General features: G+C 35.7%; 1 protein-coding gene and 2 pseudogenes across 2 annotated transcripts in view; 2 read left to right on the top strand and 1 right to left on the bottom strand.

Moving 5' to 3' along the window:
* The first annotated feature begins 17519 nt into the window (after positions 1-17519).
* LOC149536975 (cysteine-rich receptor-like protein kinase 2) lies at positions 17520-31155 on the top strand (annotated as a pseudogene).
* A 14161-nt stretch (positions 31156-45316) lies between these two features.
* On the bottom strand, positions 45317-50370 carry LOC149536976 (cysteine-rich receptor-like protein kinase 2; annotated as a pseudogene). The gene is made up of 7 exons (XR_016357812.1): positions 49533-50370; positions 49260-49385; positions 49022-49149; positions 46310-46523; positions 45984-46215; positions 45743-45893; positions 45317-45652 (listed from the first exon to the last, which is right to left on the bottom strand). The product of XR_016357812.1 is annotated as a cysteine-rich receptor-like protein kinase 2 (transcript).
* Positions 50371-70283: 19913 nt separating this feature from the next.
* LOC149536977 (uncharacterized) overlaps positions 70284-72089 on the top strand; it is a 1861-nt gene continuing 55 nt past the window's right edge. The window contains exons 1-2 of the mRNA XM_089806390.1: positions 70284-70315; positions 70497-72089. The exon at positions 70497-72089 is cut by the window's right edge and continues 55 nt beyond it. Of these exons, the coding sequence (XP_089662516.1) occupies positions 70284-70315; positions 70497-72089 (1625 nt within the window). The remainder of the gene's footprint in view (positions 70316-70496) is intronic.

A 72089-nucleotide genomic window follows, 5' to 3' on the forward strand; every position in this document is an offset into this window, starting at 1 on the left:
GGGTTCAATCTTGGGATTCACTGGCCTCTGTTTTTGCCTTACTGGTTTGACCCTATCAACTAAATCTATGGTATGCTGAAACAAACTAGGGTCAAACCCCTTTAAGTCATCATATGTCCAAGAAAACACATCATTAAATTCTTGACATAGATGAATGAAATTTTCTTGCTCCACTTTAGAACATACCTTCCCCGTGTTAAGAGATTTTCCATCCACAATAGTAACTGGGGCATGATAATCCTTTTCTGCAGCTAGATTTATTCCTTTGCCTCTTGTCTGATCATCAGGATTAAGGACACTCTCGAAGGTAATGAGACCCTTGGGAAACTTGTTGGAACTGAGCTGAATGTTCTAATCACCATACTGATCTTGTAGTCTTGACTGATTTCTTTCTGAAAATTCTGCTTCATTCTGCAAGAAACTCACAATCTTCTCATCAGACTCAAACACCTGCCAATGAGTATTATTATCAGGAACAACAGGCCTTACTACCACCCTTATTTGTTGCTTCTTCTCTTCCTCAAGATTCCCTGGCACATCATAAGATGCACCCACTGCTGCAAGTCTATTAGCATATTTTTTTTCTTTCCTAGGAATGCTCTGGATATTAAATGCTTGGAAACCCTCAAGCAAATCCCAGACTCTGTGTTTGTAAGACTTGAGCAGGCCATTTTTGGTGATTTTCTTATTTCTCACTTGGTTCACTACCAACTCACTCTCTCCATATACTTTCAAGGCTTGAATTCCCCTCTTTTGGGCAAGTAGGAGATCTTGGATCAAAGATTCATACTCAGCCACATTATTGGTACAACTGAATTGGAGCCTAAAAGAGAATTAGTATCTTATTTGTGCAGAAGAGATCAACATAACACCAGCGCTTGCTCCATTTCTATTTCTTGAGTCATCAAAGTACATACTCCATATTCCACTTATGTCATCATTAGCTCCAACAAGATCAGGAACTTGAGCCTCCTTCTCTATTATGCAATATGTACTAAGGCCTCTCTCAAGAGTTTCCGACATAGGCTCAAACTGACATGTATTTGCCCACTCATCTAAGAAGAAATTAGGAATCTCTACTATGGAGGTGGCAGGCTCATTTACTATGTCATTTTCATCCATCTCCAAAATAGGCCAATTCATATTAATGAAGTTGGGAGTGTAGGGTTCAGTGTGATGAAGGGCTTGTGGTTCTGCTCTAATTGAAGCGCTGGCCCCATATCTGGTCTTAAATGACATATAAGACCAATCAGAAGATATGAATCCACCTATTTGGGTAGTGAAGTCTCTTGAAAGATAGATGGCAAAATAGGGCTTGACTTCAGCAATAGATATGTCTTGAATCACAGTACAACCAGGGCATGCATGTAGGGCCATTTCCACATTCCTAAGGATGCCTATGATTTTGACACTACTCCCATCTAGTTGTAACACATCCCTAATAATGGGCTCATATTTCATTCCTAAAGCATCAGCAACACACCTAGGCATTACTGAGCTACTAGCCCCCAAATCTATCATGCAATTATGGACTAACTTGCCCCCTATAATCAGAGAAACATAGAATAGAGGAGGTCTAACCTTTTTATTTGTCTCCACATCACCTGATGGTTAGACTAAACTAGTGTCACTCTCCATGGTAGATGACTGATCTTTGGGTTCAATCTTTTCCAATTCTTGCTGCAGCATCCTTTTCTGCATTGGTATGGTGCCAACTACATCCCACATGGAAATGCTTACATTAGTTTTCTTTATTTGCTCTACCACACTGAAGGGTGGATTAGGAATTTTGGCAAAAAGTTTGGGAGTTGTACCCATGAGAGGCTGAGATGGAGCAACATAGGGATCACTTGCATCCTCCTTTCTTAGACCTTGCCTTTGGTGTTGTAAAGTGTTTGTCTGCTCATTTGTTTTTTGTGTATGAGGTATAACACTCAAAGTTGAGGCCTACTCAGGAGAAAGGGGGGCAGTATGTTCCATAGCTCTCTTCTTGCTTCTTGTGTTATGAGCAACGGAATCCTAGTTTACCTTACAATGCTCCTCCATCTAGTGATTCATAAAAGAGAAATCACCCTACCTCTGAACATATGAGGCCTCCTTGGGATGATCTTCCTTGTATGATTGCTTTACAGTGGACTCCTGGACAGTTAGGGCCAAATAAGATTTTGCCTTCTGACATAGGCAGTAGGCATAAGAATAGTTACATGAAGGACATAAGTCTTGATCTTGGGCTAAGTTATTTTGAGGAACTAAAGCTCTAGTCTGATTTGAGCTTGAAGCAGCAGCATGACTATTTTGCCTATTCTGATCAAAAGAGCTATTCCAATTATTAGGAGGCCTACCACCACTTGGAGCTTGATGTTGTAATTGGGGGGGTTTGCCACTTTGGGCTTGCTGCCTTTCTAAGGCCACCGCCTTGTTACTCATTTTTTGTATTAGAGAAAAACTATCCTCTAATATCTTCCCTTGGTCCTTCAACTCGTTCCCCTGCTCTTGCAATTTTTTATCCAGAGTCCTCTCTCTTTTATCTGTATTCAGCACTAGACCTTGGAGCATTTCCTTGAGTTCATCTATTCCATTTGAGGATGTGGAAGCTTGGGGAACTAGAGTAAGGGCTTGTGATGTAGAAATTGTAGGAAGGGGGGCTATCGCTGGTTGGTGGTTGGGAACATCAGGAAAGAAAGGCATAGGAGGCCTTGGAGCCAACTTTCCTCCTTGTATTAGGATGTTCTCAACTTTTATAGCTGTCTCATAAGCATTCGGTAATGTATCCCCTCCCATAGTTTGGATTGTAGTGGCAATGTCACTGTTGAAAGTTCTAAGGTAATGCAAGAAGGCATTACCAGGGGTAGGTTTCACTATAGTAGGTATTCTATCCCATGTCTTTTGGAATCTGTAATTAAAATCAGTCATACATTCATGGGGGGCTCTTTTTACTATAGTCAGCTGCTCTTTCAGTGACAAATGGTCACTCTTATCCTCAAAATGTTTGCATAATCCTGCTCCTAGCCCATCCCAATCAGTTATGGAACCATGAGCTAAGCCTCTATACCATTGTAATGCTTTTCCTTTTAAGGATGAGGCTAGAAGTCTGACAGCAACATTGTCTTCTGTGATACCATGAATATTGTAGACATTCGCTACCTCTTGGATATGCTCTAAAGGGGAAATAGAAGTTTCACCAGTAAAATTAGGTATACTTTTTAGTGGAAATACTAGTATATCATGTCTTTGGGCTAACAACAGAGGACTTCCACCATTAAAGGTGGCAAAAGCATGAACTCTTGGTTGTGCCATATAAACAAGTGTTCTATTGATGAGTGTTGATGGCAATCTGGGCTGAGTTTGAACAATAGGCGGAGTAGAGACAAATCTTACAGATATATCAATTGTTATTCTACCCCTAACTGGTGATAATGAAGTTCGAGTCCTTCTTCTCCTAGGATTTGAAAGGGAAAGCTCTTGATATTGAAATTTACCTCTAGAAGATGCCCTAGTTTCAGTCTTGGGCATGAATTACTGCAAACTTGGTCTGGAACTAGACTTTTTTGATGTTCAGAGTTGCCAAGTACTTGAAGAATCAGCCTCTTAAAGGCTCGAAAACTGAAGCCAGCACTACTTCTTCAGCATTTATCTCTAGAATTTTTTTTCTTGACACTAGTAGACCTGAAATCTTCTGAAATGAGTCCCACCGGGCATGCCAAAAACTGTTGTCACTTAGGTTTGCACCCTTGTCCAAGGCCTATGCGCGAGGACAACCTAGTGAAACATGGAAACAACCTCCAAGCTGTGGGACTTGAACTACGAGGTTGAGTCTCCAGAGAAGCCGGCTTCCTCTTACTGTCAGGGCGCACCTATCTATTCTCAGAAGGGAAAGGGAGAAAGAGAGCATTAAAGCAAATCTACCTAGTCTAATCTAAGGCAGTGATGCACCAAAACAGAGTGTTCAGACTCATTTCTACCCATATATGCGCTACGAAACTAGGGTAACATTCAAGGTCATACATTCATTCAGACTTATATCAACCAACAGCCACATACAGATCAGGAGACCAATTGAATAACACCAGGAATAGAAGATTTCACTTGTATGTTATTCAATAGGCCAAAGATAGATACAGTATGCTGACCACTGATCTCAACAATACATCAATGAGAGGTAAAAGACTACACATACACGTTGACGGCTGAAAGAGATGATACAGGATGTTTTATCTAGCTCAGAGACAAATGGATTTTACACTGCAAGTCTGCAAGCAGCAGCAAAGAAAATCAGGGAGAGTCGACCCTTACAAAATGTACAAAATCTGCCTTTATATTTTAGGCGTAACTGAGATCTTTTGCTGCTGAAATGACCTTGCAACTACCTGCCATTAAGTCCTGTGGAAGACAATCATGGAAAAAATCTCAAGAAAATTTGATCTCTTTCGCCAATAATGTCCTGAGAAGACGGACAACAGTGCCATAACTGTGCTCTGACCTGGTAGATGGATCAATGGATGGATGGAGTGTCTTTCTGTGTTTTACATTTACTCTAGTAGGTCAAGATTGATCATGGAGATCAGGTCGCATGACAAAATTGATTATCTTCGCTTCCTGGTTCATGAATCCATCAAAGTCAAAAGGTCAACTAGGCTCCTTATGCGTCAACTAGGCCGCACGGGCCATTTGCATTTCTTTATTTTTCCACCTAGAGGTACTCCTGCGGTTGACCACCCTTCATTGGACTAACCGTGCCATCTTGAATACTATCATGACTGTGATGGTTACACTAACCGCCAACCACCATCCTCGACTGCGCCGATAGGACATGTGTCGACAAGGCACTGTGTCGCCAACATAAACCTCCCACATCTTTGCCATAGCACGATGGCGCCTACCATCGATCAGCCTCGATCCAACGATCATGGAGGCTCGTCATTCTGCAACCCCCTTCCCTTGTAAATCACTAGGCCTGCGACACATGTGGCACTTCCCTATTGGTCTGATGATCACTTAATGCTTATTGTTCCAGCTGCATGAAACATGGTTCCACCAGGACACGTGGCGCTTGGGCACTATGTCACCAATTTTTATTTCCTGATTGGTTCTCGATGGCAAGATAGCGCCAGCCGTAGATCCCTGCAGATCTGATGATCATGGGGACTCACCCTTTGACTATGTTGGTCGAATTGAGATTTGGTGCCACCTCATGTCTGCATTCTGATCCAGCACACGTGGCTATTCCTGATTCACCGTAAAGCTAACTGCCATCGATACACCTTTTCGATGACACAGTCTGCCCATCGTGGGACTTCTGACCTGCTGCAAACTTTTCAATCTGTGACTGGGCCCATCCTTTTTGGCAGCACCTTGGCAACCGCACCACACTCTGGATGACACCTGGCAATCCTTGGTGAGACTTGGTCCTATCGATCCACATGGCAGATGGTCGCTATGTCACCATAATAAAATCTGTGCATCTCTGCCATAGCAAGACAGCGCCATCTGTTGATGCGACCCAATCCGATGATCGTGCAGACTCGTTGTACCTCGTGCTTCTGCCCTCCATGTCGATACACCTGGCATCGCCTAAAGACACGGCCCCACCTGACACGCATCAGCAAGGCGCAATGTCGCTGTCATAACCCTCGCGCAACTCCTCCATAGCGTGATGGCGCTTACCATTGATCCGAGCTGATCCAACGGTGGTGAATGTAAGCCCCAACTATGTTAGCCGTGCCGATAGGAACTTTGACCTGGCACACGTGGTTCCTTCTGATTTGTCACCGCAACAACTGATCCTGCCGGTCGTTGAAACTTGCCACCATGAATATTTCCACTGGGCGCTATGTTGCTATGGAGATTTTTCAGCCGATATGAGATAGCAACATAGCGCCAAGAGCGTCAAGGACCTTTTTCGACCCGCAAAATGCCGGACCTACCCCTGCAAGGTGTCGTCAAGGTGTCATTGCGCTATAATAAATATCGTGCATTTCCTCTATAGTGCGATGGCGCCAACCATCGGTACCGCTTAGATTTGACGGCCAGAAACTTGCAGGTTGTAACATTAAAATACTTATTCGAGACTAATCGCTGCACGAGCCACACTTTCAAATTTAAATTCTTGGCGATAAAACCATAGGTAACAGTAATCTAGCTTTGTCACTTGTTATCCCTCATCACCTTGAGCCAAAGGTTAGGATCCACAAGTGGTCAATCTCATGTTTTTCCTAAAGGATCATCAGTCTATTAAAGTTGGCACAATCACCAGCAAGCTTGCACATAGGAAAGAAGACCTTTCATCCTTTGGCAACATATCTTTGAAGTTAGAATCCCCAACCCAATCCTGCTTAGGTTTTTCGTATAGCTTTGCCTCAACCTAGGAAATCATTTGCATAAAAAAGCCTCCCCCCTTTGCATCCATTAGCATTGTTGCATCTCATCCCTAGGAACATTTTCATGCTTCCCGTCACTCACTTAGCCAGGAAGAAGAAAGAAACAATGGAACCCTATCATTTGGATCAAACAGCATCGCTACCCTTGAGCACTCAACCATCCTTCAGCCCAGAGAATACTATACCATCACCTTCTGACATTGAAGCTTTCATGAACGAACCAAGAAATGCAGTATTGGTGAATGCCATTATAGAAAAGAACAAAGAAACATTCATGGCTAACTTTCAAAGGGACAATATAGGAGCCTTTGACTTTGGAAGACCTCCTCCCTTATCAGATCTGTCTCACTCGTTGTTTGGAAAACTACCACTCCCAATAGGCTCTTATGATTTAGATTATCCTCAATATGTGCCAAAAGAAGAGCTAAAAGCCAATCCTTATGATCCAACAGACCCAAACATACCAGCCTCCACTCAAGTTTAAATATCCCTTCCGCAAGCCAATCCAGCCACCACCACTCCACCATTGGTCCATACCACTCCATCCCAAACCCCCTTCTCCCAAAACACCTTATCATTCACTCCCTTCACTATTGCTACTGCTGCTCTCCAACCTAGCCTTCCACATCCACCCATCTCCCAAATTAGTGCTAGCATCTTTGGCCAACCTCAGCAATATACAACCAGGATACCACCCATGGGGCCAAGTAATCAACCTTTCATCACCCCCATCTTGTTTACCTCAGCTTAGAGCACAATTTCGTCATTTCTACTAGGTCCTTGGAGCTCAGTACCAATAGCCACAACTCCACAAGCTACTGCCCTCACTCCACAAAGCTATCAAACCCCACAAGCTACTACCAATGTTCTGCCAAGCTCTCAAGTGACCCAAGCTCCTGCCACCACTCTACCAAGCTTTCAAATCCAACCACCAAGCTATCAAACCCCATCAATTCCATTTCCAAGCTTTCAATTCCCACCACCTCCACCACCAACTAATCCATTACCTCCTATTACTAACTATTTTTCTATTCCACTTCTAGGAGGAAATCCACCACCCCCAACCATCAATTACTTGGTCTCTTTTTCCATGCAGATACCTTCCCAAATGGGGGCACAACCCACATATATTGGTCAAACTCCTCAAATCCAAAGTCAAGTTCCATAAGCTCCCTGATCCTTTCCCCAAGCTTCACAACCATTTTATACCTTACCTCCACAAAGCAATCCATTTATCCCACAGCTAGCTTATGTTCCTCAATCCCAACCTCAAATCCAATATCAACATCAAGCCTCACAACACATGCAGCAATATGTGCCACCTCCACCTCAACAACCCATCATCCACCTTTCAGTTGCCCAAGCCATGTATAATCCCCGCCAACCTATACCTCAAAGCCATCCATATTCCATAGCCCCATCTAGAACATACCTACCTTAGGGCACTCCTACATTGGGGCCCCCCCAGCCATCATCCATTAATTTAGAATGGGAAGCCATGAAGACAGCTTTGAAGAACATCCAGGAGGGAAATGATCCAAAAACCTTCAAGTTTGAGAATGTGTGTCCTTACCCATTTGACAGAGCCATTCCCATGACACCATTTCCCAAACACTTTGAGATATCCAAGTTTGACAAATTCAAAGGAAAAGAAGACCTTGTCACACATATCAAAGAATTTTACATGCACTGCCAAGAAGTGGCATACGGTGATGTCTTCCTCTTGTATCTCTTTCCCAAAAGCTTGGCCAGACTAGCTCTTGAATGGTTTTATAGAATCCCATATGGCACAATTAAAAACTTTGTTGAATTGTCTAAGGCATTTGTAGCCCAATATGCCCATCTTGTCGAAACAGAACTATCAGTAGTTTATCTTGTCCACACTAAGAAAAAAGGTGGAGAAAGACTTCCCCAATATTTGCAAAGATGGAAAACCCTTACCACCCACATATCTTGCACCTTGCCAGAGTGCCATTTGGTGAAAATTTTTATTGATAATGCCCATCCTAGCCTTGCTCACCACATGACCATGAACTGTTTGCAGACATACAAAGATATCAAAGAGAAAGGAATGATCCTTGAGCAAGGACTCATTAAAGATGGTTTGGTCAAGATTTACAAGGAAGCCAACCAAAATCAAACACATTCGAATGACAAGTCTAGGTATTGGAACAAAAGCAAGCATGTTGCAACAGATAGGGTTACTGATACAAGACATGTGAATATTGTTGGTCCTTCCCAAAATTAGTCCAACCCACCGTATCAATCAAACAATCAACAAGCTATCAAAGCCACAATTCAAGACCCAACTTTCAAAGGTCTAGCAATCGAGCTAATGCCATCAATGTAGCTACAAGACCAAAGCCTAAGTTCCAACCTGCACCTAGAAACTATACACCCCTTAGTGAGCCATTGGATGTCATTTTTGATAAATTGACTAAGGAAAACCTTATCAAATTTCCTCCTACCCAGCAAATTGACCCAGGCCAATCCAAAGCTACATGGTACAAAGACAATGAGTACTGCAAATTTCATAGGGTAAAAGGTCACACCACCCTCAGATGCATAAAATTGAAAGATTATGTGCATGACCTCATTGATTGGAAAGAAATCAATTTTGGTGCCCAAACCTCTCCCAATGCAGGCTTACAGATCTATCAAAATGCTTTTCCTCCTCACAACAACCAAAATCTTGGAAAAGCACCTATCCAAACCAACAACAACAATACCAACAATCGCCATCCAAACTAATAGCATGGGAAGAAAAATGACCACACTTCATCCTACATAGACTATGGTAGCCTCATCGGTTGTATATCTAGAAAAGAGCCTTCTGTCAATGTTATCAATATCCAAGGCCCAAACAATGAGTGTGCAGTCACCACTAGAAGAGTGCGATTGAACATCGCAGGCCCATCAATCCCATTAACACTATCAACCCCAATAGTATCATCAGCTCCATCCAAAAGCCAATACAATATCTTGGAACACCTCGGGAACATGCCAGCCCAAATCTCCATTTTAGACCTTCTCTGCACTAGTCCTATGTAAAAAAACATCCTTGAAAATTCTCTCATAGAATCTCGTGTCCCTTCAGATATCAATGCTACTAATTTTTGTAATCTCATTGGACACCTATCCTCCTCATGTGCCCTATCATTCAAACCCACTGACATACCAGTGGTCAAGCCAGATCACACCCTTCCGCTTCACATAGCCATCATGGTATCCAATTTTTTCATAAAAAGAGTAATGATAGATAATGGACCAGCCTTGAATATTTGCACCATAAAATTCATAAAAAAAGCTAGGTATACTGAGGCAGATATCATCAGTGAGATTATCACCATCAAAGCTTAGGACAACTTGGAATGAACCACAGAAGGAACTATTTTGCTGCCAATCAAGGTTGGGCCAGTCATCCAAGAAACACTCTACCATGTTATTGATCTAAACCTATCATTTAACATCCTTCTTGGTCACCCATAGATTCATGCCATGAATTCCATTCCATCCACTTACCATCAGTGCGTCAAATTTCTACATCATGGCACTAAGGTAACCATAGATGCTGATCCAAAACCCTTTGCTTACTGCAATGCAGTTGAAGCTTTATATACAAACCATTTCCCTAGAATTGATATCGGCACAACCATCACCAGCTCATCCCACACTTGTAATGACCCAAAAACCATCCTCGCCTCCACCCTGTCTACCATGAAGATCAATAACAAAGGCTGTGGAGAGTATAGTCTGTCAGACGCATTTGCTGTCAGGGCACTCCCACTTGATCCACACACCCATGGATGACTCACATATCACAAAGCTAAGGAGATTCCACCTCCTCAATACAAACAGTTTGGCCCAATAACCTTTGTATCCTCAAAAATCCCTCTTCATGAGGAGCTCACTCTAGATATCAACAATTGGCTACATAAGGATGCACCTCTATGAAATCAAGCACACCTTGATCACTTCAGTCAGAAGTATCCCCAAGAACATAAGCTCATCACTAACAAATGGAACTATCAAGGTGGTGGTCTAGGACTAGAAGAAAGAGGCATGCAGTGCCCCATCGACGCACACAAGTGGGAATCGAAGTTAGGTCTTGGCTTTGGCATACCCACAACTGGAGGCACCAATGAGAACAGTCACGCTTTTTCAAACATTCACCGCAACCTTGTCGAAATTGAAGACATTCCTGCGAAAGTTGAAAAGAGAACCTATGATGATATCCCAGACCAAATCTTCCTCGAAGACTCTGTTCTCCAAGAACTATCCATCTATTTCATTGACCTACCACTTTCCCATCCACAATTCATAGATTGGGACCAACCAAGTGTCATACACATTGATGAGTTCACATCAGAGGAAGTGCTTCTGAGATTCATGGGAGCTGAAACTCCTCACAAGCAAACAAAGCCAGATTCTAACTATATCTATAAGCTAGATCCCACGGGGTATTTTGGAGAAAATCCCCAACCTAGTTCCGATACACCCAAAACTGGAACTAAGGTGAATATAGGACTAGCTAAGAGAACGCCTCAAAAAGAAAATCCAAAGTCACAAGCAAAACATGAGGATTTAGCATTTCCTACTCAAGATAATCGACCAGAGGTGTCTTCTATTCTAATTGAGGACACTAGAGAAGTCAACATCGGTTCTTTAGAGATCCCTAGACTTGTTCACATTGCTGCATCCCTATCAAAAGACCAAGTTGACCTTCTCTTTGAGGTCTTAAGAGAGAACATTGGTCGATTTGCATGGTCATATCAGGACATGCCGAGACTTGATCCAAAGCTTGTATTTCATCATCTTGCAGTCAATCCAAAGATCAAGCCCATCAAACAAAAGCTTAGAACAATGCACCCCAAGGTGGCATTATTGGTCAAAGCTGAATTAGAAAGAATGTTAGCTGCTAAGGTTATCCAACCTATCGACTACTTAGAGTGGATCTCCAACATGGTTCCTGTCACTAAGCCTTTCGGTGACATCAGAATCTACACTGATTTTAGAGATCTTAACAAAGCTTGTCCAAAAGATGATTTCCATTACCCAACATAGATATGATTGTAGACCTTAATGCTGGACATGAAATTTTTTCCCTCATTGATGGATTTTTTGGGTATAATCAAATCAAGATTGCGGAAGAGGACTAGCATAAGACAACATTCACTACCCCTTGGGGAACCTTTTGCTACAACATGATGCCTTTTGGCTTAAAGAATTCTGGGGCTACCTATCAAAGAGCTATGATAGCCATTTTCCATGATCTTATCCATAGCATTTTGGAGGATTATGTGGATGATATCTTAGTTAAATCTGCCACCTTCATGGATCATCTTGCTGACCTAGAGAAAGTCTTTGATAGGTTAGAGAAATATCATCTCATGCTAAATCTCAAGAAATGTGTCTTTGGGGTCACATCTGGCAAGCTTCTAGGCTTTATAGTTTCTAAACAAGGTATACAGATTGACCCCAAGAAGGTCAAGGCTATCTTAGACATGCCTCCTCCCCAGACACTGCGATTTCTTCACACTCTTCAAGGAAAGCTTCAATCCATTTGACGCTTCATCTCCTAGCTTGCAGATAAGTGTATGCCATTTGCACATTTATTGAAGAAGGATGAAAACTTCAAGTGGGATCCTTTATGTCAACAAAACTTCGGTCATCTCAAGCAATATCTCATCAATCCCCCTATCTTGGTTCCACCAATTCCTAGTCATCCCTTGATCTTGTACATATCAGCAACGCCTACTGCTCTAGGGGCACTTCTAGCATAGCTCAATGACTATGGCAGAGAAAGAGCCATCTACTACATCAGTAGAACCCTAGTTGGTTATGAACTCAATTATACTTCTAGGGAAAAATCTTGTTTGGCATTTGTTTTCTCAACTCAAAAGCTTTGCCACTACATGCTAAGTCATACCATTCAACTAGTCTCCAAGATCGACCCTCTCAAGTATATGCTCTCCAGAAGAGCACTTATAGGCCGTTTGGCCAAATGGGTTAAGCTCCTTAGTGAATTTGACATCCAGTATGTGGATAGAAAGGCAATCAAAGGGCAAGCTATAGTAGATCACCTAGCTGATGTGCCTCTAGTAGATACATATCCTTTGATCATAGAATCTCTATATGAGCATATCTATCTAATTGAAGAACATCCCCCATGGAAACTTTATTTTGATAGCTCATATACATCTCATGGATTAGGGGCAGGAATATTGTTTGTCACACCTCAAGGAGATTACATTCCAAAAGCCTTCAAGCTACAATTCCCTAGCACCAACAATATAGAATATGAGGCTCTCATAGCAGGATTAAAGATAGTTGCAAAATGGAACATCACTGAGTTACAAATCTTTGGCAATTCTCAGCTCATCATCAAGAAAGCCCTAAATGAAGATCAAACCAAGATGAAAAGCTATTACCCTACAAAGAGCTAGTTGATCAGCTAACCCAGCATTTTACAAAGCTTCAGTTAATACAAGTACCTTGAATGCAGAAAAAAGTAGAAAATTCTATAACTACTATTAGCTCACTCTTGGAAATTCCCCAAGTGGTTACGCAGTATGAGTTTTTAGTTGAGCAACTCCTCACACCTTCCTATGCGAATGATGACTCAAACCATGTTTGTATCTTGGTTGGTCCCCAATCCCCTTGGTACCATGAGATTCATGCTTACCTTAAAGATGGTATCATCTCCCCTCACCTCACATGTACCCAATGCCAAAACCTCATCCGAAAATCATCCCGCTATGTTATCATAGCCAATACCCTATATCGCCAGGGTTATCATAATACTCTCTCTTGATGTTTAGATGAAAATAAGGCTGCAATGGCATTAAAAGAAGTACACTCCAAACTTTGCGGTTCCCACACAAGTGGTATTGTCCTCGTGCAACAAATCCTTAGAGCAGGCTACTATTGGCCTACCATTGAAGAAGACTCCTATGACTGTCAGAAAGTGTCTCCCATGTCAGCAGCACGCAAATCTTGTGCACACACCAGCATAGGATCTACAGCCTATTGCACTACCTTGGTCTTTCACTTTTTTGGGCCTTGATCTAGTTGGAACTATCAAACCTCTCTCATCTGATGGACATAAATGGCTAATAATAGCTACAGAATATTTCACTAAATGGGTGGAAGCAATCCCCCTAGTCTCAGCTATAGGAGTTTAGGTCTCCAAGTTCATCTTGTACCACATTGTTTGTTGCTTTGACATCCCATCCACCATCTTCACCGACCACGGAGGTAACTTTGAAAATCTCAACATGGAAGAATTATGCACTTCCCTCCACATCCATCACCACTTTTCTAGCCCATATTTCCCACAAGGTAACGGCCAGGTAGAGGTAACTAACAAAACCTTCCTCAAAATTATAAAGAAAGTTGTCAATGATTCTGGCCACGATTGGCACCTACAAATAAATCCAGCCCTATGGCCCTATCGAACTTCCTTTCGTACATCCATAGGAACAACTCCATACTCCTTCGTTTAGGGTCCCAAAGCAGTACTACCCATAGAGGTTGAACTTCCCTCCTTGTGCATATCTTTGCAAGGGCAAATATCAGATGAAGAATACAAAGTAGCTTGGCTCACCCAGCTAGATCTCCTAGATGAGAAGCGACAACAAGCCTATGATCATCTCACAATCTATCAAACTCATCTCAAAAGGAATTTCAACAAGAAGGTGCTTCCACGATACTTTTAGTCGAGCGACATGGTCCTCAAAGAAAATATGAAAGTCCAAGTTGATTGAGAAAAGAAAGGCAAGTTTGAACCTAAATGGCTTGGTCCTTATGTTGTCACTGCCTCCTTTGGCTCCAGAGCCTATCAACTATCTACACCAGAAGGAGAACTCTTGAATGATCCTACTAACATCATTCATCTCAAGAAGTTTTATGCTTCAAGATCCTTGGTGTACCTAGCTTTTGAAAATACAAAAAAAAATAAAAGAAATATATATATATATAGTAAAGAGAAATAAGTGTCCAATGGTGAAAACTTTACAATTCAAACACCTTGGATTATTACCTTGGTGAAAATCTGGTAATTTACGTGCCTTGTGTACTAAGACTAATTCATTATCTATCACTATCCTATCCCTCATCCATTCACCCACCATCACATAAAACACCTGCTTGTTCCCTTGGTGTTCCAACCAAATATCCAATATCTAATGAAGCTTGTAAATACCTCCTGTATAGCTTGTAAATCTTGTACCTCAGCTTGCAAATCTTGTACCCCAGCTTGTAAATCTTGTATCATAGCTTGTATATCCAAATCTTGTCCAAAGCTTGTACCATATTCTAGCTTGTATTATATACCAAAGCTTGTATCCTAGTTTGTATCCTATCACATGCACACAAAGAACCTCATTTTCACTTAAGCTTTTCACAAACCATTTACCTATCCGCCTATCAACTATTATAGACATCCCACCCTTCAAAAACATTTCCATCTCATAAAAACCACAACATGAACAACCTTGTACATTTGTAACATATCTTGGTCTATCAGCTTGTACATCCTCTTTAGCTTATTTCCATTGTATCTATCTAGCTTTCATGTCAGTTCATCCTTGATCAACATCTTGCACACATCGCACAACTCTTGGTGAGCTATTCCAATGCATCCTTTAGCTAGATCTCCTGTCACCAAAGTGTTATCCTTCTTAGTTCAGCTTGCCAGATGCATCACTCATCCAATTCCACCAGCTTAAGTGCTCTCTAATAGATCCTTGCAGGATATAGCTTTCCTCATGTCTGATCTTGGTCTGTTAGTACCTCATCCTACCCATCTCATTGGCAAATGGTTCTCTTTTGGATTTTTTCGTTCTTTTGATTTGGAATCTTCCCTTTTGGGTCTTGAAGTATCTTTTCCAAGAAATCTTTTTATTCCCTCCTCAAGGTTGCCATGATCTTCCATATCATGGTATGCTACGAATGGGGCACTCTAATAGTACGGTTTTGATCAAGTCTTTTGTTTGCTTCTTTTTTTCTTGTGGGTTACCCAGTGTCAATTCCATGTTGTTTCCTCCAAGTTTCATATGTGATGCTGGGGCAATCCTTGTGTATTTGTTTCGAGTTAGTCTGTTAGTCCTCTAGATGGTTGGTCACACGACCTTGATGTTCTTGGTAGCCTTGGCAATTAACCAATAGTCCTATAGCAAATCTAGTGCTCAACTACATGGTGGTACTTCTCTTTGAAGTATCCCCCTGCTCAAAAAGCTTTAATGGATTCCCTTCATCTCCATTATTCCCCATCCATATCTAGCATCTCTCTCTTCATGGGTTAAGACTTGCTAACCCAAGCCAAAGCCAACAAATATCTCCTCCTTCACCCACCCTCATTAAATGCCATCCACTTCCTCATCTGTAACAAGCCTAATCCAATCTTAACCCAAGCCTAATCCAAGCCTTAATCATTTGCACATTCCTAAGTCAAGCTTAAGACTTTCTTAATCCAACCCAAGTCAAAATATCTCAACTCTCTCACAAATATCCCAACCATAAAACTTTATGAAGCCCACAAAGTCATAAATGACTCTTACAAGCTCATGCATTACTCTTACAAGCCATTATGAGGGTGTTTATGAGCTTTGAGCCTCCTTTTTTAACCCCTCAACCCCTCTTGCTCTAACCAATGACCCTGTGACATGTGTCACTCTCTGATTGGCTGTAAGGAAGCACAATCCATGTGCTCTTCTCTCATTTAATCTAAACCTTCCATAAGCTTTCTCCCATCCTTGCATCCTAGCCCTTGATCCCTCAAGCCCTTTGCCTATTTAAGGAATCCTCTCCCAAGCCATTTTAACACAATCTAGAAACTAAAGCCATAATGCCATTTTGAGAAGCTATCTTTACATCAAATCCATTTACCAAAATCTATCAAAAATCCTCCATTGAAGCCCATTGGAGCATTTGAGCATACATACCTAATCAAGCCATCTTAGTTATCAGACACACCTCTACATCAAGTGATCATCTTCATTGAGAGAGCCTATCCATGGCTCATATTCTCATTTGAGGACTTCACTGTGCCTTTCATAAAGTTATGTTAAATTAGTATGCAAATGCTTTTGATTGTTTTAATTTAGTGTTTCTAACATATTAAAGTAGCATATACAAATACTACTAGCCTAATGACAAGGACTAATAAAATGATTATTAAATAAATAATAAAATATAGAATGATGTCTTTTGAATTTGTAATCCTTTTTAGTTGTCTCTATTCTTAATATTAATATCAATTCTAATTCCAACACTAACCTTAACCATAGTTATAATTGTAACCCTAATTTTAAGTGTAACTTCAATTCATAATTTGAGATCATTTAATTGCAATCTCAGTTCTAATAATAACTCTAATCATAAAATTATATTACAAGCATTGTCAAATATCTAATCATAATCTCAATTACAAAAATAATGCTATATTTAAACTCTGTGATCATTTTAATTACATATTCTAGTAACATGAATTGTATGACTGATTTTAAATAAAAGCTTATGTCTAATCCTTATTCTAATCATAATTCAAAGTCTTATCATTGACAAGTATACAATGCTGGCAGGTTAAGTTTGACCTCTAATGAATGCAGAATGGCTAGGAAAAAAAGCTTAAGTTAAAACCTATTTACAAAAGTAGCCTTATATCATTTACCTTCAACTATTTTTAAAATGACCTATATGGTATACCTTCTATATGGTCCATCTATTAGTAAGCATTGTATACTATAATATGGTAGCCCAAACAAAAAAAGCTTCAAAATAATTTGCTCTATTTGTTAGATAGGTTGTGGAATCAAGACCTTTTCAATTGCTGCGTGTATTGGTCCAAAAATATTTAGAAAAATGATACAAGCTGCCATCATTTGTGGGAGATTGATTTGTTTTATCTTCTATTTTAATCAATCTCTAAAAGACCAAAAAATGAAGGAACTAATATTTGTGTGTGATAATGTATTGGCTTTATTGCCCTAGTTGTCTTTCTCTGACTTGAATGACAATAAACAATCTACTCATGTAATGCTGGTGAGAATAAATAAGTTTCTTGCAATACGAAACTCTACAATAATAAACTCTATGAAACTTGTGAGCATTTCTACAATATCAATGAGAATATCTGGAGCCATGAGTAGACTAGTCATGCAAGTGGAGAATATGAAAAGGTTGATTATTTTATTCTCCATATTAATAATATCCCCCATTAAGGTAGACCTAGAGACTAGGCTTCTAGCCTTCGGATGCAGCAGAACACCTTATAACTATAAATAAAATAAGAATGCGAAAGAAATTATAGAACATAAAAAATGCATAGACATAGAGTTTATCGTGGTTCACCACAAATTGTGGCTACGTCCACACTGAGAGTAGAGGAATAATATTAATAAGAAACCAATTAAGTTTACAATACATGTCACCAGCATATATAGATCACTAATGATCAGCTGAAGAGACAAAATAATATGGAGGGAAAAAACATGTGTCTGTTGGCCTTCACAATTCAACAATCTTCCACCTGAAGACAACAAATACACTAGCTAATCATCCATTCCCCTACTCTACATGCTAACTTACTTCTTTTTAACAAGGCCAAGAGAAGTCCTGGCACATTTGAACTTCTCCTTGGCAACAACCTTCGTCAACATGTCCACCAGATTGATCTTGGTATCAATTTTGCAACCTTTAGTTTTCCTTATGCTACCACATAACGAACATAGTGAGCATGCATGTCAATATGTTTGGAGCGTCGCTGAGAGGAATGATTGTGAACCATAAAAATTGCACTCTGACTATCTAAAAATAAAACATAATCATCTTGTTGCCAATGTAAATCATTGAATAAGTATTGCAACCAAATCATCTCTCTAGCCCCTTCGAAAAGAGCCAAGTATTTAGCTTCAGCAGAAGAAAGTGCAACACAATGTTGCAGTCTTGAGGCCCAACTAATGGCAGCCCCAAAAAATGTGAAAACATAACCAGTAGTAGACTTGCACTTTTCTTGATCTCTGGCAAGATCTGAGTCACTAAATCCTAACAACTGAGCATGATTTCTACCAAAACATAATGCATAATCAAAAGTACCCTTGAGATACCGCAATATCTATTTCACTACTTCCCAATGAGATTTCCTAGGATTGTTCATGTATCTACTAACTACTCCCACCACATGAGCAATGTCAAGATGTTTAGAAACCATAGCATACATTAAGCTACCAACCGCTGATTTATAAGGAACATTATTCATAAAATCCTTCTCATCTTGTGTTTTGGGACACAATTCAGAACTGAGGTGAAAATGAGGAGCAAGAGGAATAGGAATGTGTTTAGCTTCAGCCATAGTAAACCACTCTACAACTTTGTCAATATATGATTGTTGTGACAGAGTCTGTAGTGCTTGCCCCTAAGTCGCATTTCAGTCATTCTTGCCAAACTCTTTTAGGCCAATTTTATGTTTGATGATTAGTATTAGTATTTTAGAGATTATCAGATGTTGCTTTACACTTAGTTTATTATATGATGAGATTACTTGGTATTCTATATTTCATGCATGTACGATGATTATTCAATGTTTTCAATTATCGATGATGATTAGTTAGATGGTTTATTATCACATGTGCTTTCTTATGGATACTTACCCCATACTACATGTGTATGGTGTGCGTGTTTGTTTTCTTTATGTATGGCATTTCTGATGTGGTTAAGGAAGGGAGTCGTAGTCACCTGCTAGTCGGGATCTACACGATGCACCACTTCCTACCATTGTCTGTTTAGCTTGGAATATTGTGTTTGTACATGTGTGAATTTTATGCAGGTTGTAGGTACCGGGTATCGACTTCCCTTAATTGCCAAGATGAGCATACCCTAACGCATTATCTCAATGGTAGGAGAGGGGAGATAAACTCTTAAGTCCAATTCCTAAACCCTTTAGCCAATTGTCCTAATTGATAATTAGGGCAAGTATCTAAGTTATGTACCCTCCGAATACATCAAATGATGTAATTTCGTGATTATAACCCTTTTTGTTTGATTTAGTATGTATTTTTCTATGATGGGTTTTCGTATGATGCTTTATGAGTCCTTGATGTATTTTCTATTAATTAAGTTTAATTAAAAAAAAGATTAATTAATGATTTAATTTAATAGAAGATTATTATGATATTTTAATATTTAATTATATTTAATTAATTCAGAAATTAATTAAATAAAAATAATTAAATTTGGAGATAAAAGTTTAAGGATAATTTAGAATATTATAATATTTATATGATTTAATAATAATATATTTAGAGTTCATTTTTAAATGAATGCTAAATATTATTGTTACTTAAGTAAATTAAATATTGTATCAATTAAGTTTCTAAAATAAATTAAAAGTGGAAAAGATATTAAATTATTAAAGGTTTCTAGATCGCATGATCTAAGCATGAGTTTAAATATGAGAAATAAATTAAAAGATAATATAATAGAAAATAATAATGTTATTTTAATTTCATAAAGTGCACATGAGATTAAAGTAATAAATTAATTTAAAATAGAAGTCAAGTGGAATATTAAATAAAGTTATTTAATAATTCATTTAAGGTGCATTAAAAGAGAAAGTAAAGATTAATAAAGGTTAATTTGGGACTTAACTTAGTTGTGCAAAGAGTCTTCTCGGGTGAATGCACAATTAGTGCCTTGATTTGAGGAGAAGACTTCTTATCACAACTTGGGATGTTCATTTTTGGGGGGACACGAATTTGGACGGGAATTTTTGGGGAGACAACTTTTGGAAGCGAATTTCAGAACGCTAATTCCAAGAAAGTTTTTCGGAAGAAGATTATTGATTAGCATCAGGATCAGGTAGGGTCTTGTGTTTTGATCATCGATTTAAATACGCAATTATCCTTTCTTGTCTTCTTCATGCCTACAAATTGTATAACTGAATTCTCTATGACGAATGTTTAAACATTACAATATTGGAATTCTTCAGATGCTTGTCAATCAACTTCTGAATACATAGGATTTAAATGGGAAGGGTTGAATCTAAGACTGAAATTCTAAATTAAAAGTTCGGGTGGTTGACTATATTTCCTTCATCAATATAAGGAAGGAGACAATTTTTTTAATATATATATATATATATATTAAATATTAAGAAAAATTATTTTAGCATATTTATAAGTTTATATATATATCTTCAAAACAGATTTATATTTCAATAAAAATCTTATTATATAAAAAAATTTGTTTTTAAAAAAAATATATATATTCATATGTTAGTGGGGGGGAGGGAATTACCCCGTACCCACCCCCAGTTGCAGGTACTATGACATCAGGTACAGGGTACCTGCCGTCGCAGGCCCTGCGACTGCAGGACTGCGGCAGGCCGCAGCCCTGTCTAAGCTGACAGGCTTATATAATACATGTTTTTTTTATATATATTTGTTTTAATTCATTTTTTTTAAATTTTTTAATATTTACAAAAATTTTTATTATTATTTAAAATTTTAATTAATAAATTTTTAATATACTTTATTTAATAATGTTTTTAATAATAACTTTTATTAATATTTAATAATTAAATATTAATGCATGTACTATAGTAAATTTTAATTAATAAAATTATTGATAATTTTATTAAGTATTAATGACTAATAATTAAGGGGATATTAATATAGGTATTTGTATAATTATTAATTAATTTAATTAATGGTAAATTAATTAATTCAATTGTTAATTGAAGTTATTTAATAGGGTTTTAATTCATTTAAATTATCGATAACATTGATTTAATAAAATTATAATATTCTATTTAAAATCAATAAATCGTTACTTTTATAACTTAGATAAATAAATGATTATCCTTAGATTAATTATAGGGTAATTGTACAATCTTTTAAATATAGAAATGGGTTAAATGGAAGGGTAAATTGTGAGAACTTATCTTCTTGAAAACATACATTAAACTAGAAAAATAAAATAAATAAATAAATATTACACTTAACCTGATTACATATGTTCAGATGAATCTAGCAGTGAGTATATGAACTATATTATTTTGTTATATTGTCAATGCTTGTGGGGTTTTGGATGGTCCTAGAGTGTTGACCAGTTTAGGACGTTACCAGAGGCTGGGTCGTTATGCGATTGTGACATTATGATTATTTGTTCTCGATCTTTCTAAACCCAACCAACATGATGTGACGATATGCTCTCTGATGGATGTTTTGTTTACTGTTTGTTATTGCTTCTAGTTTCCTTGTGTGAAGCTAATGGTGTATGTATTTGAGTTACCTGACTTAACCATTTTGGAGTCTTCGATCAGTTTTGTGTTCTATCATTGGGATTCTTTCTGGTTGCTCGTTGGAGAACCATGGGTTATTGTGATTTATCATTGATGCCTTCAGTTGCTGATAGAGAACTGTTGTGATCATCATGATTATTATTTGATGCTTATCAGTTGCTCATGGAGAACTGATGTGATTATTGTGAATTATATTTATGATGTTTTTCAGTTGCTTGTATAGGACTGAGGTGATTTTATTATGATTCTTTGATTTCATGAGCCTAGGGTAGGTTATCTATGTGTAGTGTTGGGAAGTGGCTTGCAATGAGGGACAGGAGACCCGAAGTGGCTCTGGGCATGACTCATTGTAATTTGGTTGTTTTAATAAGTGAAAACATCTCACCTAAATACTGACTTAAATGAACCTAATAAGATAACTGTATGTTCTCTCCCATGCCTTGAGTGCTACTAAAGACTAGGATGGGGTAGAGAGAATGCTTGGTTGTGACCTTGCATTCCATAGTATGCCTCGTCAGTACGAGATGATACTAATGGCCGCAGGATTACTGGGGACCCGAGATTCCTGAGGGATTGCTCGGGTAACTTCCAATGTGATTCATGTGATGACACTTTCCCGCTTGCATAGTAGGTTTCCTACGTGTCTTTGTGGTGCCTCTAGGTTTAGATGTCGATCTTTTTAGGAACCCTTGAGTTAGCATACTTATAGGATTTTCCAGACTTAGAGAGTACTTGTGTTTTGTGTTTTGATACCTCGTTTGGGACATGAGACTATCTCCTCAGTGCGGTGGGAGTGGACCATCTAGGTTCCACGTGGTCGGGTGGTAGTGCTTTTACTCTTACCATTGAGATCCATCCGAGACACCATGGCTGGAGTATTACTATTGGCTTATACCTTCATTCTGTTCATGGATTATTATGATGAATGGTTAGATTTTATGGTGGATGTTTTATCTTTTTACGATGGAGGGATGTATCATGTATGGTATATAATTTCATTTATTTTACTGTACTTTGTATCATGGAATTGAGGATGATGTATCTTTATCTTTATATATGTATATTCTTTTAAGCCTTTCATACCCTGTGACATGTACAGTGGATGATTGAGCATTTCGAATTAATTTGCCAAGAGGCATTCGGAACAAATGTATATTATGGACATTGGACTTTCTGATTATTCTTTCATATCTATGTGGTAGTTGTTAGACTTAGAATTAATTAAATTTAAATGTGACTCCACGTCTTGGGATCCTTAAGGAATGTAACTTGTGATGTATTTTTGTTGATGATTACATGTTATTTCTTTCGCTACTATGTGTTTAATGTGTATGTTATACATTCTTACTTTAAAAAAAAAAATGTTTAGCAAACTTAGTAAAACTTTAGGTTAATTCTTTTGGGTCCCTTGGCAGGGCGTTACAGAGTCAATACCTTTTTTTGTCTATCTCTAGTGATAGACATCCCAAGAATCTTTTTGGCTAGCCCTAAATCTTTCATGGCAAACTGAGAAGGTAACTCTTTCTTTAGCTTGCTAATTATTTGAGGAGAAGTACCAACAACTAGCATGTCATCAACATAAAGTAAAAGAATAACAAACTCACCACTAAGAAGTCTTTTATAGTAGACGCAAGGATTTGATTCGCATTAGGTGAAGTTATGTTCAGCCACAAACTGATCAAACTTAATGTACCATTGTCTTGGAGCTCTCTTGAGCCCATACAAACTTCCCTTCAGCCAACAATAGAGATGTTCTTTCCTATTTTGAACAAATCTTTTAGGCTGTTCCATGTACAATTCCTAATTGATGTCGCCATGTAGAAAGGCCGTCTTGACATCAAGCTGTTCGAGCTCAAGGTCCCAAATGGCTACCAATCCAAAAACTACTCAGATTGTAGTCATGTGTACAATAGGTAAGAAAATCTCTTCAAAATCTAGGCCATTTTTCTGAGCATACCCTTTAACAACTAGTCGAGCATGATACCTCTTTCTTCCGCCATCTTCCTCTTTCACTTTGTATATCCAACAGTTTTTCAGAGCTTTTTGGTTGGGTGGAAGTGAAACTAAGTCCCATGTTTTATTGGTTTTAAGAGAGTTCATCTCTTCTTCCATCACAATCATCCACTAATTTTTATTAGTACTTCTACAAGCATCTTGAAAATTAGCTGGCTCTACTTGATTAGAGATTAATATCTCAGGCTCTGCCTCTTTAGAATAAAGTAGCTCATAATCCAAATACTTTGCAGGCTTTTTTCTTTGCCTTGTAGATCTCCTCAATTCAATCGTAGAATCCTTTATTTTATCTTGACAAGAGTTATTAGAAGAAGGGACTAGTTCAAATGGGGAACCTATGACTGAGATTCTTCTCTTATTTGCTACTACCAAGGGAGAGGAATTCCCAACATCACGATCTGGGATGTGAGCAAAAAAACCAGATGTGTGTGGTGGCAAAGGAATAGATACAGAGGTTTTTGAAACCATGTTTCCATCCCCAAAGTTGCAGTTGTTTTGACTTCCCATTCCCAATTGTTAAGTAGAGTCGACCAAAGTGCTTGGCAATAGACCATTAACATCTTCAAACATAGTATGATTATTCTGCACATGGCTTATGTGAGTGGGAGATGGAACAAATTTTGCATTGGTTTTTGCTTGCACCCAAATTTGTTTGTCATGCATGTTGTGCTTTGTTTGCTTTGTAGATTGTGCATCATGCCAATTTACAAAACATTTCCTACACCTTGTGTTCCTTGCAATTGACCATTTACCTGATTTCTGTGAAGCTCTGTCACTATTTGGTGAAGACTAGAACCTGAAACTAGTGAAGGAGAAGCCTAATTTTAATGTTGGCCATTGAACCTGATGCTACATTCCCTACATGAAAGAGAGGGTCCATTGATAGCTCCTTGTTTTTCACCTGCAAGATAAAAGTCTTGTCTCATCGGCTGTGTGGGTGAAGTACCCCCAAACTCGCAGACACCCTACTCATTATTGTGGCTTATCTCTAGCGTAGCAGGTGGATGCTCTCCCTCACTATGAGTAGTAGGAGCTTTGCCATATAATTTTTCTATGCTTTTACCATTGTGACTACTATCCAATGCCCCACATCTCCTACGAATTGACTGATTTGAACTATTGTTGATTCTTTGACCATATCCTTGTGGATTGTCTACTTCATGGAATTGCTCATCCTCAAAAGTATGCTCTCCCTATTGTAGTGATGGCAGAATATGAGAAGATGAAGGCTCTAAATCACTGCTGAGACCAAGAAAAGGAGCTAAAATAGAGGTAGGAGTGGAAATGATAGGTTGAGACTGTGATTGTGAGTTCAATGAAGAATTATTCTCATTAAATAAAAGCATAGGGATAAAATCTTCAACAACTCTTTCTTGTGGTGCAGATTGAAGAGCCAGAAACTTCGTCTCATTAAATACCACATCTCTACTCCATACAATCTTCTTTGCAATAGGATCCCATAATTGAAATCCATATTGATTTTCACCATAACCCATGAAGATACACTCCTGTGATTTTGAATCCAGCTTGCTCCTTTTTTCTTTAGGAACATGAACAATGCTTGACACCCATACACTCGAAGGTGTGAGTAGGAAATCCTTCTACTTAGCCATTCCTCCTCTAGAATGCCAAAGTCCAAATGAGATGAAGGAGTTTGCTTAATCAAGTATACTATTGTATTGCAGACTTCTACCCAGAATTCTTTTTCTAAACCGGTATTAGATTGCATACATCAAATTTTCTCAAGTATAGTTCGATTTAGTATTTCCACTGCCCCATTTTCTTGAGGGGTGAATGGCACAACTTTCACCCATCGAATACCATGATCTACACAAAAGTTATCACACTCTAAGGAACAGAATTCGCCTCAATTATCTAATTTTAAACATTTAATTTTGTGCCCACTCTGGTTTTCAACAAGATCTTTAAAAAATTTGAATTTGGAGAAAACTTTAGACTTTCTAGACATCATATAAACCCAAACCTTTATAGTAAAATCATTAAGAAAGGAAAGAAAGAAATTTGCACCTCCATGAGAGGTTACTTTTGTTGGACCAAAGACATCCAAGTGCACCAACTCCAATGGTGTTGTCTTCTTGTCATGACCATGCTTCAGAAAACTGACACGTTTTTGTTTCCCATGAAGACAATGTTCAAGAATTCTAAATTTGCTGATTTTTTACCTAGAAGTTGCTCTTTAAGCATAACCTCTAACCCCTTCTTGCTCATGTGGCCTAATCTTTGATGCCAAAATGCGGCATCGCTGTCAGCAACAGTCATCATAGCTCCCATCTCATCATTAGTTTCTACAACATATAGATTTCCAACTTTATCCCCTTTGGCAATAATCGTGGAACCCTTGGTAATTTTTCATATGTCCGTGAGGAGTGTAAGAAAACCTTGAGCATATAACTAACTGACGGAAATCAAATTTTTTTTAATTTGGGAACATGCCTAACATCTTGAAGCAATAATTGAGCACCTCCTTTAATTGATAAAAAAAATTCCCCTTTCCTATAATTCCACAAGCCTTATTATCACCCAAATAAACATTCCCAAATTTACCTTTCTTGTAGTTTGTGAAGGCTTTGTTGCAAGAAGATGCATGAAATGAAGCCCCAGAGTCAATTACCCATGAATTTGAATTTGTGTCACTTGTTGTAAGAACCAAAACACCATCACCAGGATCATGAATGATGTTTGCTCCACTGTCCAAAATTTTTTCTTGAGTTCTTTTATATTTTCTGCAGTCCTTTTTGACATGACCAGCCTTTCCACAAAACCAACAACCATTTTGTCTACCTCAAGACTCTGACCTTCTAGCTAATTGTGACCTTCTGTTGTTATTATTATTTCTGCCTCTATGTTGAGTTCTTCCTCTATTTTCTATACTAACCATTGTTAGCGCATCGCCAGATGAAGACTCTTTATTAGTTCTCCTCATGTCTTCACTAAGCAATGTAGAGGCTACCTCATCGTAGACTAGTTTTTTCTGCCAGTTACAAAAGTGCTAATCATTGTGAACACACCATCCCAACTATCCAGTAAAGAACATAATAAGATGACCGCCTTATTTTCGTCATCTTGAGGCATACCGATGGATTGTGCTTGACATAAAAGAGTATTCAACTCATTTATGTGATTCGACATCGTTGTATTGTCCTTCATCTTAAACTTGTAAAGCTTCTTCATGATAAAGATTTTATTTACAATAGATGCCGTTTGATACATACTATGAAGTTTGTCCCATACATCTTTTGTTGACATTTCATTGTTCACATTGAACAACACATTTGCAGATAGCGAAAGAAAAATCTCTGCCATTGCCTTCTCATTAGTTTTAGTCCAATCTTCATCTGACATAGCAGTAGGCTTCTTTGCTTTACCTTCAATTGCTATTGCAAGATCATGCTTGATCAAAAGTGATCACATCCGTACCTTCCACAAACTGAAATTCTTTTCTGAAAATTTATGCACTCTTGTTTCCTCCATGACTTTGGAATTTGATCACCGAAATCGATTGCGGTTTTGATACCAATTGTAAATAAACTAAGAATGCGAAAGAAAATACAGAGCATCAAAAATGCATAGACACAGAATTTATCGTGGTTCACCACAAATTGTGGCTGCGTCCACACTGAGTGCAGAGGAATAATATTAATGAATAATATTAATGAGAAACCGATTAAGTTTACAATACATGTCATCAGCAAATATAGGTCACTGATGATCAGCTGAAGCGACAAAATAATATAGAGGGAAAAACATATGTCTGTTGGCCTTCACAATTCAACAACAACAACGTTACGGTCTTTGAGAAAAATTTCAACACCATTCTAGCAGCCGTGGTCGAAGACGTCATTCCATCTAGATTTTCAACAATAAGTGCGGTGGAAGGATCAGATCTGGCTGATTCAGTCTATGTTCTCGCCCAGTGCAGAAAAGATAAATCTTCTGCCGATTGCATTGCCTGCATTAAAGCAGCAGTAAATCAAGTACGCAGCTGTTTCAATCAAACATATTGCGGCGGCAGGGCAACCTACAATGGCTGTTAAGTGCGCTTCGAGAACTCTAACTTTTCCAATGAATACACTGTTACGAGAACCACCAATTCGGTTGCGGAAACTGGTAAAAGTTTGATAAGCGATCTCTGCACTGCGACTCCGGATACAAAAGATTATTTTGCTTCGCAGATGAGACAAGGGCCGTCCAATATGACTTTCTACGGACTTGCCGCATGCATCCGTTCCCTTCAGAAGGATTTCTATAAAAATTACCTGAGTATTGCTCAGACAAATATAAATAAGCGTTTTCCTACATCCGACGGACGGGCTACAGATGCCGGCTACTACTTGCGATACGATACCAAACCCTTCTTCCCAAGCAAACTGTCAAGCTCACGAATTTCTTACCCATGGGTTGGAGATTGTTTATATTCATTGAAAAGTTTCCAATTTTGTTGAAGCTTCTGACATCTTTCCTTAGAAGCAAGTTTGGATTTCATAAATGAAATTTCATAAAATCACCTGAATCGCTCTTGTTTAGAATTTCTGTCAGACATTTACTATAATTTACAATGATTTTTTAATTCTGCATTTTTCATTTCAGGGAAGAATAAGGACACGAGTTCAACAGTGGGGATAATAATTGGTTTTGTGGGAGGGGTATTCATATTTGGCCTTTCCACTTGTCTCCTCGCCTTTGGGAAGAAGATAATGCGGTCAAAGCAAAGGAAAGGTAAATATTGTTTTAGGCTAAAATTCTTGCGAGTCGATTCGATCTTATTTAATACTATCACAAAATAAAAATGTGTTGAACAGTGGATATTGAAGTAGCCACGAAACTCCGTGGACCAGAAGATTTCGATCAAGGTTCTTAAAAAGGCAACTAACAATTTTGATCGGGCAAATAAGCTTGGACAAGGAGGGTTTGGTGAATTATTCAAGGTAAATTATCATTTACCTTAGATTTGTGTGCTACTGTAAAAGAATCAGTTTATTAACAAACGTCAAAGTTGTGGCAGTGAAGTGAAACTCGATTTATTAAAATAGTCGATCTCCCCGTGCAATTTCGGAATTCGAGAGTGAAGTGAAACTCATTTCTAATGTTCATCATAGAAATCTTGGGCGATTACTCGGATGTTGCAGACAAGGCCAAGAGAGGCTCCTGATTTATGAGTACATGCCCAACAGCAGCCTTGACAGAATCTTATTCGGTTCGCTATTCCCTATCTTTCTTTTTATTAATTCTTTTATTCGTTACACCAAACATGATGGGTTGCAAGAGTGTAGTGATTTGCCCTGAATGCAGGTAAAAATAAAAGACTTTTGAGTTGGAAGGAAAGGTTCGAGATTATTGTGGGCACTGCTCGTGGTCTGGCGTATCTCCATGAGGAATTCCATGTCTGTATCCTCCACCGTGACATAAAGTAATATATTGCTTGATGAAAACTTTCAGGTAAAAATAGCAGATTTTGGGCTGGCGAGACTTCTTCCAAATGATAAAACTCACGTCAGCACAAGATTTGCAGAAACACTGTGAGAAAAATAGTAATTTATCTACTTGTCTTTTCTAATCATCAAGTTTTCAATACAGATAGTAACACCATTATTTTTGGGGATTTTGCAGAGGATACACAGCTCCTGAATATGGTCACCATGGGCAATTAACATAGAAAGCTAACACCTACAGCTTTGGTTTTGTGGTTCTTGAAATTCTCAGTGGTAGAAAAAGCATTGACTTGAAGCAACCACCAGATATGCAATATCTTCTTCAATGGGTATTTCATAATTCTAATAACACACTTTGAATCCTTTAATCCATTCTTTCCCCTCCCTAAAAATCTTAATCATTTTTCTTAAAATAATAATGGTAGGTTTGGAGCCTATACAAAGATAATGAAGGCAAAGATAGACAAATAAACAGAAATAAAATTAAATTCATTGCCTTTCTCCTTCTTGACCTTGATTAGACTGATTATTGAGTCCATATAAAAAGAAATCCCCCTACCGAGATACATGAGTACCCAGCTGCTGTACTTGCCAGTTTATAGGAATTCTTTTTAGATACATGGTTCATCAATACATTAAACACAAACTTTTGGGGTGGCAACCCCTACATTCACATAGCTCATTAACAATCATCATTAATTAAATTTTCATCACTTAGTTGGGGAATATCAATGCAACCGACTTCTATTACATGACCACTATCAAGAACATCATATCTTTTGCAATTAGACAAACAAATTCTCACTTTCAATCCCAAAAATTTTATCCAATAAACACACACAGAGATCTTTGAATCATGGCAACCAACTCACCATCAATACAACCTACTTTGACTTACTACAACCACAACTAACTTCAATAACTATTCAATAACATCAAACACACATACTTCAAACACAAACATAACAAAAATTTCCATGATCAATATCTTTCGTGCCATGTGTATGCATTCTCTAGCACTCTTGATTGCAAAGAGATGCTCCGCATGCTTCTAATCTATGAATGACAATGTCACACAACACTAACTCAAACACACTTCAGCTTTGGCTTTTTTCTTTTCATGGCTTGTCTATTTCTCATAGTAGTCTCCTGATTTGTTCTTCTCTTTACTTTTGCAAAAGATAACTTAAAATGCCATTGCATGTTGGGCTACGATGCCACAACACTCTTCATCAGTTCCAAACTTGTCGACCTCTCCAAGATCTTGAGGATCATCTCCCATTACCTCTAATACCACTTGAAGGAGGTGGATAGAGTGGATCAAAGACAAACACCAACTAAAAGATAAGCATTTAGTTCAATATGTAAAATACAAAGACTACCACAATGTGCTGCAACACTTCATGCTCATTAACATAACTAAAATCTATTAGAAGTCCTTAGAATGCTACAACATTCTATCCACTCATGATCCACAATGAGAAAGCCAAAATGGGCTCTGTTGAGCACATGCCCAAATTATTCTATTTATAAGAAAATGCATATTAAATGTTTTAGCAATGAGTTGATAATATAATTAATGCTGGATGGTGAAGCTGGTGTGTTGACCGGTGCTTAGATGGCCGAGGACTACTAATGATGCTACATGTCTATTGCTTTTGGCTATTTGTTTGTGGTTGTGGATAGTGGGTAGGTGGGAGAAATTACTCCACCAATAGATAACAAGGTTTTAGAGTTGGTGGAAAGTGAAAAGGAGATGGAAGGGTATAGCAAAAAAGAGGTTTTGAGGGTGGTAAATCTTGCACTTGTGTGCATACAAGCTTATCCTAGATAAAGACCATCAATGTCTGAGGTTGTCACAATACTATTAAATAGGTATGAGATTGATTTTCAAAAACCTCTACAACCATCATTCGTAGACATGGGGCACAATGAACATGGAGGAAGTTCCAATTCTGGTACACCTGCCTCTCAATCAAACGTGACAATTACAAAGTCCCTTAATGCTCATTAATAGTGGCTATTTCCCTTGTTGATGGACACATGGAGAGTAGCAAAGAAGAATGAATTTTTTATATAATCCCTCTATTATATAATCCCTCATCCCTATTTGCAAATAATATTTAAAATATTAGATTTTTTTCCTTTCTATCTTGATATATAACCACGAAATCTTTGAGGAGATGTTTAACAAATTGAATGATACCAAGGTGCTAATAAATTTATTTTGAATATAGAAACTAAAATAAATTGTGCAATTAGAAATTTGTTTAACTAATTCTATGAACACTTAGGCTAAACAATAGTAAGCTTCTAAATGAACTTGTATAGGAATATATATATATATATATATATATATATATATATATATATATATATATATATATATATTGAGAAAATGTATTAAATGGAAGTAGTAATTGTAGAAATACTAAGAGGGTGATGATGATGAAGTAAAGAGAATTGATTTTGACCATCAAGTTGGAAATAAAATATAGGATAATGACAAAGATGAGAACTATGAAAGAGAGAATAAAGAAAAGAAGAAGAGAATGGTAATATAGTGATTAAAGATGAATATTATGTAAAAAATCAATTGGATAATGAGTATAAAGAAAAAAGAACAAAAATAGCTTGAAAGGATATGAATATCTCTAAGAAGGGAAGGTAAAGAAAATCAGCAAGAAAAAAGGTCACATAGTACATAAATAAAATAAATGTGAAGTAGCATTAGCATATCATTATAAAACTAAAGAACGTATGAACATACCTATAATTTCGTGTGCTCAAATTTCATGGCTAAAATTTTCTGCAATTTGATTCATTTCGTGAATATAGCTCACAATTGTTGGTGTAATTGGTTATTACATTGTCTAAATGTTTTGATGTATATTGTAACCAACCATATGTTTGATAGTTCCTACAACTATTATTATTACCATTTCTACAATTGAGTGAGATCTATTTTTATTTACCTCTCTACATACTTCAATAAAAAAAAATCAAGGTTTTCCTATCAGATGTCTGATGCGAATCATTTGTCTCTTTCATATTATATTAGAGCATAAAAATTCTATTGGAAGGCTTATGTGTTGGATGTCTAATAACTAATTACTATGAAAAATGAAGTAGCATATAATAAAGAGGGTCCATCTCTAGAAAATATATTCTGGGTTGTTTCTCCATCAAATAGAGTTGAAGGTTTATCTGCATCAATTACATACTATGATGATAGATGCCCAATTGGGAGAGGTTTTTGAGTTAGGTAGGTTTCATTGTCAAGTAGGCCAATAGAAGTGTATAAGGTATGAAGAAAATAAGATATTGTGATGGTAGTAGTGGTGGCCACCAAGTCCTACTACATGGATAATTGATTATCATCAATTGTCAAATTTAGGGATGAGACTAAGAGGGGAATCAAATTTTACAACTATGCAAAAATTTATTTTTGTTGATAAAATTTTTTACTTTCACTTACATTAAAAATGTTGATAGTATGTTGCAATGCACCTCACCAAATAGATCTTTAAGCACATGACAGTTGATGATGTATGACAAATTTTTAGAAATGTAAATTTTAAGTATTGTATTTTTTTATAATTATTATGAACATTTGATTTTCTATTTGTTTCACTCCCAAAATTATTTTTACCCTCTTCATCTAATGCGGGTATATATGGTTAAAAGAAGAGTTTTGTATACTTGTCCAAAGGATTCTTTGTTGGGAAGAAAAGGTGTTGACTAGTGTCAAAATCTTTGAATGAGATATGGTTGGGATGATTTAAGGATTGTGAGAATTTATTTATCTTAATATCTCTTTTCTCTTTTCCTTTATATGAATTCCCTAGCTAGATGAAGATATTGACATAGACATGCAGATGTGAAAATGTCTCAATGTATCACTTTGAGTGTTAGATCACAAATAATTGTTAAAGAGGTTACCTTGTAGGATGGACAACAATGAGAAGTATAAAGAAATTATATATCCCACTTATGGTTTTGAAGAAGCTCCTCCTTGTAGAAAAAATGTTTTTGTCATAGTCATTTAATGCGACAAAAGAGATGATGGAGGTGATCAAATAAATTACATAAAAGGAATATGTGAAAAACCTATTGATTTGACTTTTTTCCTTTGAAAAAATGAAAACATAGACGTGACAAAGATGGTAAATTATATGAGTTATAAATATATAAAGAATGAAATAGAAGTTTGGAAATAATTAAAAGGTTAGAATATATTAAAGAGGAGATAAATATTGGATGATTTATGGAAAAATTTATAAAATTCATTTAAACTCACTCTCTTCAGGCTTTTATTTTTGCAAAGTAACAAGCAAAATAATTCCAAATGTTGAGAGGTGATTTCCCACTTCAAACTATTTTACCATTTGTTGATTTAAAAGAACACTAATCCTTTGTTCATCAAAAGGTGATTAATGTGAAACTATTTTTTAGAATAGATTGCTAGAATATAGTACACGTGTCTTCACAACATGCACAGTTAGATTTGGATGTTATTCAAGGCACATTTGATGCATGTGTCATCAAGAAATAATTTATCATATTTTATATAAGTGATTATAAGAAGGATGATACTCATTATGTAGAATAATGCTTGAAGAAGATTTTTACAAACTTGAAATAAAGGGGCATAAAAATTTGGTATACATTGTGTTTTATTTAGATTTATGTAACTCCACAATTTAAATCATCAAGATCATTTTATGCACTATGTAGATATCATCATAATGAAAATATGTCACATGTCTAGAGATTTTTTTAGAGTGGACATGTAAAAGGTGAAGATGGTGGTGATGAATCTTGTATAAAATTTGTGCTACAAAATTATCAAATGAATAATATAGGAGCTTGTATAAAGATGCACTTAATGTTTTTGAATGCTAGACACATTTCACATCAAATAAGGTTGACGCATCATCAAGAATGAGTCAAGTAGTACCACGTACATAATTTTTGGTGATAATATTATGCATGTACTTTTAAATTATACATGCTTAGTATATGAAACCTTTCTTAAATTCTACACATTCTTTATTCAAATTTTTAAAATGAAATTCATATTTGTCCCCTTTATATGTCTCTATGTTGAGTTGTGTTTGTGTTTGTAGGTCTACAAGAACAATGCATGATTGTAAGAGGATAGGAAATAAATATTTATTCCATTAAGTTATGAGTAAAAATTATTGTAATTGGACATTGAAGACTAGGGACTACTTTGTTAGAAAGTAAAGTCCACCAAGATAACTAAGAGGTGGGAGTGGGTTGAATCAGTTATCAAATCAATATAACTTTTATCAACCTTATTAAACCTTAAGCATCTGAACAATATAATCAGATATCATAAGAAGAGTATCACATACACAATAACACTAGATTAGTTAACTACGAAAACCCTTAATCAAAGGGAAAACCCCAGCGGGGATGGTACCCACAAAATAATGTACTAATATAAAAGTTCCTTGTAAGAGGATAGACTCTATTAGGAGCTAATAAAACACATTCAATACATATTAGTCCCTATTAGGATACTTTGAATCCTTGTTAGCAGATTCCAACCCTATTAGGACTCATGTTAACTAGGAATTAGGAGTTGTAGAAGGAAAATGGACTCACTCTCCAATTACCTTTAGGGGCAAGACAACTCACTATCCAACTAGATTTTCTATTCTTCCTTTCAAAATAATATAGATGAAATTGATCTTCATAACTCAAAATCTTTCTCTTTCCTCTTATTGTGTCAATATCATAAAAAATACCTTCATAGACCTCAATATCAAATCTTTAACTTTGTATCACACTAATCTCCTTGATCGCTTACTTGCATTTACAAATTTTGCATATTAATTGAATTATTCTTACTTGCATACACTTACACACTACATTACAAGGAAAACATCCTTTCTTTTATGCAATCTTCTTAAAATAATTCCTTGAGTTGGCCTTGACATTTTCCCAATCAATTACAATAGAACCTCATTAAGATATTATTACAATTACAAAACACTATCAGCTCACAGTAATTACAATTTTTTACACATGAAACCTCAAACCTCACACACTCACTATCATCATCATTAGGTTGTCTACTATCATTTGCTAACTAGACTCATGCATATTCTATCATGGTTACGAGATATAATCCGAACACCAGATTGCACTTCTCAAGTACTTTTTTTATACAATGTCTTTTATAAATTAAAAATAACTATCACATGTCTTTGATTTTCTTCATGTGCACTCATCCAATTCATCAGGATATAATGTAGAATATATCCTCAACTACGCTTGACCTCATCATCAATACACAGTTTGTATGACCTTGTTCTCTTTTTTCTACTCTGCCAAACTTTATAGAAATAATACTATGTTGACATAAATGACAATTATAGTCATAAATATAATTTTTCAATCTCCCAAAGTGTGATATCAATGGTTGGGATACCCCTCCAAAGGAATACCATCAGCATTCATGCTAGAAATCTCCCACCTTGGAATTGATGGAAGCATAGATGAAAAACATCTAAGTTCCAAGAATACCAAATCTGACTCTGTTGTTTCTCGCATATTTTCATATCCTCTTCATCAGTCAAATCTAAAACTCTTAGGAACAACTCTTTACCAATGCTTCCTCATTCTTACTTGGATGGCATCAATTATTTATGCTTCTCCTCCATTGATATAACTCAATGTGATAATCTCCCTTCGGTACATCTCTCCCACATATACATCTCCTATATACTACTAGAAGATGTTTTTCATTCAATGTATCCCCCATTGACATCAATAACAAAGGTATTGTCATGTCAATCAAGTTCTTGAAGTCTTCAACCAACTCAAGTTTCCAGAGGCATTATTTCATACCAGCTACCAAGAGTCCTAAATGAATTTGCTCAGCCACATATACTACCGCATACAAGAAGCATCAACATTACTTCAAAAAAGGTATGACAAGCATGTGTCCTTGAAATTTGTGAATTCCAAGGCTAAAAAAAAGGTAACCATTAATGGGGCAGCCTTTGAAATGATGGAGGATCTCACTGCTAGGGTGGCTACCTTGTGTCTCAAAGGCAAGAGATGGCATAAGTAGCCTAGAGTTTCAGATGAAATAAATTTGCATAAATTTTTCTACCCTAAGGAGGAACCTCCATGCATGCGCGGTGGCTTCTCTTATGAGGACTTCTCTAGGCCATGGGACATTGTATGTTATGCCATCATGTGCTACATTTTCATTGAGGACTAGTTCTAGGTGTTGTATTACTACCACTTCCCCATCTCAAATAACTTTAGAAACTTGGACTTAATCTCTTTCCCACACCTTATTTTGCATTTGATAGAAAAAGAGGGAAGAAGGGAAACCCTTTTATATCCTGCACTAGGCCTTCATGTCCAAACTCTACAAATTTCAACTTTCCCTCAAGCAACCTCTTTTGGTTAATCCCCTAGACAATGTGACTCTAAAATCCTCCACTGACCTGAGCCCTAAGTTAACCTCGAAGAGAACTATAAAAAATTCCATTTCTAACAAAAAAGAAATTAGCCCTATTGACTAAGATATTAATACTGGGTGGAGCAACAAAGTTTCTAGGAGATCCAACAAGAGGCTCAAAATGGAGAAATTTAGGATCCCCCAAAAAAAGAAGCAAGCTCAGAATCTAGGGAGAATGAAAGAAAACCTACTAGTAAGAGGAAGATAAAAGTGATCCACTCTAGCTCTAGGAGCAAAGATATCCCTAGTCCATCCCATGTTTTTGATACCGTGGAAGGCATCTCATTCTTGGACAAGAGCTTGGGTGAGGATATCACCTCCCTAATGAAGGAGGCTACTATCGGTGGTGGGAAGATCGAAAGTCACCACCATGAAGGGGATAACTAAAAAAAATAGGATGGATAGGCTGGAGAGGTCTATATATGATCTGATTTATAATCAGGAGGCATTGTACCATAAATTTGGGGTCCTTGCTGAGTTTTCTATTAAGGTAATGCATTTGATAGCCACCACTTTGTATTTTATATAGGTGATCAAGGAGAAGAAGGAAGTGGGAAAAAAAAGTGAAACCACAAGCTTTCTCTATGGCTTTTTGGTAGATGATTGGATCAAGACCCTATTGGACAAGCCTGTCAAGGAGGAGGAAAAACTGACTATGGAGAACTCAGACGATAAAGAGGAGAGTTGGCCTCTATGCTCTTTTTTCTTTTATTTTTTATTATGATATGGTATATTATGAACTTTATCTTATTCAAGGAATTTTTTGTTAAGCTGGATAACTATTGGTTACATAGAAGCACCTGTAATTTATGCTGCCATAATAATTTTTTGTTTAGACTTTATAGTAATATGGTTATTTATGTTAATATTGTTAGTAAGAACAACTTTGATCATTTTTTGATCGATAAGAAAAATTTGATATCTAGAAAAGGCATAGGTTAAATTGTATGGTTGTGAGTATTGACTATTCTTTAGCCTACTATACTTCAAGGTTAGGCCCCTTCTAGCTTCTTTTTAATACATCAAAAACATTAAGTCCAGAAAATGCTCACGGTCCTTAAGTGTTATATTGAACTCTCTCACACCCCAAACTGTCATAGCCATCCCATGAGCATTTTAAAGTTGTTTCAACCATCATTGATACAAGACCTAGATAATGTTTCCTTTCCTACTAAAAAATTTTACTGTGAAATATATGTTATTCAATTATCTTATTTACTTTTTAATTTTCAGCAGTTTTTAACATTTTATAAATTTTTAATGTAGTCAAAATTAGAATAATTTGTAGCTATAAAATATTAGAAATCCTTGAAACTAACTTATTATAAAATATTAGAAATCTATTATTAGTGAATAATATAAAATATTTTCAAGTCTTTAAAAATATTTAATGAAATGTATGTGAAAATGTATAGAGATGTTTCTTTTTAAACTATAGACAATTTATCTCAAATATATAGCTAAATGTTTAAATTTATTTATTAGATACATAAATGTTATGTGTGTGTTCTATGTTTATCCTTGTTATGTATTTAAATGGTATATGTGTATAGTTAGATGTTAAAATACAATCCTTTACATCCTTGAACCATTGAGAACACCTAAGGCCCCTTAGTAGGATCTTTTATGACATAAGGAAACTCCTATTATGATATAAAACTTGTTAGGAACCCCAAAAATGACCTTTTATGACATCATAGGACATATGAACACAAATAATAGGACCTATTAAGACATGATAACACTTAAGATGATCTTACAATATAAGACTCTCTAGACTCCCTATTACCACATAAATCCCCTTAAGACCCTTTCGTACATTTTCAAATCTTTTTAGACATTAGATGATGCATTTATGGATTATAGGGAATATTTTGACCCTATAAGAAATTGATGATCTTTAAACATTTTTGACTACATCCTTGGACTCATTTTGATCCTAATGAGCTACATAAATTTACATGTTATGTACACGTGTATAGATAGATGTTTAAATATTTAAATTTCTCTTGGATATGTTTAAATGTTAAACATATAATTACTTTTTTGAATCATTCTTTTCCTATATATGTCTTATATGATACTTATTGAGAGATTCATAGGGATTTTTATTATGGCTCTAACAAACTTAGATCAAACATGTGATTTTAGTTCTAGAGTTATTGCTATAGATTCTCATGGTGTGCTCCCCAATTAAAGTCCCTTGTAAATTTATGATGAAAGTGTCTTGTGAGGTATTTCTCCATTGATCTTGATGCAAGATAATTGTTTCTTTTTTCATTGACTACTTTGGAGTTCTTGGAGGAATTCTCATTACTTTCTTTGTAAAATACTTGGAGTGTTATTCGGTCAAAGAAGAGGTGCTTGATGATCCTGGAGGTTCTCAGTCATCAAAGGCACTCAACATGCACATGACGCTTGGTCATGCTTGGTTGTAGTGTTGACCAAGTAGCTTAGTCAATGAAGGGACTTAATCACCAAAGGTTTAGAATTCAACACACACTGGGGAGGTTAGCTTATAATGCATGGTTCAGTTGTGTTGAGCAAGTAGCTTAGTCAATGAAGTGGTTCAATTATTCCTGTTGTAGTTGTTGATACTTAGAAGTGGTTTTGTGATGCTTAGTCATGTCCTATTTCCTACATTTCCTCAGTTGTCTATCTCTGGTCTCTAGTGTGAACTGACCTTGGCATTTAATTTGGATGTATTTAATTTTTATTCTAAGCCAATTTGTGACTTAAATGTGGATGTAATGCAAGGGTTTATTTAATTTTTAATATCCTAGGCCAACTTATGGCTTAGTTGGGTATAAGCAAGGGGGTCTTTTGGAGTCTTTATTCATTGATTTGGTGCAGTGAGTCATTTACTGAATGTGAGATCTAGCATGGAAAATATGAAGTAGCTAAGTGAGAAAAGTTTTCCTAAGTGTGTGGATTGAGCACCAAATGTGAGGCATTTTATACCTAGACCTTGGGTAAAGTTTGAGAAGGGCTAGTAATCGAGGCCTAGGAAACAAGGAGATTTCTTGGTGGGTTTGCGAACACAAGTTTAGATATTCCTTGGAGGTTTCTATTGGAGTATGAATCTAGACTAGCTAGTGTTTTGGTTGGATCTTGAGGGATCTGAATAATTGTTATTGTAATTGCTATTGTATTTGGCCATAATTAGCAAGGCCTTACAACCTGACACATTGCATGTAATCAATTATTTTATGAATAAAGATTTGTATTTGATATCATATCTTGTATATTGTATTATGTTTCCACTATGTGGTTATTTGTTGGGGGCTAGGACATCTCCTTCGAGGATTCTCCTTCCTTGCATTGTGTTAGATGGTATTAGAGAACAATTGTTCCTAAATATGTAGACAAATCACTGAAGTTGAGGGAGTTTCCACTAGGAACTTGGGTTGGAGAAGTTGATCTAAGAAGATCTTGATCTTGTGGTGGATCATTCTTTATGGAGTCCTTGATATATTGGACATGAGGTGGAAGATTGTGATTCTAACTTATAATTCTAGAGGACTTATAGATGGATCAATGGATGTAAAGATGGAAGGTTAATCTTGTTGGAGCATGATCATAGAGATTTTGTGTAATGTTTATTGTAGATCAGTGTGCCTAGACTTTTGATTTGTTCCTAGTTTTTTGTGCAAGGTGAAAGGTTGCAATCTAACTCACAAATAATTTGGATTTTTCATAAGGTTTGAATGAAACATTTGTTGTAGAGGGTTTGTGAAGATATCAAAAGATGGCTTTGAGAATATTTAACCTTGGGATGATTGTCAATCTCCATGATGTGGTGAAGAAGAGGTTTTCAAAGATGTCAGCTTGGTTGGAAGCTAGATTAACTAATTGAGTTAACGAAGGGATGGTTGAATTCTATAGATTCTTGTGGAACTGAAGTCCACAGATCCAAAAGACATTTGTTTGGCATGTTGAAGACTTGCTCAAGAGGGGAAATTTCATAGCAAGGTCAAGGTGAAAGATGTTGGGATTTGTTAATTAGTTTGTGGAGTCTAATGCACAACCTGTAGAGAAACTTGAGGTTGTTGTTGAGAATATTCTTAACCTTATTAATGTCTTTATTTTCATGATCAGTTAGTTGGATCTGACATGGAAATTGCAAAACAATTGGTCATAGATAATCAGTTGTTATGGATGTTGAGTTATATTTTCTAGAGCATCATGTTTTGAGCAACGAGATTGCTAGTATTGAGAGTTTGGCATGTGTTGTTGAGGAGTTATATATTGCTACTGATGTGGATTTGGTCTTGGATCTACATGTCATTATGGATGTGGAGTTGGATGAACTTTTTGTTGATATGGATTGATGTGATAAGTTGCATTTGAATCAATTATTGGTGATTCATATGCTTCTGATGTTTGAATGGTTAGAGAAGATTTGGATTATGTGCAGCTTAGTTTTCTTGTCCCTATTGGAGTGGAAGCTTTTGGTGAAGAAAAAGATTACTTCAGATCTTTCACTAGGCATCAAAATGCGGGACACATTTTTATAATTACTTGGAAAATTTGATGTAGGATTAGCATGGGTTTTCTCAATGACTACTTTGGAGTTCTTGATGGAATTCTTAGTAGTTGCTTTGGAGAATATTTGGAGTGTTATTTGGTCAAAGAAGAGGTGTTCAATCATCGAAGGCACTTGGCATGCACTAGAAGCTTGGTGATTTTTGGTTTTAGTGTTGACCAAGTAGCCTAGTCAATGAAGGGACTTAGTCACCAAAGGAGTAGAACTCAACATACACTAGGGAAATCAGCTTATATTGCATTGTTTAGTTGTTGTCTTAACCAAGTAGCTTGGTCAATGAAGGGGCTTGATTATACTTGGTGTAGCTACTGATACTTGGAAGTGTTTTTTTTTTAATGTTTGGTCATGTCTTATTTATGGCTTTTCCTAAGAAGATGGAGTAGCTGAGTGAGCAAAGTTTTCCCAAGTGTGTGGATAGAGTGTGAGATGTGAGGTAGTTTACACCTAGATCTTAGGTAACGTTTGAGAAGGGCTGGTAGATGAGGCTCAAGAAATAAGGAGATTTCTTGGTGGGCTTGTGAGAATAAGTTTAAATCTACCTTGGAGGTTTCTACCAAAGTATGAATCTAGACTAGCTAGTGTTTGGATTGGATCTTAAGGGATCTTGTAGGACTATTATTATAATTGCTATATTATTTGGTCATAACCAAGAAGGCCTTATAGCCCAACACATTGCATGTAATCAGTTATTTTATGAATAAAGAGATGTATTTATTATTAGATCTCATATCTTGTATTGTGCTTCCGATGTGTGGTTATTTCCTAGGGGCTAAAACATCTCCTTTGGGGATTCTCTTTCCTTGCACTATGCCATATTTTGTTCTTAATGACCAATATTTTAATAGGCCCTATGAATAGCTTGAAAGAATACCTTCTAGTAGGTTATTTTATGGGCTTAAATACTCTTGAAATCATTTTCAATGAATGGGTGGCCAATGCCTAGACTTCTCATGGAGTCTAACTTGATGACATTCCAAACCTCATAAATGGTTTATTTTTGCTCTATTTTTCCAACCCTTCCCATGTGAAGGCTATTATCATCCACCCTCGATGGTATCTTTGATCCTCCCTTGTATCCTTTTAACATTAGTATCAAGACTTTCTATCTAAGATAGTAAAACTCTAGGGTTCTTATCTAGCTTGAGTTCATGGGTCTTCCCTTATCTTTTATTTTTCATTCATACATGACATAAATCCCAAGCCCTTGGCAAGGTCATTTTCAAGAATTTGGCCATTTTCTTTGACCATTTAAAGCTTTTTTTCCTATTCGATGTCAATCAAATCATTTAGCTAAAGCTATGGGTCTCTTCGATGGTTTAAGGCTAGCGAAGAAGTGCAACTGCAAATTGTGATGGATTAAGTGGGATTCTATCAATATTCTAAATTATTTAAATTATTCAAATAGTGCAAAATTTAAAAGCTATGATCGATCATGATAAATTTTTATATAAGTTGGGGATTATAAATAATTGATTATTAATGAATGATAAGCCTAGGGACATGCATAGTAATGATGGCATTACTTATGGAAAGTTTTTGTACTAATTTTAGAGATTTTCCCATGCTTTGTGGATGATTTTCTTTTTTCTCACTTATCTTGGCTCTTTTCTAAGAAAGGAAAGTTTTATTTGGAAAAAAATTCTAGTAGACGAAAGTTTGAGAAATATTAAGCTGGGTAGATCTTTAAAAGGTAGGAACTTGGGAACTATGATCAATGGAGGAAAGAACTATAGATTTGGTATAAATTGGATAAGGTTAGTTTGGTGCCCTATATGAAGAGAGTGAAGGATGTCAAACCTAAGATCATCAAGGTGTTTGATTATGGATGGGATGTTGGCATGGTTACCTTAGTGAGGAGACACCTTAAGCTAGACATCAACATTATAATGATTGTAACTAGTCTTAAAGCTAATGTTATGAACTTATACTGAAATAGAGATATTGTAGTAGAAATGGTTAAAAAATTCCTAAAATTTTATGACGGGGCTCTGGTTAAAGAAAGGGGATGGGTCTTTTCTTTTTCTTCTACAAAAATATTATAGAAATTGGTGCTAAAAGTGATAATTAAGTAAATCACTTTGGATGGGAGGTATGATAGAGGTCATAAATACCATTTTGTTGTACTAAATGATTTTAGAAAAAAAAATTAAGATTTTCTTTTCATTTTACTTGCTTTGATTTCTAGCACATAACATTAAGGATTTTAAAGAGAAATTGAACAAACCCATTCTCCATGAAGAGTTAATGAGATTTATTTTTGACTTTATCATGGATAATGTTATGGAGACCCTCCCTATGTATATTTCTACTAAGATTGAGAAAAACCCTGAAAATACTGGTAGTAGCAAAGGCAAAAGCTAGCACATGATTATGGAGTTGGGTGAAACAAAAATGGGATCTGTGAAAAGAAATAAGAAGAATGTTAATTATAGAGAAATTATGTTTGATGCTAAAGGTGCTAGTAATGAAGAGGTGAGTAGTTTAAATATGGAGGAGGATGGTGAGAGTAATTATTTTGGTTGGTCAATTGAAATAATGTTCAGGTCATTGAGTACATGCCCTTTCCCTATTTTTGTTCATTCGGAGGAAGTGAAAGATATTTTATAGAAGGAGGTATCTGAATGAAGAAGATTTAGATAAAGATACCTTGTGCTTCAAATCCTTTGAAGATAACATTACTGATAATATATTTATTAAACTAGAGAATTTTCCTCTTAAAGTCTCCCCTGAAGAAACATAAGATAAAAATGAGGAAAGTAGAGAAATGATTTTTCCAATGCTTAACCTAGTCGATTTAAATGAGGTTGATGCAAAGTTGATGGAGGAGGGCATAAAAGGGATGAACATACTACCTCCTCTAGTAGTATTTCAAAGCATGGAAAAGATCTCCATGTATACCTGCAAAATGGAGCAATGGACCTTTAGTTTAATTTAAAAGCTCAACATAAATTATAAAGTCATAAATGCCAAAATGGAAGATGTGGTGAATAATCTTAATGAGGGACATGTGACTAATGCTATTGGGTATGATATGGAGAAGAACAATGTGTTGCAATAGCTAGTGGATATAATTGAGAACCTTGAAAATACTACCAACATGGTCAAAAATTAATAGAAACTTTGGAGATGATAGTGGAGAGCATGAAGAAAATTGCAAGTAATGTTGTTTTGAATGCAGACAATATCATTGTGCTAGACTTGGATGACCCTAAGGGTGTGGAAGAGTCTCTAGTTAAAAAAAGAACCAAACCAACAACAACGAAGCCAAAGGCCAAGAATGATGAGCTGAACAAAGAGGATGTCAAAGTGGCCATGGAAAAGATCAAGGAAATGTGAGAGGAGATGACTTTTGAGCTAGCTTGAAGTGTGGTTAATTATTTAGCTAGCTCACTAGTCCTTTTGAGTCCAAAGATTAGGTCTATATTTTTCTTTTGTTGTTGGTGTCGATCTTAGTTTAATGTTGGTTCTATGGTGGGTTGTTTGATGTATGGGGGTGTTGATTTTCTTTATCAGTATCATTTAAACCAGTGAACTATTTTTAATGTTTTATAATGATTATTGTAGTTTTGGGTCCCTTATAAAAAATCTATTTCTACCTTTAATCGATAACTATATTCTATTATATAATTATAATATGTAATTATTCTATTATGTTATATAATTATAATTATAGGATAATTAAATGTGATGCCCTTGATTGATGTGCACTAATATATATATATATATATATATATATATATATAATCTTCTTCTAATTGATATTGAAATATATACATTCTGAAATTGTTAAAAATTTTGATATTTAAAATAAAAATTTACACAACCAAAAAAATTTCTCCAATATTATTATGAATTATTCATACATTAAATGATTGTATGTTGAGAACACAATGATGACAAAAGCTTATATTTCTTATTTAAAAGATAGTGAATGATATCAGTACCCTCAACTATAAGATATAATTAATATGCGACCATTTCTTGAACATCTAAATTCAACTCTCTTTTAATCCTTTTCTTGCTTTTCTTTTCACCTTAAAGATGGGAAGGGGAAACTATTTTATGCCCGTAACTACATAACCGGCTAGAACTAAACAATTCATCATTTCTCACTACCCTCCATGTGTCCATTGGAAAAGAGAAATATAGGCAGTACTACCGAGCATCGAGGGATTCTGTAATCATAGCATTTGATTGAGATGGAGGGGAACTTTCTCCACGCACTTGGTACCCCACATCTACGAATGCCGGCTGCAGAGGTTTCTGAAGATCAATCTCAGCATTACTTAACAGTATTGTCACAACCTCAGACATTGATGGCCTATGAGTCACAGATCCTTGTATGCACAGAAGCCCAAGGTTTATCACCCTCACTACCTCTTCTTCATTATACCCTTCCATCTTCTCTTCGCTTTCCACTATCTCTAATACCTTGTTTTGTTCATGTAGGCTCCAAACCTGCGATAAGGATGATTTTCTTTTAAATAACCAAGATCTTCAAGGGAGAGAATGAAGGGATAAAAGGATGCAATTAGCATTGTAAATTACCCATTCAAGCAAATATTACATATCAGGTGGCTGGTTCATGTCAATGCTTTTTCTGCCGCTGACTATTTCAAGAACAACCACACCAAAGTTGTAGGTGTCAGCTTTCTCCGTCAATTGCCCATGGCCTGCATATTCAGGAGCTGTGTATCCTCTGCAAAGGGGAAACGAAAAGGGTGTTACTATATTTATGTAAGAAAAAGGGGTATCAGATAAACATTGGAGTGAGGATGGATTTTCTTACAAGGTTCCTGCAACTTTTGTGCTAACATGAGTTTTATCATGTGGAAGAAGTCTTGCAAGCCCAAAATCTGCTATTGTTGCCTGAAAGTTCTCGTCAAGCAATATGTTGCTTGATTTAATATCACGATGGATGATACAAACATGGAATTCCTCATGGAGATAAGCAAGACCACGAGCAGTGCCCACGATGATGTTGAACCTTTCCTTCCAAGTCAAATGTTTTTTATGTTCTCCTGCATACAGGGTAATTTACTAGAGTTAAAAAATCTATCATGTTAATTGAAATGGATGAAAGAAGCAAAAGTGGGAAGTTGAGGAGTAGCAAACCGAATAATACTCTGTCGAGGCTGCTGTTTGGCATGTACTCATAAACCAAGAGCCTTTCTTGCCCTTGCCTGCAACATCCAAGCGAAAGCACAAGATTTTTGTGATAAACATTAGAAATGAGTTTCACTTCGCTCTCGAATTCAGAACTTGCACGGGGAAAGCGGCTCAATGTCAGCTTCTTTATTGCCACGACGTTGCCATTTTTCAAGGTACCCTGCAAACATGTTCATTTCAAGCTCAGATTATGTTAGAAAAATGTTTATTTGATAGTTCTGTAGATGAGCATTAATTATAAAATCTAGAACTCTCTATCTGTACAGTCCAAAATTCCAGAATGTTCCCCTTCTTATGCTCATCGTGGCTGTTTAGAACTTTCCAGAAGTATTAGGAGAAGATTATAAATTGAAAGCCTCTGTGGTCTATGAATGTAACAAGTGTTGAAATAAATTAATTATGTCAGGATTGGTCGGCACAGACCAAAGAACTCTCCAAAATACGCATGCAAAATGTGCAGCCACCTACCACCGTCCATAGCCACCTACAGTCATTCCTGTTGACTACACATTAATATATGCAAATCCAGAAACATCTGTACATTTATTATTTGGCTATAAATATAATGAGTTGAGCCTGTGATCAGCAGAGCCCATTTTTGGGTTTCTCCATGGCTTCTCTTCTCTATGGCTTTCTCTCATTACTTTGGAGTTTCTTCTTTATCTAGTTTTCAATATGGTATCAGAGCCATCGCTAAGGAACAGTGAGTAAGAGTTTGAACATTGGAGCATCAATGTATGATATGCTGTTGTGCCTGATTGTTTTGGAATCATTTGCAAGCTATTTTAATCATTGGCAAAGCTTGGTGTAGGTGATATGAAAATGCCGCTGAAGAGTACCTAGCTTGGAGGAGATTGAAGGCCTGCTATTAAACTGAGAGAAGCCGTGAGAAGAAGGAAGCCTTGCATTTGAAGTGTTCTGCAATAAGGGAGTTGAAGGTGTACTTGGTGAGTACGTATGATCTGCTGAAATCACTATTCCAGTGTGGAGAAGAGACATAAAAAGTGTTAAAAGTTTGGACTTGTGCATTGCTACTGGTATTTGTTAAAGTTTTGCTGACCACAGTAACAACTCTATTGATCTGTATTGGTGAAGGCAACTGCATATTGTTATCTATGTGATGTGCGTAGAATGAGGATTTTATTGCATTGTTAAATGTTTGGGAAAATGCAAAGCATTGTGTAAAGCTTTCAATTAGAGATGCAGTTTGTGGAGCACCTCTGTCCAAGCCCAAGTGCCAATGTGTACGTACACAATTCTTGTGAGAGAAGAAGAATTCAAAAGAGTGCAATGTGAAGTGGAGAGATCAAAGTTGAAGGTGAAAGCTTAGTTTGCTGCTATTAAACGGGTTTTATTATATATTTGTGTTTGAAGTATGTGTGTTTGATGTTATACATTAGCTATTGAAGTTAGTTGTTGTTGCAATAAGTGAAAATAGGTTGGATTGGTGGTGAGTTTGTTATCATGGTGCAATGAGGTCTGTTTGTGCTAATTTGAAGTAAAGTGTTGGAATTTGTAGTGAGAATGTGCTTGTCTAATTGTGAAGGATATGATGTTCTTGATAGTGGTCATGTAATAGAAGTTGATTGCATTGATATCCCCCAACCAAGTGATGAAAATTGAATTAGTAATGATTGTTAATGGGCTATGTGAATGTATGGGGTATATTATCGGTTGTGCCCGACACCCCAAATGTTTTTGGTTTGACATATTGATGAACCATGTATGTGAAAAGGATTCCTATAGAACTGGCGAGTACAGCGGCTGGGTACCCATGTACCTCGGTAGATGGATTTCTTTTTATATGGACTCAATAATTAGTTTGATGTAGGTACAAAAGAGAAAGGCCCAGAGTGATGATAGTTTCCCCATAGTTATGATTTGTGGTCATTAAAACCAGTGAGTGCTTGGTTTGTGGTAATCCAAAACCACTTGAGTGTTTGAAGTTTGTGGTGATCTTAAAACCACTTGTGTGATGTTTGAGAAGTTTGTGGTGAACTTAAAACCACTTTCATATTGCATCGGTTATGGGTAATCAGTACAAAACCTAGAGTGATTATGATGGGAGAAACAAGAAGAGTGAAAGCATTTGATAATTGATTGTAAATGGGTACCTAACAAGGCTTAAGGCCAGGACCCATCGTTTCTAGATTATGAGGGGATACTTGAAACCTTTTGATAATTAATTTAGGGGGGATGTTGAAATAAATTAATTATGTCAGGATTGGTCGGCACAGACCAAAGAACTCTCCAAAATACGCATGCAAAATGTGCAGCCACCTACCACCGTCCATAGCCACCTACAGTCAATCCTGTTGACTACGCATTAATATATGCAAATCCAGAAACATCTGTACATTTATTATTTGGCTATAAATATAATGAGTTGGGCCTGTGATCAGCAGAGCCCATTTTTGGGTTTCTCCATGGCTTCTCTTCTCTATGGCTTTCTCTCATTACTTTGGAGTTTCTTCTTTATCTAGTTTTCAATAACAAGAAATACAAGTGCAATAAAGATTATATTCTTCACAGCTGTTCTGTTTTACTTTCGTCTGTTCTGCTCTTATTTTTGCTCTGTTTTATTTGTTTGTACTGCTGTTATCCATATCTCGTCAGATTAACACACAAGCCTAATGCCGAGTGATGAACATATTTTACCTTGAATACTTCACCAAACCCTCCTTCTCCGAGTTTATTTGCTTGATCAAAATTGTTTGTTGCCTTTCTCAGTATCTTGAAGTCGAAATCTCCCGGCCCGCGAAGTTTTGTTGCTCCTTCAGTGTCCACTGTTCCATAAATTTCAATCTTTTATATTAGTCATAGCTAAAATCGAACTGACTTGAGACTTTTGCCTCCTTATCCATAATATATTAGCTCTAGCCTTTAAAGAGTTTACCTTGTTTCTGGCTTGGCCGCATTATTTTCTTCCGGAAGAGGAGGAAACAAGTTAGAAGGCAAAGTATGAATGCCCCTCCCACAACCCAATTTATTATCCACGCTCGAGTACTCACCTTCTTCCTACCTGAAAAACAAATTAATAGAGAATAACAAAACCAGTGTAATTAAATTTCTGAAAATATCAATTCATGGTTGCTAATTCTAACACGAGTGTCAAAAACGTCAACAAAACTGCAGCAAACTATTAAATCGAATAGAGTTAAATTCTAACCTCCGGGAAGGAAATTTCCCAAGTCGACAGTGGCATTGGTTGGGAAAAAGGGTTTGGAATCATATCGCAGCTTGCAGCCGGCGTCAACAGCCCGTCCCTCGGAGCGAGGAAGACACTTGTTAATGTTGTCCTTGGCAAGCGCGAGGCACTTTTGGCAGTTGTCCGTTGTGAGGGAGCGAATACAGGAGGCAAGGCCATAGATTGTGGTATTAGACGCCCCTAATTTCCTCGTCTGCGCAGCAAAATAATCTTTTACTCGCGGAGCTGCAGCGCACAGATCGGTCACCAAACTCTGAGCGGTTGATGAAAATGAAGTGGAGGAGCTAGCGTTGGCAACGCCGCACACCTGTTTATTGCCTTCATCGGTGAAACTAGTACTGTAAAAATTGTAGTTCTCGAAACGAATAAAACAGCCATCATAGTTTGCCCGGCCGCCGGTAACTTTGGTACAGTTGGCAACTTGTATTCTCGCAACTTTGATGCAGGCAGCGCAATCAGCAGCAGACTTATCCTTTCTACACTGCGCCACCGCATATACCGAATCCACCAGATCTGATGCTCCCGCCTCATTTACCGTAGCAAAACCAGATGGAACAACTTTTTCCTCCAAAAATGCGAGAGCCTTCTTCAGATTTTGGGCGAAGAGTGTGACGTTATTGTTGGGCACGGCGCTGCACCCATAGGCCAAAAGTATGGTCTCTGGATCGGCTCTTATAATGGGGGCTATTGTTAATATGGCGAACCAAATAATCAGGCACCCTAATCTACCAGCCATGGCTCTGGATCTCTCCATTGGCATTAATGAGGAAGGAGCTTAGAGATTTTTGATGTGTTTTGATAGAAGAAATGAGCTCTATTATATACATTTTCTGATTTTGGCTAGGCCATCCATTCTCATCAATATCACAACTAAATTATTGCATTAAAGTCAAGAAAAACCATTAAGACCATAGAAGTGAAGGTAAAAATAAGTCAGTCTCACACAAACGATGGTATACGACAGAGCCGGCGGAAATACGATTGGAATCAAAAGGATGGCACATTATTATAGTTTCAAATTTCTGTAATGTTCCCGTTTTTTGGAGTTAAATTATTTATAAAGTTATCAATAAAAATATATTACAAGATAACTTTATATTTAATTAACTCAATAAAGTGATATTTTATAAAATCATTAAATAAAACAATCTTTTAGAGGTTGCTGGAAGAAGCAGTGAATAAATAAAAAGGAGGCCGACCTATCGAGAAAAAAATAAATAAATAGGCATTGAGGGCTCATTGCCTATCATTGAGATTTATTATTGATTTTTGCTTATGTGCATTGTGGAATCTAGGGTTTCTGCAAGTACTCACAATTGGCCATTGAGAATGAAAAATCTCAATTGGTATTCAATTTTGAGGGTGTGAGAGATCACCTGAATTATTGCAGCTATGAGAAGGATATTTCAGTCCTTTCACTTGTGCTTAATTGTTGATTTGGAGTTTCAAGTGGAGCTGCACTTTCACCATATCGTCTTCAGCAGTCAGTCTCCAATATCTGATCAATCCAGGTTCTCATTTTAGTTTGTAGTTGTAATAAGTTCTCAATTGTATACAGCTAGTTAGAGTTGTCTGTACTGTGTCAGGTCATAATGTTTCAGTGCTGAAAATTGACATATCATTTGTAAAAATATTTGGTTTTCATTGAATGAATACATTGGCACTATTATTTTCTTATTTCAGCAATATAGTTTAGTCATGTATTAAATTTAGGGATTTGTTTAGTGGCCTATTGGAAAGGGCCATTACAGTGGTATCAGAGTGGTTTCTTGCCAGCCTGATAGGGTTATCCAGCCACCATTTAATTTAGTTTACTAAAGAACCAACATATCTGAGAATATGGCTGAGAGACATTCTCAAAGCCCATCCAGAAGTGTGCGAGATGATGAGACTTTACAGCAACAAGAGAGACTTCTACAGTCAATAGAGGCAAGTACATAGGCAATGATGGTTATTATGCAACATTTGATTGGGGAAAATAGGAGGAATAATCATAATAATGACCAGGATGATAGGAGCATAGCAGGATCATTACATAGGACACAGTCTAGAACAACTGACAGACCCACACATCCTACATTCAGAGAAGAAACTCTAGCATGCACACATGATGCTATGGTAATAGATATTATAGATGAACTTCGACAAGAGAGGAATAAGTGGGATTCATTACTAGAATATGTATAGGATGGATGGACATTTGACAAGTACCTAAACTATAGAGCTGCCAGGCATAAGCAAGTAGATAAACACAGTGAGTTGCAACAGGTCACCAACAAGTTGGTATTACCCACATTTGATGGCAATAGAAAAATGACTGCTCATGCTTGGATTCATAAGGTGGACACTTTCCTATCTCTAAAGACTATGACAGAATTTGAAGCACTCAAGTATGCCACTTTACATTTAGATGGGGCAACACATGATTGGTGAACACATGGCATGATCACATTGCAACACAATTAGGTAACCACTTATTAGGAGTTTGTGGATAGATGGATAGAAAGGTTTGATAAAAAAAATTCTGAAGTTTATTTTTCGGGAGTTAGCCCAGTTGAGATAGTGAGGAGGCTTAAAACAATTTATCAATGACTTTCAGAAGCTTGCAGTGATGGTGCCTGACATTTTAGAAAGGAGGCTAGTCATTTTATTCATAGAGGGATTAACTAAACCACTCAAGGGGTGGGTAAAAGCCTTTGATCCTCCTACATTATAAGAAGCCATGAAGAATGCCCACAGTATGGAACTTGTAGCTCCAGCAAACTGGATTAGTTCAAAGGGTTCTTCATCATTTAGAGATAACAAAGGGGAATTTAACAAGGGTAAAGAGAAGGTTAGTGACTCAAAAAGCAAGCTAGCTGCACCCTGGGATAAGGAAACACTTAATGACCTATGTAGGAAAAAGCTATGCTTCTTTTGCAAAGGTCCCTATGAGTTTGGTCATGATTGTCCTATGAGGCCTAAGGGGAAGGCTAATCGAGCGATGTGGGTTTATTACGAGGGTTCAGATTTAGACAGCTCAGAGCACCATGATGAGGATCCTGATGAGGCAGCGGGTGAACAAGAGGAAGATAGTGCTAAAAAAAAAGACACTCCAAAGATACATTTACAACAGCCACATCTGTATAGTATTCAAAGAGAGGGATCTTTTAGATTTTGGGGAGTCTTGGCAGGACAGAAGGTTATTACTCTATTGGATACAAGTGCCACATATAATTTCATTGATGCACTATTTGTGGAGAGGCATGGACTCATTACTGAGGAGTTCGAGGGACTGAGAGTTAAGATAGCCGATGGATATACTCTTTGTTGTGATAGGATGGTGCGAGATCTACCTTTGTGCTCGAACAACTATGAGTTTAAGGCGGACTATCATGTGGTCAACATGGGTGACATGGACATAGTACTTGGGATGAAATGGCTACATTCTTTGAAGGAGGTTACCCTGGGATTGGAGGATATGGAGATATGATTTGTGGTGGATGGCAAGACTCATGTGCTAAAGGCTATCTATAATGGTGATGTTAGGACTATCCCATTTAGGCAATTGGAGAGATTAGCCAAGCATAATAATATAGAGTGGGTAGCAATATGTGCCTTGATGCCTACCCAAGGGGAGCAACATAAGACTGAATATCATCCAGATATTCAAAAATTGAAATCAAGTATGAGAAGGTATTCAGTGAGATTCCACTAGGCAGGCCACCAGACAGAGGTATTGAGCACATTATTGAGCTAGAGGAAGGTTCTAAGCCTGTCATGATCACACCATACCAACACCCAAAATGACTCAAAGATGAGATCGAGTGGACCATCAAGGAGTTGCTAGCAATGGGACACATCAAACAAAGTAAGTCACCTTTTGCATCTTTTGTTGTTTTGGTAAAAAAGAAGGGTGGAACTCTACAAATATGTATTGATTACAGGGTGTTGAATAAGAGAACTATAAAGAACAAGTATCCCATGCCACACATCGATGAGCTGATAGATGAATTGCATGGGGCCTGTTATTTCACAAAAATTGATTTGAGATCAGGCTATCACAAGATCAAAGTTTGAGAGCAGGATATTGAAAAAATTGCTTTCAGATGTCATTATGGGCATTTCGAGTTTGTAGTCATGCCTTTTGGTTTGACTAATGCACCTACCACTTTTCAGTTCACTATGAACAAGGTTTTCCACCATCAGTTGAAAAAATTTGTGCTAGTGTTCTTTGATGATATTTTGATCTATAGCAGGACATGGCAGGAACATTTAAAGCACTTGGAGACAGTATTGAGCATTTTATAGAGTGAGTCCTTGTATGCCAAGGAGTCCAAATGTGATTTGGGGATGATAGAATTATTGTATCTTGGACACATCATTAGTGCAGAAGGAGTGGGAATGGATCTTGAAAAGATCTGTGCTATTGTTGATTGGCCACCACCAGAAAATCTTACATAGTTAAGAGGGTTCCTTGGTCTATGTGGATTCTATTGCAAGTTTGTTAGTGGCTACTCATGACATGTAGCACCCATGAAAGATTTGCTGAAGAAAGGGGCATTTCTGTGGACTCAGGAGGCACAAGAGTGTTTTATGCAGTTCAAGGAAATGATGACTACATGTCCAGTATTAGCATTGCCTAATTTTACGAAGCCATTTGAGCTTCAATGTGATGCTTCTGGAGAGGAAGTTGGTGTTGTACTCATGCAGGACAAGCATCCTATAGCTTATGAGAGTAGGAAACTTAGAGGGGCTGAGAGATCATTCAACATATATAATAAGGAGACATTGGCCATCATGCATGCCTTGGCCAAATTCAGACAGTATTTTGTGGGCAGCAAATTTTGTATTAAAACTGATCATAATAGTTTAAGGCACTTTTTGGGACAGCGGGACCTGAATGATCACCAACAGAAGTGGGTGAGTAAGTTATAGGCATATGATTTTGATATCACATATGTTAAAGGGACACAGAATATTGTTGCAAATGCTTTATTCCGTAGGCCACGCCTCACTTCTATGATTCAGATATTAGAGAATTGGTGACACTTGATTGTAGCAGAATATGCCAGAGACATGTGGGCCTCTGCTATAGTGGAGGGAACAATAATCAACACCTGATACACTCTCATAGATAATTTGATCATTTACAAGAACAAGATTTACTTAGTCCCAGGATCGAAAGTGAAGCAACTGATTTTGAGAGCATTCCATAATTCACCTACAACAAGCCATCCTGGGTATTTCAAGACATACAGGTTAGTATGAGAACGATTCAATTGGAAGGGACTTAAGGCTGATGTTTTGTAGTATGTGCGAGAGTGTCATGTTTGCCAGCAGAACAAACAAGAGCACACTTATCCAGTAGGGCTCCTACAATCACTTCCTATTCCTGACAGGAAGTGGGAGTGCATCTCTATGGATTTTATTACGGGCTTTCCTAGGGCCTAAGGGCATGATTGTATCTATGTGGTGGTGGATAGGTTGAAAAAATATGCTCACTTCTTCCCTATCACTACTACATACTTAGCAACTCAGGTGGTAGAGGTTTTCTTCAAGGAGATTTTTAGATTACAGGGTTTGCCTCAGAGCATTGTGAGTGACAGGGATAGCCACTTCATGAGTCACTTTTGGTAAGAGATATTTTAGTTGTGTGGCACTGAGCTTACACCTAGTACCAGTTATCACCCATACACTGATGGTCAAACAGAGATTGTAAACAAATGGGTGGAAGGGTATTTGAGGAATTATGTGGCAGATCAACAGTGAGCTGGGGTCATATGGATATATCTCTGTGAGTATTGTTAGAATACTACATATCATATGACTATACAAATGACACTTTTTATGGCACTTTATGGTTATGAGGCACCTAGTTTCTTAGATTTGTTGTTGGGAGATAGTTGAGTACCTATGCAGGTGAACTATTATAGGAAAGTAAGGATATAGTTGCTACTCTCAGAGATAAGATTGCTAGAGCTTAGAACCAGCAAAAGTAGTATGCAGACAAGAAGAGGATTGAGCGTAGTTTTGATGTAAATGATATGGTTTACCTCATGTTGCAGCCATATAAGCAATCCACTCTCAAGAAGAGTGGTGTAGAGAAACTCAAGCCACACTATTATGAACCATTTAGGATCATCAGACAAGTTGGTGAGGTGGCTTATGAGTTTGAGCTTCCCACAAATAGTAGAGTGCATAATGTGTTTCACGTATCACGCCTCAAAAAGGCATTGGGTTAGAATGTGATGCTTTATGCTATATTACCTCCCTTAGATGATGAGGGGAAATTGATCTTAGTGCCAGAATCCATTCTGGATAGTAGAGAGAAGCAGCTTCGTAGGAGAGTAATCAGAGAGTATCTGGTTAAGTGGAATGATTTTTTCTTGTTGAAGATGCTACTTGGGAGGGAGAAGTGATTTTGTATCATCCAGCATTAAGATTGCTTGAGGCCAAGCAATTTTAGGAGGGGCGGACCTGTAATGTCCCCATTTTTTGGAGGAGTTAAATTATTTATAAAGTTATGAACAAAAATATATTACAAGATAATTTTATATTTAATTAACTCAATAAAGTGATATTTTATAAAATTATTAAATAAAAAAACTTCTAAAGGTTGTTGGAAGAAGTGGTGAATAAATAAAAAGGAGGCCAACCTATCGAGAAAAAAAAAAAGAGGCATTAAGGGCTCATTGCCTATCATCGAGATTTATTATTGATTTTTGCTTATGTGTGTTGTGGAGCCTAGGGTTTCTGCAAGTAGTCACAATTGGCCATTGAGAATGAAAAACTCTCAATTGGTACAAAATTTTGAGGGTGTGAGACATCACCTAAATTATTGCAGCTATGGGAAGGATATTTTAGTCCTTTCACTTGTGCTTAATTGCTGATTTGGAGTTTCAAGTGGAGCTACACTTTCACCATATCATCTTCAACAGTCACGATCCAGTATGTGATCAATCCAAGTTCTCATTTCAGTTTGTAGTTGTAATAAGTTCTCAATTGTATACAACTAGTTAGGGTTGTCTGTAATGTGCCAGGTCATATTGTTTCAGTGCTTAAAATTGACATCTCATTTGTAAAAATATTTGGTTTTCATTGAATGAATACATTGGCACTATTATTTCCTTATTTCAGCAATATACTTTAGTGGTGTATTAAATTTAGGGTTTTGTTTAGTGGTGGAAAGGGCCATTACAATTTCACTGTAATCTAGTATCAACACGCCCCTAAAAATGACACTGAAAAAGAGAGGTGATCAAAATTTTTGGATAGGACTAAATCTATATTTTTAAACTTTTTTATCTTAGAGAAATTTAGAGAGGGACTTAGATGTATGCAAAGCAATCACTTGAACTAGTAGTGGAAATAGAATATAACTTGAAAGTCTTGTGATAGAATATAACATTGAGTTTCATGAAAACCTAATAAGTGGATGAATCTATTTCAAAAATTGACGTGGATGTAGACATTGAGTCCAACAGAGGTCCCCCTCACCTCAGACTTTCGAGAAAGCTTGGCCGTGTATGAATGAAGCTACGCCAAATAAAATATATAAGCAAATAATACTAAGCCATATCGATATTTTTGATTTTAGTTAGTTAATCTACTATTAGTAGTAATGAAGTTTGCAATGATTACAATCACTAGATGTTTAGTCCTTTGAGTTAGTTTTATCTAGACTATAATCAAGTTTGTAATGGTTGCAATCATTAGATGTGTGTGTGTGTGTGTGTGTGTGTGTGTGTGTGTGTGTGTGTGTGTGTGTGTTGATCTTCCATGTTAACATAGAATTTATCCTTAATGCTTTCAATAAGTAAACTTACGATTTGATTGAGCGATATACATCTTAGGATAAAGAGGATCACTATAGTATACAACATCCATTCCTAACAAAAGGTTTCATAAATAAATTCACCTCTTAGATTTAATCCTTTCAAGAAGATTCTAGTAGATTAATTGTGTAACTCTCTTTAAGTACGCAATAAATACAACAAGCAATCAATCTATCTTGCAAATAGAAATCTATATATAGTTATTTTTGGATGGTCATTTTTTAATTATTTGAATTTATATTCTTTTTAAGGGACTTGGGATATCTAATATTTTGATTGAGCTACACATTTGTATAATTCTAGAGTTATGTATATTAAATCAATTATTTAGTTTCACCTAACCTTCAAACTTCAATTTTGTGAAAATGAGATTTTTAATAAACATTAACCCAATAATGAAATCAATTTTGTCCAATTTGCACTTTTTTATTGATCCTATATTGCTTATCTCATGTTCATCATGAAACCAATTTTGACCAAGCACATGTACCCTTTCATAATAGTAGCACACCACAACTTATTATGTATTTTGCAGCTTTAAGTAATCTAGTACTCCCTTCTCACAAATCTGATAGACGGTGTAATTTCTTCATACGCCACTTTTTTATGCATTATTTGATCAAACAAACCTCAATGCACTGTTCGTGCACTACAACTTTCTTATAGTTTGGATATTCATTCACCACAACTTTCTTATAGTTTGGATCTTCATGCACTTCTTTGACTATCAATTCTCCATCCACCGTCATCGCATGTTTGAACATTTTTTAGTTAGAAATTAGGAAATTTAACAATGCATTTACCTTTGCATGTAATGAGGAGATCTAAATTTATGAGCTCTAATTTTAAAGATAGTTATAATAAAGCGAAGACTTCCATTACTATTTGTAATCAGTCTTCAATTAGTGAGGATATTGTGCATTTATGAAAACATCGAGGGTTAGTGGTTTGAGAGATTCTCTAAAAGGAGACAATGTAATTCTTTTCATGCAAGAAGAATGAATAAAATTATGAATCTTTTATTTTTCATTCTATTGTAGCAGCATTAAAGAGTTTTCGTCTTTATTGTAGCAATTGTGTTATTATTATTTATGAATTGATTAGTGTTGTAGCATGTTTATTTGGTGATTTTATTTATTCAATTTGTGCTACTAATTACTAACAAAGTGATATTAGAGCCAACATTTGTTGTGGAGTTGAATAAGGTTAGTTGAATGAGGAAGTTGAAGGTCAAATTGGAGAATTACATTTAAAGAGATGGCAATGATCAACAATTTATCATGACCTCAAATTCTAATATTTAATAATAAGAATTATGATGTTTGGTTCTTAAAGATGAAAACTTTATTTCATTCTCAAGATCTTTGGGATTTAGTTGAGAAGGGTTTTGTAGAACCAAACAATCATGCAACATACCAGGCGTTGTCTTAACAAGAAAAAGATTCATTGAAGGATAGGTAGAAGAAGGATTCAAAGGCATTATTTTCATTCAACAAACAATGGGTGAGTCTTTATTTTCAAGATTTTCTCAAGTAACCAAATCAAAACAAGCATGGGGTGCCTTAAAAATTACTTATCAAGGTACAACAAAGGTGAAGGTAGTAAGATTACAAATATTAAGGAGAAAGTTTGAAAACCTTAATATGAATGTATCAAGTAATGTAGATGATTTATTTACTAAAGTGATGAATATTGTTAGCCAATTGACAACCCAAGGGGAAGATATTACTGATCAATAGGTGGTTGAAAAGGTTCTAAGAAGTGTATCTAGTAATTCTTATTCAATTATAGCTTCTATTGAATAATCCAAAGATCCATCCCAATTATCTATGGATGAACTAATGGGTTTCTTGTTATCTCATGAGTCAAGAGTTGATATAAATAACAATTCATCTTCTAAGAATTCTTTTAGAGATCAAAATTCATCAAGAGGAAGAGGAGGATCAAATTTTAGAAGTGGAAGAGGCAGAGCTCGACAAGTGAATATAGATCAATGAGGAAGGACAAATCATTCTAATTAGATTGGGAGCAAAGGGTCTTTCACAACAATATGTTGTAGATTATAATGAAATGTTTTCTCTAGTTGCGAGACTTGATATAGTTAGAATGGCTTTAGCTAGAGCTGCACATAATGGTTGGAAAGTTTTTCAAATGGATTTGAAATAAACTTTTTTGAATGATTTTCTTGAGGAAGAATTTTATATTCAACAACCACCAAGTTATGAGGTATATGGGGACAAAGCTAAAGTATGCAAATTGAAGAAGGCTCTTTATGGTTTGAAGAAAGCCCCTAGGGCTTGGTATAGTAGAATTGATTCATACATGACAAGTAATGGTAGTTATAGGAATCTTAATGAGCCCACTTTATACACAAAGATCAACAAAGAGTGTTAGATTTTAATTATATGTTTGTATGTTGATGATTTAATTTTCAATGGAAATGTGTCTATAGACATGTTTAAGAAATCAATAATGGAAGAATTTGAAATGACTGATTTGGGTTTGATGAGATTTATTTCTGGGTATTGAAGTTATTCAATCTAATAAAGGGATTTTCATTTAAAAAACTAAGTATGCCAAATATGTATTAAGAAGATTCAATATGTTGAATTGTAATCCGACACCAACACCTCTTTTAATAGGAGCAAAGCTTAGCAAAAATGATTTTGGGTCATATGTTAATTCAACCCTATTCAAGAAACTTGTTGGTAGTTTGATGTATCTCACAACTAAAAGGCTTGACATTGTGCATGGTGTTAGTTTGATCTCAAGATTCATGGAGTCAGCAAAAGACTCACATTGGCAAGTTGGAAAAAGGATACTTAGATATGTTGTAGGAACAAAAGAATATGGAATTTTGCATTCCAAAACAAATAATTTTACTTTGATCGGTTATTCTAATAGTGATTTGGTAGGTAATATTGATGATAGAAGGAGCATTTCTAGAAATATCTTTCACTATGGCATGGTTGCAATTTCATGGGCATCAAAGAAGCAACTGATAGTAACAATTTAATCAATCGAAGTGGACTATGTAGCAGTCACATCAGTAGCATGCCAAGAAACTTGGATAACATGAATTTTAAAGGATCTACTACAAGAACAAGAGGAGTTAATATGATTTTTTTGTGATAATAAATTGGCAATTGCACTTTCAAAGAATCATGGTCTTTAACAAAAGGAGAAAGCACATTGATGTGAGATTAGATATCATTAGAGAGTTGGTAAACAATGGAGAAGTTTGTCTTGATTACTGTGGATTTGAAGAGTAGATAGTTGATATCCTCACTAAGGCATTACCAAAAGAAACTTTTCGATATATAAGAGAAAATTTGGGAGTAACTGGAATCAAAGAAATTAAGGAGGAACTATAGATGGTGTAATTTCTTCACACCAATTTTGTATGCACTATTTGATCAAACAATCTTCCATGCACCATTTATGCACAACAACTTTCTTATAGTTTAGATTTTCATGCACCACTTTTACTATCAATTTTGCATCCATCATAATCACATGTTTGGACATGTTTTAGTTAGAAATTAGGAAATTTAATAATGCATTTACCTTTGTAGGTGATGTGGACATCTAAATTTATGATCTCTAATTTTAATGATAATTATAATAAAGCAAAGACTTCCGCCACTATTTTTAGTTAGTCTTGGATTAGTCAGGATACCATCCATTTATGAAAAGACCGAGGGTTAGTGGTTTGAGATTATTTAAAAGGAGACAATGTAATTATTTTTCTCCAAGATGAATGAATAAAATTCTAGGTCTTTTATTTTTCATTCTTCTATAGTAGTGTAAAGAGTTTTCGTGTTTGCTATAGCAATTGTATTATTGATATTAATGAATTGATTAGTGTTGTAGTGCATGTTTATTTGGTGGTTTTCTTTGTTCGGTTTGTGTTGATTACTAACAAAATCTAACTTTTTTATTTATCTTGCTTCTATTCCTCTAAGGAGTCAAATTGCTAGTATACATCTTGAAACATTTTTCTTCCAAATTAATAATCTTATCAAAATATATGTATGTAATTGTGATCATTATTTTATTCTTCTTACTCTTCATCTGCCTTTATAAAAAATCATATCTTTATAAGGAAGCCAAATTCTAAATTCATTACTTTTGAATAGTACATATTGGCTTTGACATTGTCTAAAATATTGCAATTGAATGAGGATATTCTCTATAGGAAATAGGGAAGGTTAATCTCATGGAAAAATCCTTATAATCATCCTACTTAGTTATTGGTGGTACACTCCACATTTACACTACTTCAATGCAAACTTATTGCATAAAAAATTGTCTTCTAATTGTTTTAATTATTGCATAAAAGATAATGTTTTATGCAAACACGTAGTACAATTGTTCATTTTTTAATGTTGTATAATAGAAATATGGTGTGATAACATGATTTTTAGTTTTAAAATAATCTATTTTAATTTCTTTGAACTTCTATTTGAATAATCTATTAATTTTAAATATTCTAGATACTAACCTTTTCATCAAAAACCTATATCAATCTAAATTTTCACTTGATAAATAACATTATTGATATTTTAAAAAATTACTTTCAATCTTTATTCAACTCTATTAAGCTCTTGTTTCAAATATTCATTTTGCATACAATATAGAATTAATCTTTCATACATTTCCTCCTTGACTAAAATATAATTGAGGAATCCTCTTGTCATATTAGATGGTACCATTATCACTCTTCATAATACAATACCTTGTCATTACCCTATTAATAGGTACCCCTTGGCCAATTATCCTTTATTAGTATGTAATAATTAAATCAAATGCCAATAACTAAATTTACTCTTTGATTGGAATATGAAATTACAGATGCAAAATTATTATAAATCATCCTACAAAATGTGTACAACATTCACTCATAACAAAGATTTCAATAAATCTCTTCATCTTCTAGATCTAATCCTTACAATAAAATTCTATTTGGTTAATTGTATAAGTGTCTCTATCTAAGCACTAGATACAAGAAGTAATTAATGTCTCTTGCAACGAGAAAACCTATATATAAATAATCTTTCATAATTTAAATTTTTTTTTTTTTTTTGTAATTTTCCTCTTTTTGGAAGGGTTGTGATACCTAATATTTTAGTTTAGTTGCAAGTGTGCAAAAGCATTCAATAACACATTTGAAGGACACTAAATTAGGATGTATCATTCAGTCTTAATAGAAAACATGAGATTTTAATAAATATGTAGGAAATACAAATACAAATTTGTCTAATTTTGTAAAAAAATAAATTGTGCATCATAAATTAGGTAACTTGGCTTCATTTTCAAGTCAATTTTGGTCATGAACATGTACTCTTCTAGTCAATATTATATGTTTGAAATTTTTTTAATAAATAATATGTCTCATTTTTCTAGCTTTTATTATTATTTATTTTATTAATTATTATGCTATACCATATAATATATTATTAAGTAATTTTAAGGCTTATATATTATCTTAAAATAACAAGGAGTTAGAGCTAGTGCAAGGAATGAAATGTAGTGAAAGAATTGAATACCCTTTTCAACAATTTATTTGTTAGACACTACTAATGAGCATCAAGGGATTATGTAACTTAGTATACAGTTCATATAGATGAGTACTTTCTCTATGTTCTTTATTATGTATGCTTATGAATTTTTATTGTAAATGTTTCTTATAACCAATGTTAACTTTATCTAATATTATTGCCACAATCCTAAACATTCATAGCATATGAGTGGCATGAACTTTTATGAATACAAATGCAAGGTCTATCGCATTTGTCATATCTAATTTTGTAAATGATCAATATTCTTGAGAGAGAGAATGGTGGGATAATATATATATATATATATATATATATATATATATATATATATATATATATATATATATATATATATATATATATATAATTTCTAAAAATTCATTCAAAATAGATCAGTACTTATATGAATTGTGTAAGCTTCTCACTATAGTGAATAAATAAAATGTAAAACTTACCTCTTTTGTAGGTCATAGATAGTCGTGTACATATATACAGAATATTCATTGTTTTAAAACTGTTTCTTTTTAGAGGGTGAAATATTTGATGTTTTGTTTGAGTTACAAGTGTAGCAGAGCACAAAACCATATTTTAGAGAAATATGGATTGAGAATATTTTTTTTTCTCAAATCAATTTTCAAACTTTAGTTCTATGAAAATGGTTGTATTTTTAAAAAGTATGTCAAATAAATATTCTAATTTTGTTAAATTTAATTTTTGTTTTTGTGAGAACTAAATTGATTAACTCAACTTTATCATAAAACAAATTGTTTTAAGAACATATGCCTTTTCTCTATTCTAAAATTTCAATCATTCTAGTCTCCCTTTCTAACATATGTAATATTATTCATGTAGAAGTGAAATACATATTAATCTTTAAACATGTTTCTTCCATATGAATATTATTATCACACTATGTGTACTTATGGTGATCCTTTCATTTCTCTTAACATTTAATTTATTTTTTATTTTATTTTCCATTAAATTATTTTTCTTATTCTTCTATTTATTTTAGAAAAATTGTGTTTTTTTAACTTCTAATACTCAAAATATTATAATTATGCTACCCCTCATCTATATTCTTGAATTTACTTATCAACAAAAAACTCTTAAGGCTGGAGATATCTCACCAATCATTTCATGATTAGCTATCAATCTATAACATCCTTATTAGTAATGAAAGCGTCTTCTATCTAAATTAATTAGTTCATATTTTTAATATTACAATTACCCTTGTCCATTATAATTCAACCAAATAAATTTGTTCAACATGGAAAACCTGATAATTTATTCTATCTTGTACAATCTCTTTAACTTGCCTTACTCCCATGGTAGAGTCAAATATTTCATATTCAAAAGAAAAATGCATAACTTGGAAACTATTTTAGAAAGTATTTTGATAGATGTAATCATTCTATTGATATATTTCTAACAAATAATCATCTTATTTAGATCAAAATAGACCTCTATTTCAATAATAGATTGATTTAACAAATTTTTATACAATCCCTTCAAGAGGTCATGCCAATCATAACTTCAACTAGCAATACTTCTAAGAAAAATAATCAAACTAATCTTGTTTAACCCTATTAAAGTCTCCTTTCACTAACTATTCAATAAATAGTTTAAATTCCTTGATTTATATTTTTCTAGCCTAATCAACCTTTTATCAAAGAGAAGTTTGCATTGCATTATTTCTAAACTTCCTAAGAGTTGCTTCATTCTCATCCATTTATTATGCATTTGTAGTCAAGGCACCGGCTATAGTGCAACTTATTTGCATCATGCCATTGCATTTTCGTTAGTCTACTAACTCCTCTAACACTTTTGACATTGTCTATTATGCGCTATTTCCAAATTCCATACTATCAGTTATGTGTGTGTGTGTGTGTGTGTGTGTGTCTATATATATATATATATATATATATATATATATATATATATATATATATATGTATATATGTATGTATGTATGTATGTATGTATGTATGTATGTATGTATGTATGTATGTATGTATGTATGTATGAAGTTTACAATTTTGATTTAAGATTTAAAGAAAAGTATTGTATTTTAATGAATTGTTAATAGGTTTAAAATATTTATATAATATGTTAATAATATTATTATTTTTATAATGAAACTATTATGGTTATTTATGATTCAATTATTAATTTTTTAATGTGTTTAATTTAAATAAATTTTTAATAATAGTTATTTGTATATTTTATTAATAATATGTATCTAATTTACATAACCATTTTTATATTAGCTATAGAGAGTTCAAAAAAGATTACATCAATCAACGAGAGTCAAACATAGAGGCACAAGCTCAATTCAATATCAAAAATACAAAAAAACAACACGAAAGGAACAAATACATCAAGGGTTCAAGACAAGGGAGCATAGAGCTAGTGCAAAATGTCAGAATATGAGTCCACCCATGTGGTCTAGCCGAATGGGCCTTCAATCCAAACTATATTCTTCTGATCCTAAATCTAGGACAGCATATAAATCCCCTCCCAACTAGCATTATGCTTCTTCTTAATAGCTTGGTTTAGCTTTTGCCATGTCTGATAAAAAATCTGCAAGTTATCTAGAGTTCTCCTCCATTGGTAACCATACTTAAGCTCATAGGAGAAGAACATAGCTTGACCATCCTTGTGAATCCTTCGAAGTTTATCTTCCTCAATAACCATGGTGGTTTGAACCTACAAGAAAATTTTAAAATATGTCAGTTTATGATAAAACTCAGTAAGAACCCTTGGCTTACCTTGTTACTTTTCCTCATATCTACACTTCAAAATCTGCCAAAGAATGTTAGAAGACAACATATTCCAAAAAAACTTAGCATCTTTAATAAGCCCTTTAATGTGACCAGTAACAATTTCAATAATACTCACATTAAAGGGATAGTACATACCAAAAAGATTCCATATTCCTTTAGCAAAAAACCAATCAAACAAAATGTGTCTACTAGTATTAGGAAATTTGCATATAATATGTTAATAATATTATTATTTTTATAATGAAACTATTATGATTATTTATGATTCATTTATTAACTTTTTAATTTGTTTAATTTAAATAAATTTTTAATAATAGTTATTCATATATTCTATTAATAACATGTATCTAATTTAAATAACTTTTGAATTTATGATGTAATTTATAAATAAATTTTCTAACTAACATTACTAGTTTCAATTTTATACACTTTTAAAAATAAAATAATAAACATCATATTATTATCAAATCATATAATGTTATTATTTATAAAAAATTAATGAAGATAATTTTTTTAATTATTTATAGATGTTAGATTATTATAAGTATTTATATTGGTTTACTATAAAATTCGATGTCAATTGTATATTCAACACTTTCCTTACTTAACATATGAATAGAAAAAAAATCACTCCACAATTCACCTTAATAATTTCTAATGACCTATTGTTTATGATTCTTAAGTTTAAAAAATATATATTTATGACATCCTGAAAAAAAAATTATATGTGCGGTCTTGACCTAGGATTTGAGGATTTGATAAGTATAAAAATCATTTCTTAAATTTAAAGTTTTGATATAGAATTTAATAAGTATAACAAACATTTCTCCCCTCCGAAGAAATCCTAATCAGTTTTCTTAAAACTAATTATGGCAAGTTTGGAGCCTATACGAAGATAACAAGGTTTTAGAGTTGATTGAAAGTGAGGAGGAGATGGAAGGGTATAGCAAAGGAGAGGTTTTGAGGGTGATAAATCTTGCGCTTGCATGCATACACGCTTCTCCTAGACAAAGACCATCAATGGCTGAGGTTGTGACAATACTATTAAGTAAGGATGAGATTGATTTTTAAAATCCTTTGTGACCATCATCCATAGACATGGAGAACAATGAATGTGGAGGAGGTCTTGATTCATCTCAGTCAAACGTAAGGATTTTAGTAACCCTTAATTCTTGTCAACAGTGTGTATTTCTCTTGTTGATGGACACATGGTGTTTAGCAAGGAAGGATGTATTGTTGATTTCTAATTGATTATATAATCTCTCCTTCCTATTTTCAAATAGGACTTTTCAGTATTGTAATAATATATTTTCTTTTCATATATATAATCATAACTTTTTTTTACAAAGAGTTGCGTAAAAAATTGAAAGCTCACACTAGAAGCTAGAATTAATTGTGTAAATAGAAATTTGTAATTGTATTCAAAGAAAAATTAGTTAAGCTGAATTTTTTTCAGGTATCAAGATAGAATGTTTATGAAAAATCCATTTCTTATTGATTAAAACTTGTTTATCTATAACCTAAACTTCATGTAAAATGTAACATTGACAAAATGTGTCAAATTGAAGAAAAAGTTGAGGATGCTAATGAGAGAGGAGGAAGATTAAATTGGAAGGATTTGACTATCATGTTAGAAATGAAAAACATAATGATGAAACACATGACAAATACGAAAAGACGATGAAGAAGAAACGACAAAAAGGAGGATGATAATATAATGGTACAGTCAAATATGATGTAGAGAACCAATTGGATAATGCGTATCAAGAAAAAGGAATATGAGAAACAAGAAATAAAATAAATACCATTAAGAGTTAGGCACTTGAATTACAAGAACTTGAGGGAAAATTCAAGAAGGAAGAATAAGAAAAAAATTTAAAAGATAGAACATGTTCTAAAATAAATAATTGCAATAATACGTATATATAAATTTTAATGTGTATAGTTTCAAGTAGATCAAAGATAAGGAAACACATCAAAGAATTCAAAGAAAAGAAAACATTTCAAGAAGCAACACAAGGACATTCGACCCAAAAAGGAAGAGAAGAAAAATAAAAATATGATAAATTTATGGATTCTTGGGAGGAACCTCTAAAATATCTAATTGATAATTAGAACCTATTAAAATGACTTCTTTGTTTGCAACCAATGTAATAGTTATTGTTTCATTTATTTTGAGTTATATGATATTTCTATCCATGATAGCTTTGCGATGCATGCCAATTTCGAAGATTATGGTCTACATAACTCTAAGATACTTCATAATTAGATATTTTTGATTGGCTATGTGTCATTTGGATCCTTATTTTGAAGATTAGAGTAAAACACATTTCAAAGGGGCTCTAAGACCTTTAAATTTTTTTGATGGGGATCAATAACCCACAATAAATAGGAAAACTATAAGAAAGAGATCACATTAAAACATCAACTTTAAACATAAAATAAATAATACCTTAAAAGGAAATAAACATTCAAAGCTCAAGTTGTATAAAAAACAAAGTAAGCCTCTCAACTTAACTCATATGATTATTATAGGCTCCTTGTGAAAATTCATATTGTATTCATTAATTATTAATCTTCGATCTTAAACAATTATTTAACTCTGTATTCGCTTCTGGGTGTGATTGTGTATGTTTTTTAACATCAACATTTCGGATCATACTCTATGATCCATCATCAGGATGATAAAGAGAGCTAAGAAACAAAATGATATGTTGCAGACCAAGCAAAGCAATAAGAGGAGAGGGAGAGGTAGGTGGGAGTGACATGTAAATCAAGAAAAGCTACCTACTGAAGAGAGAGAAAAAACTTGAATAATAAGTTGAAAACTAAAACTAAAGAATTAAAAAAACTAATTAAAAACTAATAAGAGAAGAAAGGGAAACTAGCAAAGAGGCACTTAAGGAAAAAACCAAATAAAACGATAAGAAGAATACAAATTAGGCTATATAAATGCATAAACAGGAAGGAAAGACCAAGCAAAGAAGCAAATGGAAGGATAGGGAGAAGGAAGGACAGAATGGAGAAAGACAAAAACAAAGAGAGAGGAACAGGGATTGAAAAAATTAAAATTAAAAAATTAAAATTAAAATTGAAATTTAAAAATAAAAATTAAAAAAGACAATAAATTAATAAATTAAAGGGAAGGAGAGACAAAAAGAGTAGGAAAAAGACCAAAAAAGAGAAACCAAATATAAATATATATGTACCTTAAAAATAAAAGTCAAAGCCTGCAAAGGAAGCGATGGGGAAAGGGGAAAAAAAAGAAAAATTAAAAAATTAAAAAATTAAAAAATTAAAAAGGAATCAAAATAAGGATTAAAGAGGAAGAATAATAAAGAAGGATCAATAAATAACTAAAAAATAAAAGGATAGAAATGGAAGAAACCCGAAAAAAATAAAGGAGGAACAAAAGGAGAAAGAAAGACAAGAAGGACCCCCAAAGCAAGAAAGAGAAAAATGAGAACTGACACAAAAGATTTACAAAATATAAATTAAAAGAACACAACGAACAAGAAAGCTAAAAACTAAAAAAGATAAAACCTAGCCTATAAATCAACAGAACCGCCTGAGGGAAAGGAGGGGGTGGGGAAGAACAAGGCCAAGGAAGGAAAGGGGGAGGGAAGAGAGAGAAGGAGATTGGAGGCCGGAGGGAAAGGGGAGGACAAGGGGGTAGGGGGGTGGCAAGAAAGACGCAAGCGCTACAGAGACGAGAGAAGGAAGAGAAAAGAGAAAGAAGGGGGAGTCAATGGGGGGAACGATGGGGTCTGTTGATGGAAGATAACAGAGGGTGCCACGCTTGGCTAAGGGCCCAACCATCATCACGATTGAGGTTGGAAGGGTGGTTGAAAATTTCAATCGCTTCCTTCATCTTCCTCTTAAAATAGCTATCCTCTTTAGCGAGGATCTGAGTGTTCTCCAAACAAATGTGATGTTTGGTGGAGGAAGAATGCTCGGCTAGGGCCAATTTGTACACTCTATCATGCTTGATGTCAGCACTATGCTCCCTAATTCTTGTGGAGAACGATCTACCCGTTTCTCCAATGTACGGAGTCCCACAAGAACAAGAAACTTTGTAGACACCCGAATCAGCGAGAGCATTTCGAGAGTCTTTGAGAGGGGGCACGTGATTCCTGATAGTTGAAAGGGGTTTGAAGGCACAACGAACTCCTTTTTTGAGAAGGATTTTTGAAATTTTATGCGAGATGCCCTCAATGAAAGGAAGGATGACGAAGGGGGTAATGTTGGGCTGGGAAGGGGGGGTTCTTGGGGTGGAGTGAAACAACTTGGCTAGCTTGAAAGCTTTGGAAATATTTTGGTTGGTGTGTCCATTGAGCCTGAAGACTTTGCGAAGGTAGGAAAGCTCATCGTCAATGTTGTCCTTGTCACAAATGCGAAGGGCCCTGAGAGCCAGGGTTTTGAGCACTCCAACTTTTTGGCGAGGGTGGTGATGGGAAGAAGAATGGAGATACAAATCAGTGTGGGTGGCTTTATGAAACACTTGATGACTTAGCGAGCCTTCCGATTTCCTTGAGAGTAAAACATCGAGAAATGGCAGACGCCCATTCCTCTCCAGCTAAATGGTGAAAGAAATATAGGGTGACACCATGTTAAGATGTGCATGAAATTCTTCTAATTTTTGGAGACCATGAGGCCAACAAATGTTGGTGTCGTCAACATAGCGTTTCCACCACTTAGGCTTGAAGGGGAAGGAGTGTAAAGCCAAATCTTCGAAGTACTCCATGTAAAGATTGGCAATGATAGGAGAAAGTGGGGAGCCCATAGCTACACCATCGACTTGTTCATAAATAATATCTACAAAGTCCCAAAGATCCACAAAGCCAATGTCCCTCTCAGGCCCATTGCTGATACGATTGGCTCACCCACTTACCCTCTTGCTTCGTTCCTTGCGAAGCAGATCTCCCCTTTAGTGGGTAAGTGTGACTCTTTTATCAAAGACTCCAACCATTTTGTTGACTTCATCAAAGATGCCAAACTAGAAAATGACGACATTTTGGTCAGTTTTGATGTGGTCTCCCTTTTCACCAAGGTCCCCATTTCGGACTCCATCGAAGTTGTCAAACGCAAGGTTAATGAAGAGGTGGCCACATTAGTGGAGTTATGTTTAAGATCCACCTTTTTCACCTTCCAAGATATTATTTATGAACAAGTCGATGGTGTAGCTATGGGCTCCCCGCTTTCTCCTATCATTGCCAATCTTTACATGGAGTACTTCGAAGATTTGGCTTTACACTCCTTCCCCTTCAAGCCTAAGTGGTGGAAATGCTATGTTGACGACACCAACATTTGTTGGCCTCATGGTCTCCAAAAATTAGAAGAATTTCACGCACATCTTAACATGGTGTCACCCTGTATTTCCTTCACCATGGAGCTAGAGAGGAATGGGCGTCTGCCATTTCTCGATGTTTTACTCTCAAGGAAATCGGACGGCTCACTAAGTCGTCAAGTGTTTCATAAAGCCACCCACACTGATTTGTATCTCCATTCTTCTTCCCATCACCACCCTCGCCAAAAAGTTGGAGTGCTCAAAACCCTGGCTCTCAAGGCCCTACGCATTTGTGACAAGGACAACATTGACGATGAGCTTTCCTACCTTCGCAAAGTCTTCAGGCTCAATGGATACACCAACCAAAATATTTCCAAAGCTTTCAAGCTAGCCAAGTTGTTTCACTCCACCCCAAGAACCCCCCCTTCCCAGCTCAACATTACCCCCTTCTTCATCCTTCCTTTCATTGAGGGCATCTCGCATAAAATTTCAAAAATCCTTCTCAAAAAAGGAGTTCGTTGTGCCTTCAAACCCCTTTCAACTATCAGGAATCACGTGCCCCCTCTCAAAGACTCTCAAAACGCTCTCGCTGATTCGGGTGTCTACAAAGTTTCTTGTTCTTGTGGGACTCCGTACATTGGAGAAACGGGTAGATTGTTCTCCACAAGAATTAGGGAGCATAGTGCTGACATCAAGCATGATAGAGTGTACAAATCGGCCCTAGCCGAGCATTCTTCCTCCACCAAACATCACATTTGTTTGGAGAACACTCAGATCCTCGCTAAAGAGGATAGCTATTTTAAGAGGAAGATGAAGGAAGCGATTGAAATTTTCAACCACCCTTCCAACCTCAATCATGATGATGGTTGGGCCTTAGCCAAGCGTGGCACCCTCTGTTATCTTCCATCAACAGACCCCATCCTTCCCCCGGTTGACTCCCCCTTCTTTCTCTTTTCTCTTCCTTCTCTCGTCTCTGTAGCGCTTGCGTCTTTCTTGCCACCCCCCTACCCCCTCGTCCTCCCCTTTCCCTCCGGCTTCCAATCTCCTTCTCTCTCTTCCCTCCCCCTTTC

Source organism: Cupressus sempervirens, chromosome 10, assembly GCF_028749045.1.
Source record: "Cupressus sempervirens isolate cs-2001-9-10 chromosome 10, ASM2874904v1, whole genome shotgun sequence".
Lineage (NCBI taxonomy): Eukaryota > Viridiplantae > Streptophyta > Pinopsida > Cupressales > Cupressaceae > Cupressus > Cupressus sempervirens.